General features: G+C 40.4%; 1 protein-coding gene across 3 annotated transcripts; it reads right to left on the reverse strand.

Moving 5' to 3' along the window:
• Nucleotides 1-8,498: 8,498 nt before the first annotated feature.
• On the reverse strand, nt 8,499-56,816 carry bcam (basal cell adhesion molecule (Lutheran blood group)). 3 transcript variants are annotated; one of them, XM_005455260.4, is made up of 17 exons: nt 56,513-56,816; nt 25,242-25,366; nt 24,848-25,055; nt 22,211-22,278; nt 22,031-22,127; nt 21,744-21,926; nt 21,072-21,196; nt 20,802-20,940; nt 20,152-20,267; nt 18,608-18,749; nt 17,132-17,259; nt 16,337-16,478; nt 15,413-15,430; nt 14,823-14,855; nt 13,134-13,269; nt 12,416-12,515; nt 8,499-10,623 (listed from the first exon to the last, which is right to left on the reverse strand). In XM_005455260.4, the coding sequence occupies exons 1-17, from the start codon at nt 56,574-56,576 to the stop codon at nt 10,621-10,623; spliced, it is 1,827 nt and encodes a 608-aa protein (XP_005455317.1). In that variant the 5' UTR covers nt 56,577-56,816; the 3' UTR covers nt 8,499-10,620. The 3 variants fall into 3 exon arrangements, with proteins under 3 accessions (XP_005455317.1, XP_005455318.1, XP_005455319.1); XM_005455261.4 differs by lacking the exon at nt 14,823-14,855; XM_005455262.4 differs by lacking the exons at nt 14,823-14,855; nt 15,413-15,430 and having other exon boundaries at nt 56,513-56,815.
• Nucleotides 56,817-72,089: the final 15,273 nt, after the last annotated feature.

The following is a 72,089-nucleotide window of genomic DNA, read 5'->3' on the forward strand; positions in this document are numbered from 1 at the left end:
ACTGCGTCTTCCTGTGATTTTATTGTACAACTGTGCCGCCATGATATCACCGATAACAGCCGACTTCTATTTATTTTATATAAACTGCTACTGCTGTTGCCACAAGGGTAAATTGCACCCTTTCCTGTGCAACAAGAGGTTTCCATTTGGAAAAGTCTGTTCCCCTGGGGGCTTAAACCGCAAACATAAAATCTTTCATGAGCTGGGCATAGACTGAATCAATAATGTGCCACATCTTTTGCCAGCAGAGCAAATGTTGCAAAGAATATACAGATTTATAGACACAGCGTCACATTCATGATGGGACAAACATCCAGGGATATGACCCTGACCTTTTTCATTACTGCAGCCAAAGGTGGATGCTTTGTTGGCAATTTTCCAAATTATTTTGCACAATGAAGCATAAAGACAAACACGCATGCACACTCTGAGAGGAGGGTGGGATGTAGGGCAAACACAATTAGCAAGGAATGTTAGACCCCACCCGGCAAGTGGTTAGAAAAATAGCTGACACTCATACAGTTTACAGAATTTAAGAAGAGACAGCTTCACAGAGTACAAAGGTCAATGCTGTGACTAATATGTGTAGGAAAAAATATATACTGTGCATTTATATTCTGTGGCATGAGAAATGAGACGGCAAAGCAGTGCAAGGAGCAGGTAGGAGAAACTGTGGAATACAAAGTTAAATAAATTACTCTGACTCACGCTATTTATAATATTTGAGAATCTGCAAAACATCTCCCAAATCAAAAAAAAGAAGAAAAAATCCCTCAGTCTTGCATTTATATACATTGCCCTTTTTTCCCCCCCTCTATATGTGAGCTTATGCAGAGCTGTGCCCTGTGATCCAGCATCAAATAAAGTAGAACGGTCTAGTAAGCTGATAAGGATGTAGCTGGGAGAAATACCAGTGCCCTCACAGTGCACTTACATACAAACTGGAAATGGCGAGAAAAGAAACCTTAACACTGGTAACACACTGACACAGGAGCTGCAAGTGATAAACACTCCTGTGTTTTCCATTGCTGGCAGAGACCCTCTGGCTCTGTAATAATAAGGGCTCTCTCTTCACTAGGAAGTGAGTATTTTTTTTTCTTTTCCATTGAGGTAAAGGTAGTGGGAAGGGTCACAGCTGTGAAAGAACATAAAACAGGCTGAGACTGAAAATGGAAAATAGGGTATAAATAATCCTATCCTCGTCTCGCTCAACACCATTGCCCTTGTTTAAAAAAAAGTGACACACACACTAAATCCTTTTTTTGAATATGGTAGCAAGATACACAAGACAGAATACATGAGTGTAAGAGAGGAGAACATGCTTGGATACGGTTGCAAAGCTTCATCAGTAAGTCAGCAGCGCATATCGTAATTATAAGGTGTACTCCCTAAGTTACTCTGATTGTCACTGCTATTATTGTTCTACACACAAGGGAAGCAAGCAGTTTTCACTGTGAGTGCATGTACATGTGTAATGGAAATGAAAGAGGAGATATAGGAGAGTGATGGAGTGATATAAGCTGGCATTCTGCAGCTGGGTGATGCAAAAGCAATCACTTTTACTGCGTGTTTGGCCTCAGGAAGGTGTGTGTTTGTGTGTGTGTTCTATATGTATCTGCAGTGAGTGTTGAGCAACAAGGTCAAATGTGAGTCTTTCATTATGCTATACAGGTCAACCTCCCTCCAGGTGTGAATGCCATATCAGAAGCTCTGGTTTAGCACACACAAGTACAGTTTCTGTGTGCGCTGATGTGTTTTTAAGTGCAGACTATCACCGAAAACACAAGTGTGCAAGCGCGTGCATGTGTGTGCGTTACTCTCCAGACAGCTGCCGTGCTGTAATGTTAGCCGATGGGAGGAGCCTGTAGAATGTAAAGAAGTTCTCAGAGGAGAAACTCTCAACAGCTGCTCTTCAGTTCCTTCGGGCCGTTCTCCCTCTTTTGAACAGCAACTTTCTTCTCTGATCCTCTCTCTCGCTTTCTTTCTCTCACTCCCTCCTACTCTCTCTCTTTCTCTTGACTCCTTCCCAGGGGATTTTTTTTTTGCTCTCAGCAGTTCTTTAAACCCAGTGAGTGTGTGTAAGAATATACTAACAGAGCTGCCTTGGAAGTATTTTAAAACATTACTCAGTATTTCAGTGTGTTGGAAAACTAGTCTTAGTGCAGTTTATTATAAGTTTTTACTCTAAAGATAATCTGTTTTATAGGTTTTAAAATGGATGCTAACTGTGGGTTATTGGTTTGATAATAAAGATGTAATTATTAGGTCGATGAATATATACATATGCCAAAAAGATTAACCAGGTAATGGCCTTGTTTCAACAAAGGTTAAGTCTGGATAATTCATCCATGTTCTGCTTATCCAAATCCAATTCAGAACATGGTGGTAGGTGGATAAGCAGGGTACTCCTGACATCCCTCTCCCCAGGTAGATGTTTGCCGTTCATTCTGGGGCATCCCAAGGTGCTTGCAAGACAAATGAAATATATCACCTCTCCATTGACTTCTAGGCCTAGCCTCAGATCTCGTTCCAGTTGGATGTGCCCAGAGATCTTCTGAAGCAGAGCTATCAAACAGAAGGGTCCCGGGCCAGAAACAGCCCAGCAACGACTCCAATCTGGACCACTGGATGGAAAATGTGAATGAAGGCATGCAATATGGACTTCCTGCTGATAAAGGCCTCCTCCTTGTGCATTTTGACTATACTTTTTTAGTTTCTGTTTTTTTGGAGCTTTTGTTTCTTTGTTTGCTAATCATTAACAATTATCAATCAACTACGACTTTTATTTCTTACAATTTAAGCCCAAAGAGTCATGTCAACAGATTTTTCATTTATTAGCAGCATTTTTAATCATGGAGAAAAACTGAGACACAATGTTGAAACTGTACTTTTTTTATTATGTTAAGATGTCTAAGGCATTAAATGTACAGTTCAGCTTCTTTACGCTGACAGCAATGGAAGTTTCACTGGTGTGGCCCACTAAGATCAGAGTGGGATGTATGTGGCCCTGATGTAAAATGAACTGGACATCCATGCTCTAAAGGGAGGATGATGCCCAAACCACCCCACCTGCCTCTTTTGACACAAACTAGCAGTGGCCCTTTTATGAGCTCATTTTCAGATAGCAAGGCTGAGCCCAAGCACTCAACAGAGGAAACTCATTTTGCCAGCTTGTTTTTGTGTCCTCATTCTTTGGGTCACTACCAAAATCTCATGACCATAGGGTGGGAACTAAGATTGACTGATAAATCGCCTTCCGGCTCAGCTCTCCCTTCACTACAAAGGTCTGGCCTACATTACTGTTAACACTGCACCAATGCAGCACTCCACCTCACACTCCATCCTACCATCAGATCCTGAGATATCTGAACTTCTTTGCTTTTGGCATCTCCCCTCCTCCAACAGAGAGGGAGCAATACACCAGGTTAATCATTCATCTCACTAGTTGGCTAATACTAAGCCAAAATATGTGTAATAACAATAATAAGCAAGAACAAAGGTTAATTCTGGTAAAACACATGTGAAAATAGCAATAAGACTAAGCTAAATACTAATACACCAAGTACTTACATATAAGGTAACTGGTGACAAGCAAAGTGATCAGAGGAATAAACAGTGCAGAATGTATGATTAAAAAAGTAATATTATATTAATGGGGTCATAACCTTATAATAATGAGATAACATGAGCAGATGGTTTTTGCTATTATGTGCAGCCTAATACCTTTATAAAGCACATACAAATTATCTGAGGTAAAAATGGGTTATTATAATATCATAGTAATGAGTTGTGTGCTCCTAACATTTGCTTTTGTTTAAAGGTAATAATATAAAATTATGCTTAATGGTTCAGGTTGTTAAATTGAAAAACTCAGTGAAAAATGTGAATTGGGGCTGCAAAATGCATCTGTGGAAGGCTTTTAGACTCTAATGCTTATAGATTCAAAATAGTTATCTCCGAAGGAGGAAGAGTACATCACTATCTACCACCAGCAGAAATAACCATTAGTTACTTCACATGAGGGATTTGTGTTTTCTCAGTGCTCTCCCCCTCGCTCCATTTTGGACCAATAGTTTAAGCAGTTCTGGTTAAAAATAGTCCTGACCTTCTGTCTAAATACTTTCACTAAATCGAGAAGTTGACTTAGGCTGTCATGGAAAAATGTAAGTGAACTTTGACCCTTACGGACTGATTCCTGGAGCACAACATTCCATTAAAATGGATGAACATAGAGAAAGTGAAATACTTAGATTCAGTTTTCAATCTCCAAATAGACCTTTGTTTAAACACATCAATTCTGCATATTTATTGTTTTTAGCTCATAAACTCAGCTGGAAATTCATCTCCGTCTATTGTACTTGTCGCTCATTCCCTCACACTCAACACAAAATTGCCAAACCAATTAAAATTAAAACACAACCAGCTGTGCCTTAATAACTAAACATCCCACAGGTGGTCCGGCTCTGCTGAGTGACACGTACTCACACGCTTGCTGAAACCCGAGCGACGGGGGATCGGCCGCTATTTGGCTTAATAGCACGCTCGCTGATACAATCAATGAAACAAATCTTTCTCTTGGTGAGATATGTATCAGAAATACAACAAATAAATGCAAACTCACACAAGTACATGCACACACGCACTTAATACACAGGTACCGTCTCTACTTTCTGTGACTCATCATTGCGTCGAAGCAGTAAACAGAGTCAGGCCACACAGGATATTAAACCTTAGGACTGCGAGAGATAAACATTTAACACAAGCACTTTCATTTTTATCATGCTTTTTCTCCTTTCCCCCTCCTATCCCCCTTATTCCTTTAGAGCCCATATTTGTTTAAAGCCTGGAGCCAATGTAGATTTATGACCTCTTTACAAGGCATCCTGTTTTGTCCTTCATCACCAATCACTACTTTCATTTCCTCTCATCCTAGCAGTAACTGCCTACTACACCATCTCCTCCCTTCAATTCACTCTCCACCCCATCCTGCCTTTAAATCTATTTTCAGCTCACTACATCTACCTTTCTCCCCCATTTGTCCTCTTTGCTTTTTGAAGTCTCGCTATCAATTATCTTCTTCCCTTGGTGCAAGCAGTCCCCTATTAATCTCTACATACATGCTGATCTTATTCTTGTTTCATTGCTCTGGGGGGGTCATGTGTGCTGCTGATTATGCAGGATGATGGAGCGCATATTGCCGATGAGGTTGCCACTAGAGTCTTGTTCATCCTGGATTCATCTCAATGGTGCTGAATAAAGCAGTGTGTGTCTGTTTATGTCTGTGTATACTGTAACTGTATGGAGGACCAAACCTGCCAAAATAAAAAGAAAGATTATGGCTATGCTGTTTCCATCTAGAACTGTCCAGTTTCTCAGGTGAACTATGACATATTTTGAATGGCTTACTGGTTATACAATAAAGCAGAAAAGGGACCTTGTGGGGAAAGAAATGGGGGAAATAATGCAGGATATTTGCATAGATAAATAAAAATGGACATTAAACTGTAAATTTTATGGGAAGGTAAATAAATAAGGGGATTAATACAAAGGTAAATACAGGTAAAAAGAAAACAGCAAGGTGACCATGTGTCTTTTTATGTCAATTTATTTTTAAAAAATGAAACCAATATGCAGAAGCAGCGTGTAAAAAAAAAGTACAGTCTTACTGGTCCCATAGGAATTAACAAGATAAATACCAGCAAATCAAGTATACCTCATTAACTGATGATCAGCAAGTGTGAGCACCTCAGGAAATGCAGAAGTTTTGGGACTTTGCAGGACTGCAGTATTTAGATGTGTCTTGACACAATACCAAGAAGGAAAGATGTCAGCAAGGACTTTAGAGAAGCAACTGTTGTTGCCCATTAATCTGGGAAGGGTTATTTGGCCATTTATAGATAATCTGAAGTCCACCATTCTACAGTGAGAAAGATCATTCATAAGTGGAAAATATTCAAGACAGTCACCAATCTTCCCAGAACTGAACATCACAGCAAATACACTTCAAGGTCAGACTGTGCAAGGCTCAGAGAAACTGCAAAATTAAGTCAATAAATAAATGAAATTAAACATAAAAAGGACCAAAAAAATTATGGCTTGTTTGGAAAGATTGTCAGGAGAAATTCTTTTCTCTTTAAAAAGAACATGGCACCACTGAGGCTAGGGTTTGCAAATGTGCATCTGAACAAACCACAAGACAAGCCAAAGTGGAGATGTTTGGCCACATTTGCACAAACACCATTTAGCAACTTGATTTAGGCTTTTTTCTTTTACAGCCACAGGAACTGGGAAACTTGTGTCGACCATAAACCCCTATGTATACCAAAGTATTGGAGAGTCAAATCTGGGCCATCTGCTTGGCAGCTAAAGTTTGGCCCAAATTGCACCACGCAACAGGACAATGATCCCAAGCACAGCATCAAATCTACAACAGAATGGCTCTAAGTCCAGACCTCAACCCAACTTTTTCCTGTTTAGATATATAAATTATTAGAAGTGAAAGTAGATATACTTTTTTTGACTGCAAATACAGAAGCAACTTATAATACAAAATATTTATGGAAGTTATGTAACAGCAATGAATTATTTTCACAGTTTAAGTCCTCCAAAGTGCTGAGACCAACCCAATGCTACTGAGTGGCCATCAGATCCAGGCTGAGCAAGCAGAAGGGACAGACAGTGACTGTCATCCCTCAATAGGCCAACACTAAATTACTAAATCAGTTTAAAGCTACTGTAACTAAACCCAGTGAAGGGAGCAGGAAGACTCCCAGCAGGCAGAGCAAGAGATAAGGGAAAAGGGAAAGGACACTGGGTGGAGTGACGGTAATCCCCCTCATTGTTAGCAAGACTGAAAAGCACTGATCCTCTTGTTCTTTGTAAAATAAAGCATAACAGGATCTCAAAGTGCACACACAAACAGCACGGTACAAAAATGTGCTCTAAGTCAATATACCATCAATCCATATCGGATCCTTAGAGCTTGGTTTAACTATGCTTGTGATTACATTTCAAACAATTATTTATTCAGCAGCATTACTAACGCTGGAGAAAGTTTGTCCTTGGAAGACTTAGAAGAGCAACTGACTGTCAAATTCCAATGAAATGCTACATATGCAAACCGTTTTTTTGTAAAAGAATTTAGTGCATGCCTTTAAAATAGTTTCCTTAGTGGAAAATCATCTGAAACCCCAAATGCTTTAGTGTGAAGATGCTGTGCAGATGCTGACCCATATCCCGACCGCCATTACATCAGCACAAACTGACACTGACATCTTTACTTGCATTTTCTAATTCTCTTCTGTCGACCTGTGCTCTTATCCTGCTTGTCTCCATCTTCGCTACTTTGTATTCAAAGCACAGATGGATTTCAGATGGATTTCAGCGGGTCACATTGATGGGAGACTTTTAATTTCCTAATGGAACACGAGTGGTGTAGTGGGTGTGTGTCAGAACAATGGCGCTAATAGGCCCACAAGCACAGAGGCTGTGTAGATGCACGGTGTTGGGCTAAACTGTCAAAAGGTAATGCAAGGTTAGCACACACTATTACAAAAGCTAGGAGAGGAGATTTTTAATGAAGAGAATGAACCAGCATTTTTTTTCCTCCTCACTCTTGATTAATGGTTGGTTTTGATATATCATTATAGCTGCTATTGATAAGAATTATCGTACTAAGTGCTACTGATCTATAAACAAAGCTGCACCGCAATTTGTTGATGATTGATGGATTCATTTAAACTGGTCCCCAAGTATAAAAGTGAGTCGACAGAATGCTGCATCATGAAGTCGGCAGCAAGCTCATCCATAAAGCAGTTATTGATGCAAAACATGGGCTTCCTCGATTTGTCTGCTCTGTCACAACAAATCATGGAATCAATCAATGTGGGGGAAATTTACATAATGCTGGTTATATCAAAGAGATTAAAATTGGGTGCAAGCTAGGAATCAATTTAGATGTCATCTTCTAGGAAGTGCAAGAAAAAACACACGGATGAATTACATCAAGAGCAATTAGATTTCTGGCGTGTGAATATTTTAGAGATGGTGTTCAGTGCTGTGCAAGGATTTTAGCTGGCGTATTATATGGCCAGACACTGCTTTCTTCATTTTGTTAGTTATTAGAACATATATAAGTTTTTTGAAAAACAATTTTATCTACTTTTGTCGTAATGATGAAAAAGGCGATTAATCGAAATTCCAAAAATACCAGTGACCACTGATGCGAGTCCTCAGCCTCCTAATAGACACTATTGTATCAATTTCAAAATCCCATAATTATCCCATCCCAGTTTTTCAGAAAATATACTCTGACCTTAAGTCAAGGTCACTGAGATTTGAACCTATGATGCACCTCGCATTCACAAACTTAGATATTCACACTGCCCACCTGTCCAGCTGACGGCATACCCCATCAGCCTTTTACAGCTGAGGGGTAAATAGGGACTGGAAGCCCTGGAAACATGTTGCAATGACAGGAATAACAACACAGAGAATACTTGGGTGAATGGGGTAATTTTTCTTTTTTTCTTTTTTTTTTTTCATTATAAATTCTACATGGCTGGAGCAAAACAAAAAGACACATCAACACATCACAACAATGTACCACAAAATATACAGTATACAGTAAAGAGAGAAGAGTAAAGCATTTCAATGGAATCTCAAAAAAAAAAAAAAAAATCTCTTCTCTCAGCAAGTGGAAAAGCATTGGAAAAAAACGTCAGTAGTTCAAAAATTAACAATCCCCTTTCTAAACAACTTTTATACTGTACCATATTATTTTCATATAAAACAAGTGGGGAAAAAAAGAAATCAACTATCTATCTTCACCTGCCCCCACAGGGTTGCTAACACTCAACATGTTTATGGTAAGATCAGCAGACAGACAGTAAAAACATAATGAGCTTTGCGGGCACAGAGAGTGGTTTGAGGTGACCTTTTTTAAAAAAAAAATATAAATCAAGGCCACTAGTTCCAGTGTAAAACAAAGTAAAAGGGGATGTGCCCCTTTATCAAAGCTTTTGTTTTCCTTTTTTTGCCTGCCGACAGTGTAGGGGATAAACAAAAACATCGTACCTAAACACAGACACACCTGCTGTGACACTCAAAAGCTTTCATTTGGTAAAAAATAAAAGGTAGATACCCCAAGAACAACCCCAGTCTCTCCCACACCTTGCCTCCCCTGCTTGTTTCAAACTAGAGTGAGCCTGTGCAAGTGATTACTCCCAACAGGTGAATCTGCGACTAGTGCACCGCAGCTGCTCAAAGTCCCAATTTGTTGTCATGGGAAAACAACAGCACAGCGGGCTACTGTTTGAGATTGTCAGCCATTTCACCAAATTACACCAATTTCACAGCGAAAGCTGGTGAAAACTGGGCTTTCTGAGCAAAACCACTGTGTGCTGTGCTCATGCGGATGGTTCCTCAGTTTTCACTTCACTGGCCCCAGCTTTCATCCTGAAGTAGGGACCAAAACTCTGTGAAACACTGAGAAATAAATAGTAGCCATTACTGCTTGCAGGTCAGTAACCACAGACACCTTGGACTCCACATCATGCACAGTATTCCTCCTGCTTGATAGGCAGGGTGAGCATTATTTGAATTTACAGAGGAAAACATAAGCACATAGGAAAACAAGTGAACAGTTGGTATACTGACATAATATACAAGTGCGCTGCAAATGGCAGGAACAAATTTGTACAACCTAATAGCTTGCTTGTTTGGTTGCTTTTCAGCTGGATTAAAAAAGGCAAGCAATTTTAGAGACAGAATTGGTGTTATTAAAAGCCTGGATTGTTTCTACTGAAAGCTAATTAGAGATACCGAAAGAAATATATATATATATCTATAAACAGTCACAGGTGGCAAAAATGCAATTAAACAACACTAAAGCAAACACAGAGATTCTTTGAACAAAAACTCGACAGTTACGCGTGCCAAACAGCGTGCTCGGGGATTAAATGTGAGTGTAAATCATAGCTTGTTAGGGAGGTGAATCAAACAGAGTAACAGCCGGGTGTGTTTTTGCCTAATGTTACCAGCAGAAAGGAAAGATATTTTAACTGCAGACTCCAAAACAGAAAAGCTGTTCAGTGTTATGCTTAAATGGAGACTAACACTAGAAGAAAATGAATTTGAGGTTTCCTTTGGGGCCAATAAGAAGATTCTGTCACTGTGTTTAAGCGTGTGCCAATCATACTTCTTAGTACAGCTCTTCTCTGCAGAGGAGTGAACGACATGATTGGACACGACCTGAAAGAAGACATGCTTATCCAGTGTTGCCACATTATGATTTCGCACATGTATTGTTTTAAACCTGCGGTAGGACAAGTTGGATAGAGGTCTAAGAAGTCTATCTTTTAAAAAAGGCAAAGTAAAAATAAAAAAAACTCCACCCATCTTGGCTATTGCAGGTTATAAAACAAGAATAGCCAATGCCGAACATGCTGTGTAGCCACACCCTCAACATAAACCCATCTCCCTGCTCCACCTCTCATTGCCCCCACCACTTTAATATCACCAGTCTAGTAAAAAAAATAATGAAATTAGCCCTGTTGTCTTCATATCCTGTTGTCCTCTTCGCTTCATCCTTCTGGGAGCCTTTTTCATCATCTGGTTTTATCACTGTCATAGAGAAATGACAAAACTTATAAATACGACCACTATGCAAAAACAACAAGAAACAAACACACCTTTATCCTATTTTTTTTGACAATTTCCAGAAAATATGCATTTATTGTCCACATCAAATCCAATTAAATGGAAAAATAATCCATAACTTCATAAATTCTTCAGACATATTCTTTTTTTTTTTCTTATTCAAGAGTTAATTGCTGGTAAATTAATGAATTTAGATCACGGCAGAACAACGACAGTAGCGTAAAATCATTTGAATGTCGTATAACGTTGTATCAAAAATATCTACAGCTAGGTGGCCAAAAGATCCAGCAGCTTTCCTGGTTTGTGGATGAAATCTAAATCTAAAGCATAAACCAAACCCATGCTTCTACAACACTCAATAAATTTGCTTCTGCACGGCATTGAATAGCGCTGTTCTGTCAGCAGAGATGTGCACAAAGTATTCATTAGGAGGTTGGAGGGTTTGAAGGGATACTTCAGATTTCACCTGCTTTTACTTTTTGATTAAGTTTAGGTTCAAGATTGGGATTTGGGCTAAGGTCTGCATATTAACAAGTTATTCTTACAAAGTGTACATGTGAGGCACTGGAAGTGAAACCTCTGTTGCCACTGCCAAAACCGCAGTCACAGCACTGATACCAAATAGACACCTTATGTTGTAATGTTTTCTTTTCATATCTTGCAGTATTTTCAGAGAATTTTAGAGCTTTATTACTTGGAGTTGACAGATTAATATAAGATACACAACATTTTATCACAAAATACCACTTTTTATGGACAAGATATCACTGCCGTGTTATTAAACTTTTACAGACTTGTGTTACTTTACTTGGCATTGTAAGAAAATCCTTTATCAAATGTTGAAGTCAAGATTTACTTTCAGAATCCAGTGAAGTGCGTCTGTGGCACAATGGCTGTTTTCAAATTTTAATAGTATTTCAGTAAAGAAATATTAACTTGATTATGTATGGAGAGACAGACTTTTACATCTTTCTTCTCTTCTTGTTATATCCATTTCAAACGCAAAGGTAAATGTCCCTGATATCTCCTTGCAGTTGTGAAATGTCATCCAGTTTGCTGTCAGCAGTTTCAAAAGTGACATAAAACAAGACTTTCAAATTCAAGTCACACATGCCACTACAGTAAATTTTAAGATGAAATGTTCTACATTTGTGATGACATTTCTAGATGACTCCCCACAGCTGTCACACCCCATCATGATGGAGGAACCGCTTTTTCAAGCCAGCTTCCCTTGAAGTAAAACTGACTTTAGACACTCAATCAGAATGACGGAGGTGTGCGAAGAGATTTCTGGTGACTGTATCGCTCATGTTCGTGTCAACCAGGTATCAAGGATTCTTTTAGGTTAGTAAATGTCTGCAGGACTGTGCTCATCCTTGGTGATGCTAAAAATACAAAGAGGAATACTGGCACTACCTCTTTTAAATTACTATAAGAGGCTTTTACATCACTAACATTTCTTGATGTTTCCAGCAAAAAGTGAGCCCTGACCACAGACACTGGCTGAAAATAACCTTTATTTCTATGCAAACAGTCTATCAAAATATGCAAAGGCTTTGTTTTTATCCACTGTGCTGAATTGTCCTTGACTTGCTCCAGCCCACTATTGTTCTGTGGTGTGACTCGCACTCATGAATGCAGAATCAGACAAAGTCACCTAAATTCTTAGAAAAGATAAAATGTAGAGGTCAAGTGTTGACTGGCTCAGCCATGATAACTGTCAGCTGCAGTGTTGAACTTGAATTGTAGGGCTAACCTGTTCTGTTGCATTTTTCTTGTTTAGGAGACCATCCTCTTCATTGAGCTTGTCTGTCTTCAGCTCCACCACGACGCTACTGTTCGTCATTCCAGAGTTCCTAGACATAGAAACGGAATAGAGAAAAAACAGTGAAAACAAAAGAAAAAGTCAGCGAGTTAAGCGTTTGTTGGGGCGAATATTTGCTTATTTGTCTACAAATGGATGTAGACAATGAATCAGTCTGACAACTTGTTTGCAAAATAAACCTGTGTAGCATTAATGCAGTTCTCCCAATGGACCTGAAATGTATGTATCCTGTAACTTTATTCTGCAAACTTAACATTTACAAATGTTACTTTATTGTGTCAAATCTCCAAGCAAATAAAGAAAAAGAAACCTTGCTCTTCCTGCTAATCAGGATATTCTGATTATTTAAAAAATGTTACTCTTGCAAGACAGATGGCAAATTTGCAATTAAAAAGGGTTATGAAAACAAGCTTAGGAAAGTTGTTATTCTGTATTGTAAAAACAGCAGATGTATTTTACAATCAGCAACATTGTCAGTGCATACAAATAGATATCTATAGTCTTTTTAACAAATATTCTGGCATGAGCAAACCAAACACTTTTTGTTACAGATTTTCCATCTTTTTAAGCACTTTGACTTTTAGTGGTTTTTGATTCATGCGATTATTAATCCCCCCTCCCATCCCTTTTGTCCCTGATCTCTACTCACACTTCCTTCGTGTCCTTCTTGCTGCAAGACAGCTTGTTGTTCTTGCTTAGGCAGTAGAGGAGGCCAACCAGCAACAGGAGGAGCAGAACACACACCACCACAGCTATCACCACCGCACTGGAGCCTCCCTGTCCAGCTACAGTGCCGCAATGGAAGTACATATGGGAGGAGGGATGGGGGGAGGGTCGGGGGGTAGGTGGTAGGTTTGTGAGGTGGAGGGTTGGTGGGAAAGTTTGGGGAAATTTGATTGGAGGACAGATGTTTAGGGGAATCATGGAAGGGTTGATCATGGTGGAGGAGGTGTGAGGATGGAATGGAGAGTTTTCGATTATCAAAAAATCAGTGGTAGGGAAAGAGGCATCGTTAGGGGTGGTTGATTGGTGGGGGTGAGAGAAAGAGGAAGGAAATTGATTTGATTTGGTGTTATCATGGGAGGGAGAGAATGGGAGGATAGAGAGCGAGAGAATGAGATTTAATGGAGTCCAGGTGAAGACAGTTGATGGATGGGTAGTTGGAAAGGTGGAGGGTAGAGGATAAGGGGCGGGGATTGGGATGTGGGGTTAGTCTATCTTTTGAATGCAATGACTGAAATGTGATGGGACCCAAAAACAGGGCCTATGTCTACACAGATAATACTAGACAGCTAATGAGAGCAAGAAAACAACACTGAACATACTCACCCAATCACCTACACTTGTATTACTGTACTTGTGAAGACATGACGCTATAATATGTTCTCTCAAGCTAACATTACTAACCCTACAAAGATTACTGAAGCCTATTAAGATCCAGTCATAATCGAAAACTGTATTTGTTTCTGCTCGTGGACACACTGTCCAAGGGATAAAAAAAATCTGCCCACCTGCAACACATCATTAACAAGTCAAATGTGAATTATTCATTGGTTTTACAGAGGGTCATTTGAAATGTTATTGTGTATTGGTTCTGAGTATTGATTTTCTGATATCCCCAGGAAAATGTTGGCAGGAGTACTTTTAGTACTTTTCTAACTTAAACTGCAGTGCTACAGTATGAGCCTGATATTGCAGTCTGTGGTGTCCTTACAGACAAGGTGAAAGATTAGGTGGAGGAATGCTTCCTTTCCTGTGTATGCTAAAAAAGGAAACCTGGAACATTTCCACCAAAATGTTGAAAATGAGTAGGATGGATGAAGTCTGCTCTGAATCCTGAAGTTATAAAATTCAATTGATGTTCCCAAAGAATACATTTTTTAACTAATTTGAATATTTTCATGACTATTTTGTTAAATTATCACTTTTTTAAATTATTATTTTTACCCGCTTTTTCATAATGTGTGGGTTTGGGGCCTGTTTATTAGACAAAACAATGACATTTGGATCTGCTCTATAACATTTTGGCAGGCACGTGTTAGCTTTTTTAGTTTTTAATATTAAATTATTTAGGAAATAAGCAGGCTGATCAAAAAGGAAAATATTCTTGATCTCTTGATCTTTGAATTGTGCGATACTTCATACAGGACCTATCCCTTCTCACTTCTCTAGAAGCATATCTTCTCAGCTACAGTAATACAAGTACAGATACACAAAAACTCTTGTAAACACAAATGCATAAAACCTTTGTGTGTGTAAACAGCCATCAATACACACACAGCAACTTACATTTGTAGACGCACACCATACACAAGTCAATAGGGTTAGCGATACAGACCTGATGTTAGCACAGGGTTTCCAGAAAGCAGCACTTTAAGAGAAAAAGAGTTTCTCAGTCCCATAGCATAGCAAAGCAACAACCACAACACACACAACGCACACCACTAAAAAGATACTTAGCTAAAGTTACTTAATCTACAAACAGCATCGGATGAGCGGAGAAAAGCAGAAAAAGCAGAAATAAGAAGGCAGTTGGAAAGAAGAGGTGACCAAATAGACACAGTAAAGAGACGAAGAGAAGAGTGGAAGGAACAGAATAGAATAGAATCCTTTATTGTCCCCAAGGGGCCACAAAAGCTTTTGGTACCATCCACAAAATATAGGACAGACATACAAAGGTGACAAGAGAAGAAGAATAACAATGTACAATATCCACAGTGTTCGGTAGTTAAGAGGGCAAATATACAAGGTTACAGTACAGCAGAGGAGAGTGTGTGTGTGTGTGTATGTGCGTGTGTGTGTGTGACATGGAAGGGCTGGGGCAATAGGAAGCGGATGGAGGGGAGTTTCTAAATTACAGGGTCTGTACAACAAAGAGTCCTGAGAGAAGAAGGGAGGAGAGGAAGAGGAGGAGGGAGAAGGCTCTACCTTCAGCTGAGCTGCCAACTGCAAAAAGAGAGGAGGAGAAAAAAAACAAGAGAAGAGAGATCACGAAGATGTAAAACAGCAATGCAGGACTGCATGGCACCAGCTACAGCTTTGTTATCAATAACTTTAGTGAGAGCCCATTTTAAAAAGCAAACCGTGAAAGAATAAGCTGTGAAAGTTCAGATGCAGTTTACAAAAGGTGAAAGAAGATCAGACTGTAGTTGATGTTATTAGCAGGCTAAGGTGTTACTGGCATAGCATTAGGACACACTGTGTTACCTTAGAGACTTGTAATCATGAAATTATAGAAAAATAAATGCGTCAGTTTAGATCGTTATGTATTATTATGTATTATACAAGTTTTTCTTCACTCATAACTATTTGTGTTAGATCTTAAATATTAATCCTAGACACTTCTATAGCAATGAAGATGACCTACAAATGAGTTTTAGTGTTGTGGCTGCACGGATCGTTGCAATTTTTGGGCGTTATTCTGTGTGTTCCCTTTGTGTACACACACAATAAGACTAACCGTTTGGTCACGTACACAAAGTATATGTCATATCCACAACTGGCTAACTGTAAAAACATTTGTTTTTTTTGCCATAACATTCATTTCAATAGTGAACAGCTTTTACAGAATTGAAGATGACATCCAGTTTTCTTCACTTCATCCATGTAACTATTTATAAGAAGAACTAATGAGCAGTGCATTCCATCTGCAAACACTTATTTTTTAACTACTTAATATGTGAATATGTTATGGAAAATTTTTTTTGTTATTAAGTTTTAAAATATAATTTGACTAAAAACAGCGAATGCTGATTTCATCTGTTCTGCATGTCCAATGCAACTTTTTAACTGAATCGCATTTTCAGGTTAATGAAGAAAACCCAGTGGAGAAAGAGAGCTTGTTACACTGACCTTGTTCGAGAGAAAGTGGGAAGGCCATGCTATCTGTTCCATGCTCATTGTTGACCTTGCAGGTCACCCCATTGTTTATGATATCAGCTGTGGTTTTCAGGGTCAAAGTGCTCACCCACTTGTTACCTTCCACCATTATCGACTGGAGGGGAAGATAAAAAGGAAGGAAGAGAGATAAAGGAAAAAGGCCAAAGTAAATTAGTGTCGTTTGTCAAAATCCTTCTTTGCCTTTTGCCTATATGAGTTTGCAGTACAATTTTTCTTTTATCATTACTATCGAGTTGTCTTTATGAGTCCTGTTCCCATTTCTTCAAACAAACTTGTCATATGTTATATTTCTCTCTACCTCTCACTTACACAAAAAAAATCTGCTCATGAAAATTATTAGTTGTGCTCTCATTTTTAATCTTCCAAACATCCCTACTAGTTTCTGACATTATCACATTTTTCAAAAAGATGATTAACGTTTTATCTTATTTTATCAGTTTATGTAATATTTAATAATGAAGGCGTACTCCCTCTACAAGTTTCTTTAAAGCTGTCCGCTTATTCCCCCTTTTGTAGAGCTTTTGAAGTTTTACACAGTACTCTACCAAGAGTGATCTTAATATGTTATGAAACATAACACTTTAATCTTCTCATATTGACTCTAATGGAAACACAAATAGTAGCAGGGCTCTTTTTGTTTGAAATACTTCTTACTATTATTTCCAAATGAGTTGCAATACATTCACTTTACTGATTCCTGTAAACTGGAAAGACTCATTTTTCTCTTAGCTTGACTCAGATGTCTACCTGTTCTCCTCCTGAGGGCTTCCAGGTGAAGTCAGGGGAAGTCAAACTGTAGGCTACGCACATCAGGGTCACCTTGTCTCCTTCCTTCCCCACCCTTACAGGAGCAGGAGGGTCAATCACTGGCTTTCCTGGACAGGGAATGAGAATCTCATTGGTTAAACAAAGTGAACAATGCTGCATAACCTTAAAGACATACACATACAGTTATACCTCAGTTCTCCGTTCAATAAGGAAGCAACTTCTGCTTCCAGGCTGCTCCCAATTCCTTCCTCTAACCAAAACAATACTCTGCACACTCTGGCACTGACTGCTGTTATTATACTTTGTGTATTGGTATAGTGGTAGCAGTTCAGAGTGTAGTACATAGCAAGAGTTAATGAGTTAGTGAGCTATATCAAGCATAAAGTCAGAGTTTTCTGTCTCTATTTTCACCTCACTGAATCATCGTGGTAACTTATGCTGAGGACATAATGTGGTTAGTACCAGAGTGTTTACAAACTCTTTTATTTACAGCATGCTTTACAAGCAATATACAATATAGATTCCCTGCTGGGGGAATGTGCTTTATATGTGCAAGCTGTTAAGCTGTACCTTACTAAGATCAAGAAAGAAGCCCAGTTGTAAAGTTACAGCAGTGAAAACATCTGTGTCACACTGTCAGTAGATGTAGATGTACTCAGAAAAGCCATACATGTATTTATGGCCTACTGCTAAGTCTCTTTTACACTGTTCAATTAACAAACTTTATTTCACTTTGATCTTCTGACAGACTCGTCTCCTTTTATGAGCTATGAGACTCTAATCGGCACATTTAATTTGGCTGTTCCATTAGAAACAAACAACAGCACCAAGAGCACACTTGGCATAAAATAATTAACTTGAATTAAAATGTTTGTTTTACTGCAGCGTGCACTAAATTCCAAGATTTAGCATTAATTTCTTGTCTTATTTGTGGAAGTATTGCATTTCATTGTAATATTTTTTGCATTATTTATAGATTTTTATCACCATTTTATCGTCATCACCTGATATTGGCTCTGATTGGAGTAGGCGGCGCACATGCAGATCATTTTTTTAGGGAAAAAGAGTCATGTGACATGAAACGCCCAGTTTTGTGTGAGTGTGCGGAGAGAAGGAAACAGAGAAAGTTGATAACGACCATCTCGATACTACTCATTTTAACCTGGAGTTTTTGGTTTTGTCAAGCCAAAGAGCTCAAAGAATGCCCTGCCTTGCTGAACATCCTTTATAGTATGTAAACTCTTCTTACAATAAATTAGGAATTCCACTTTTGTTTCCAAACAGTAGGCTTTAGAATGCTTACAGTTAATCTTAAAGGTTTTAGCAGTGGGGAAACATCACAGTCTATAGCACGAGTACATTACTGTGGTTTAAATTCTTCTTTTTACTCTGAGATAAAGTGTTTATACTGTTCCTGTGAGTGTGGGTGTATTTGTTTCGTACATGCACTTTTACCTTTGACTGTGAGGTTGACGCTAGCCTGGGACATCAGTCCTGGCACAGACGGAACAGCTCCAACACAAACATATTCTCCAGCATTTTGATAGGAAACGTTTTGTATTGACAGAGTCCCGTTCTGAGACAGCACCTCAGAGCCCTGCAGAAACACAAGCACACTGAAGAAGAACTGGACTCATAATATTATGCCTCTGCTCTTTTTTTTCATGCCCTCAGAATTTGTGAGTAGAACAGCGCTGTGAATATCTAATTTGATGGCACACCACTGTGATGGAAAAGCAGAAAAGGAATCTTCACACACACTGTTTGAAAGCGCAGTGATAACAAATCAAAGTCAGTCCTCCATGATGAACCTGTCTCTTGCAATTCTTCTCAACTTCTTCTCGTAGGAATTCATCTTTCTAAGAACAAACACATTCTCTGCCCAGAAAAACCAGCTGCCTGCGAGTTTCCATCACACCCAAGAGACACAACAATAGATACACAGGTTACAACAACAGACCTGACACTGGAGGAGCACTCTGCACATAACAAGTGGAGAAACAGGAATGAAGACTAAACACATCAAAGGTATATTTATGTGCAGCTTTACAGTATTAAAATGTACCAAGATCCTTGAAATAGACAATCGTGAACAAATAATCTGTAAATAAAAAAATGTTTTTAAACATATTAAAGACGGAAAAGACGCTGTGCATGCTGTAGCTATCACTATGAATTTCTGTGTCATGGAAGAGAAGGTTTTCTTGCTACTGTAAAACTGAAAATATCCACAACAGAGTGAAACTGCATATGTAGCAGCAGTGTACTGCAGGCATAACATTATGACCACTGAGATGTGAAGCAGATAACACTGATTATCTCTCTATCATAGCACCAGTGGGATATATTAGGGAGCATGTGAACATTTGGCACTCCTCTGACATCAACAAGGCATTTTCAGCCAAAGGACTGCCGCTGACTGGATATTTTTGTGAGAAAATAAGTATATCACCAGTTTCTGAAACACTTGAACCACCTTCTAATATGTCCTGATGCTCAGTTTAAACTTCAGAAGGTAGTCTTAACCATGTCTACCTGTCTACATGCACTAATTTACAGGAGTGCGACTGGCTGATTGGACACTTGCGTTAACAAGCGGTTGAACAGGTGTACCTAATACAGTGGTCGGTGAATGCATGGAGCCAAAATAAGGAATGAATTCTTGTTCACTTGGTGAAAGTTGTTACTGTATGAGACTGGAAAGTTTTCATTTAAAAAACTGAGAATGCCTAGAAAGAACTTATTGGAAATATGAGGATTTTATTGATTGATTGATTTTTTTTGTCCTAATGTTGACTCTGTACCTGTATCAAGCTTCAAGCCAGCTAAACAATCAATCATAGTGCCAGGCTGGTTGGTGTTTCTGATTGTATGTGAAAAACTGAAAGAATGCACACAAATATCAAAATTCTTTTAAAAAGGGGGGTGAGGGGGAGGGGGGATATGGCACATTTTTAAAACAAAAAAGAAAGAAAAATGTAGAAAATGATGACACACACCTTTTTCCACTGAACTGTATGAACACGAGAAGCCTTGGTCTTACACTGCCATGTTGCTTTGTCTCCAAGCATGACAACTTTAGATTCAGCTGGTGTCACATTTACTGGGTCAATGTCTGACAGAGAGAAAACAGAAAGCAGTTAAAGACAAGGTGGGGGGGAGTCGACTGAAAACTGTAGACCTTCTATACATTCTGAGGCATTAAATAAGTGCCAATTCAAATTAAACAGCATCTTGAAATTTAAACAACCATGTAATATTGCTTTTTAAATGGCAGAGCATTACATTTTTTAAAGTACAAAGCTAATGCACTTATTCTGAAGTCAAGCCCATTTTGAGCCCAAGTTAAGCCTATTCCATACACTTTCTAGGTTATCACTGCTTAATGTGTGTGATAAGATCAGTGTGCTTGGGATAACATTAAAGTAACAGATGAAGTGTGAAAAATTGAATTGGATATCAGCCGGCTGACTAAACTTCATTAGAGCCTATTCCATGGTAACCTTTTTAATTCTATGATTTACTGATGAAAAGAAAGGCTTCCTGCATGGGAAGAACCACACAAACCGGACGTGCATTGTTCTTTCTGTGTGTTAACCCTCTTTAACTGAGCAATGTGTGTGTCTTTATGTGTATTTGGGTTACTCACAGTCGACAGTGAGGTTAATCGTCTTTTCCAAGACAAAGTCAATCTCGAAATCTAATGCTGTGCACTTGTACTGTGCAGCATCAGAACGCTTGACAGATTTCAGTATGAGAAGACCATCTTTACCTTGGACATCTGCTCCCTGAATATTAAAAAACAGGAATTACGAGTAAAAACCAAGCAAGAGAGTGACAGAGATTGCAGTAGAGAAACAAATTAGCAACTAAATGTTGCCTTTTCTTTATCAAATGTGTACATGAAATGATCTCATACATTTTTAGTGAACTCAAATAGAGGCTGGGGGTTCCCATCAGTCTCACATTTCATGGTTACAGTATCACCCTCTTTGACTGGTACAGTAGCGTTAAACAGGGAAAACTTGATTGTGCCAGAAGGATCTAGACAGAGAAGAACAGACATGGAACAGGTGAAAATTCCTTCAGTGGTTACATTTCACTGTTACACTGTACATCATCAATCACAAATGAGTAATGCATTCCAGAAGAAATGCTTTCCCAGTGCCTGAGTCTATTTCCTAAATGGGGTTTCTATCATATAATTCTCATCACCTTGATGTAGGTTTAAGGACAGAAGTGAATATTTTTATATCTTTTGACTTTCTAACAGGGCATGTGGTGGATCTATGTCTATTTTGATGCATAATAAAGATATACAGAATCTGACTTAATTAAATAAGAAATTGCAGAAACAATGTACTATAGACCTTCCTACACAAGATGAAGTATGAATTAATTTGTGTGTGAAGCTAATAAAAATTTATATGTGGTTAAAATATCTGATTTAAAATGTTCTTGCTAACTGGAATAAATTAATATGTCATCAAAGTTCATACACCAAATGCAATTCCTTCCAACTACAAGAGGGAAGGGAAAGACCTCTGACTGGATACCCTCCCAAACAGCCTGCGCCCACCACTCCACTCACAGTTTAGGTTGATCTTGATGCGGTTAGAATCTTTCGTTTCGATCTTGTTCCCCGGCATGCTGTACTCCACAGTACAGTAAAACTCAGAATCCTTGTCCTCTTTGGTGGGCTGCATGTACAGACTGCTCATTACAGTGATGAGACCCGAAGTCTCCGTCACTTGTTTGGTAACCATGTATGTTTCTGACGGACAGGAAGGAAGGAAAAAGGTAAAACAGTTCTAAAATTAAAGGAATGCAGCAGATCAGGTTACAAATGAACGCAAACGGTGTTGAAAGAACACATACTCTCTCGTTTGTCTTTGACCTCAGGAAGGGGTTTGGCATCTCTGAACCAGACAATTCTTGGAAGAGGATGCCCATTCTTCGTTTCACAGGTGCCGACCTGAAAAAACGACAATGGAAAAACTATAAGAGAAAATGTATTTTTGGTCAGAATCGATAAATGTGCAAACAACGCATACAGACCTCTGAGCTAGAAGGAGTTCCTACAGAAATGGCCTGAGATGTTGAAAGTTTTGGGTGTTCGGGCTCAGCTGAGACAGAAAAAAGGACAACACAAGTTACAATTACAACACCATGATTCCCTTAATGAAAACCACTTTACAAACAGTATGTGCACATAAACGCTCAACTTCCATGTTTGTAATCCATCTCTCCTGACTTTTTGTAATTAAATTACACAGCAAATAGCCTTCTTCACACGATTTCATTTTGACCTTCTTTGTGTTGGTTGAAGCAGGGTCAAATCACACACAAACACACACACATATACACTAGGTTATGCCACATTATTTTGTCTGAGATAATATCGATATAAAATTTTCCATGATATAATATAATCAGGAGATATATGAGGAGGCAAGTTTGGGCATGTCTAAGAGCAAGAGCTGTGTGTAGCCTCCAGTAACGATTTAGTACCTGAAAAGGGAGCTGCTTTAACAGACTCCTGTGAAGCATGATCCCTTGCAAAATATCCAAGAAAACTGTTCCCTCTGAAGGAGGGAACTACAAACTTGTTGCATCCCTACAGGCAAACACACACTGTCACATACAAGTAACTGAGTTACTTCAGTTAAATAAAGTAAATAAAGTAAGAAGGCATTGTTTTATACTTTTACTGAAATTCCAGTGAAAAGATTATCTCTGTTACTTCTATGCTTACATTTGACTCCTGCTCTGTCGCTACTCTTGCAATATAACGCTGCTGCTAATGGTTCTTGTTTTAGTACATTCACACTACAAATTAGGCAGTTTGTTGCTGCTGATGACTTGTTGATGTAAGCGTCAAACATCAACCAAACATCAACCAAATGTTGATGTTTGACACACACTGGTGCACACACGCAACCACAGGTGTGAGTATTCACTTAAGTCAAGGTCACCTTATCACTGCTTACAACTGTTATCCACTTATATTAATAAACAGCAGATTACTTTCTGTCTTAGTCATTACTCAGTATTTTTAAACTCTGGTCATTCACATATGCCAGATGCGCGGAAAATAATTTAGAACCACATTGATGACTTGATTCATTGTGTGGGAGCGTCTCTGCCAATAAAAAACGTTTAGCTTGTAAGTTTCCTGAGAGAAAGAACCCAGGCTATTGCAGCTTAACCCACTGGAGACCTCATAACTCAGTCCCATTAAGTTAAGCCGTGGCAGCCACACTATAACTCAACCCCAATGAGTCAAATGGTCAAATGGGAACAAAGAATAATTGCTATTCTGTGAGACAGCCTGTTTTCTTAGTACTGTGGGCCTTAAGTACACCTCAAAGGCTTTTGTCAAATATCACTCTATTGAGGTATTGTTGAACACTGGTGTTCTCACAATTAATAGCTTATTTTATGAGATTGTTTTTTAACTTTGGTGCCTCTGAGTGCATAAATGTTAATGGATAACCTGAAAGCTTCAAGCGGACCGATCACTAAACAAAGGACTATTCTGTCACTCTCACAATGCATATTCTCCCTTTTTTTCCCTTTAATCCAGATACCAGTGAATCCTACTCATGTTGGTGCTTTGGAGGGGCAAAGACAGAGTAGTCTGCACCATGATTAGCTGGTGGCATGTTAGTGATAAATCTGGACTCTTAAAAAGGAGAGATATATTAGAAATGACACGTGTGATTGAACTATTCATCAGTAGTGTCAAGAGTGATTAGGTTGTGGTTAATTGAACTCTGGAGATCTTATCAAAAGGAAATGGTAATCTGAAGTATTGGAGAAAGCTCCAAAGAACTACATGCAGTGAAAAAAATAAGATATTCTTCAAGGACAATTTTGGTAAATTATACTACATGATAAAACTTTTCTAAAGATATATAGCATGGGTGTAATGTAAATATTTACAAATTCAAATCAGCAAAATGCATAAGATACAATTACCGTAATTCCTGGACTACAGAGCGCACCTGATTAAAAGCCGCATGCTCTAATTTTAGAAAGAAAATCAATTTTGTACTTTGTACAGGCCGCACCGGATTTTAAGCCGTATGCGGCTTGTAATATGAGATATTTACACAGAAATATTACACGTGAGGATTTTTACTGTTTAATTTAATCTGTAAGGTAACATAAACATGGTAACATAAACGTTGTGGTAACATACAAAAATACATACTGCAAATGCTTTTTTTCCTCGAACTGCGCCTGTAACACGGCTACCTTTAAGTATACGTACGTATCAGTAACACACAAATTACGTTGCTTATGTTTTTTTTTACGGAACAGTGCACAAACGACATTACAACGTCTCTTAAGAACCGGTAAAAATATATACCGTATATATACTACTTATCAATTTTATTGGTCTACTGTTACCAGGCAAAATGTTTTTGGCCGCATGAAAAAAAAATATGCATTAGCCGCATGTCAGTATAAGCCGCAGTGTTCACAGTGTGGGAAAAAAGTAGCGGCTTATGACCCGAAAACTACGGTAAGCTACCTCGTAATCAAAGTATGCATTAATGCAGATCTCATATATTAAAGTCATAAACATTAGTGGCAATGACAGTAACAAATCAACAACTAATTGAAAACTTAACTTCGGGGAGTAACCTTGAGGTCAAATAAAAGGCTAAAGGGCATTGGCAAACTTACAAAAGACCTTCAGAGAAGTGGTACCATCTGGAGACCCAGCAGGGTCACTGACTTGACAGGTGAAGTTTAGCTCATCAGAGGGTTTAACAGAGGAAATGGTCAAAGTGAAGTCTTCTCCAATATTGATCCGATCTGTCAGAGGGGTGCCAGGGTCAACCTTTTTCTCCGTACCCTGGCGGAAAGCTATACGTGTTCTAGTTCCCAAGTCCTAAATGGATGGTTCCAAGGAAGAACATAAGATAGAAGTCAGATGAAACAACAAGAAAATTGTATTTTTACATTTAAAGGTTGGGTGCAAAATAGCTCTAACGTCACTTTTTTTTCTTTTTGTTTTGTTTTTGCTATTTAGAGATGTTAAACTGTGGAAGAAAATGTATATCTAGAAATTACTTACAATGTACCATTCAACAACTGTGCCAGTTGTTAATGGGGTGACTGTGCAGGGCAGTGTGGCAGGCTGTCCCTTTAACACCTCCACTTTAGGTTTCACAACCACATTCACGTTTCCACTGCTTACGACTGAAAAGAACACACAAAAAAGAAAAAAGAACAAGGATCACTGCAAAATGCAACATGTAGTAGAATTTTACAGAAAATATGGAAGGACACAATGTGATATTACGGCAATAATATTGTTGTATGATTGAAAAAAAAATAGTTTTTTTGCATATAAATATTTCTTGTAATTTCTGCTGCCCTCTTGGTCAGGTCTGGTAATCCTCAAATACATATCAGTTACAGTAATTCTTTATCCCTTGGACTGCTACAGTACTGCACAGCAGTCATCTCAAAGATAGGCAACTACAAAACCACTATATGTTATTAGATTGAAAGCTTCTGTGTTTGTTTAAAACCCTCAGGGCTTCTGATTGTTCAAATTCTGTGTTACAAGAAACAGGCTCAGACGTGTAATGTCCATGAGGGACACAGCACTAGTGCACTCATCAGCACTCACATAAACATCAGCAACAAGAAGCTGTAGTCTATGACTACCACATGCTTGTATAGTGGAAACACATAATGTAGACACGCACAATTCAATCATGCATTGATCCCCCTCTGCAGACAATATTATAAAGAGTTACACATAGTTGAATCCCTTCAGAGATGACAACTGACACCAAGAATTACACAATCTGCTACAGCAAAATATTCTTATCTTAAGTGTATTCTCTATGTAAAACTGACATTAAAAGAAGTAGCTATTTATCTGATATCTCTTAACCACTTCCAATGTGTAAGAGACAAGCTTTAGGTTTATATCTCAACATCATTAAATCCAGACTACAGTAGCTGCTAAATGCAAGACTCGAAAGCTACAAGTATCAGTCCTCCCATATAGGTGTATCAGCAGGAGTGAAAGCTGTTAAGGGACCAAGGGGGAAGCTATAAATCCCTCGTGACTGGCACTGTCAGTGTTCTACATTCAGTAGAGACATTAGGATACACACAGTGTCCCAGATTTTTATGCGAGAATATGCAGCTGGGAACAGAAGGACCCTGACTGGTTCCTGTGGGGATAAGGAATAGTACAGCTCTTTAAACTCTCTGCACATCCAGCTATGGACAAACAATGTGACAACTAGAACACATTCCTCAGAGGAGAGGCTAGAAAAAAGCACGGATATTAATGGAAAGCTGGAAAGGAAAGAAAGGGAAAGGAAAGGAAAGGAAAGGAAAGGAAAGGAAAGGAGCACAATTTCTGCTAATGAAGTCAGTGCAGCAAATACTTTATTATAAATCATATAGCGGTCGTCATACACATGCCAGCAGACTGCTGTGATTGTGAAGCTTTAATGCATTGAAACAAATGACAATGTCACTTGGGTAACACTTGATGATTCATATAAAAAATATTTTGCCAAGAATAGTTATACGCATGACATTCCAAAAATCTAAATGTCTAGAGTTTATCCATTTAGCTACACTTGCTAAGAAACATTCCCATTTTCTTTCCTCACAGTACTAATGCTGCAGATCTAGAGTCAAATTAATATTAAAATTGGAGGAATGCATATGGCTAATGAACAACCTACCCCAATATTTTTTATGATATCATAAATTAATTATTGCATCCATTTCTGGACCAAAAAATCTACAGCTGAATAATTCATTTGTTGTGAGAAAGCACCAAGAGTGCAGAGTATGGACTGCTGGGGGATCAGAGCTGTTTGACAGCCTAGTTTTAATAACAGCATGGAGTAATGCAGATGGAGAAGATGAAAGAGTGTTTGCTCAAAACGTCTGAAGAGAGATGAGAGCAGCTGAGCGATGGTCACCTAGTAAGGAGTCTACTGTGAGGAGAGAGGGGAAAGGATGCAAGGAAAGACGGAAAGTGCATATAGATAAAGAACGTGGAGTAAGTACTCAGACACAGAGTGTTTGCTCTTTGTTTTGCATGTGTGTTAGTGGGACACATTCCACTGAGGTCAAATACCGTGATTCACCACATGGGTCAAAGGTCAGTTAAGTGCTGACATTTTGATGACTCAGTTCCTCTTCATTTCCTCTTTCACTTGCCTTAGATCCATTTTTATCCCCATCCTTGTTTTCATGTATATTTATCCTTTTTTTCCTCTGCAGTCCCATACAGCATCCCTCTCTCTCACTAAATATTTTGGTTGGTCAACTCAGCAGCTCTCAAATGAACCAACATTAGTTTTACAAATCAAGTCTCATGTTCTGAGCTTGTAAGAGGGATGTGGCCCAGAGAAATCCACTGTTTCTGCACCAACACAAACAACGAGACAGACTAGCAAATGTACAAGAATGTGTGAGTAAATGAAGTGCAGCACTTTCAGACAGCACTCAGGATTTAAGAGTCCCGTCGAGTGGCGCATGGGAAAAACACACACTCAAACACACCACATTAAATCAAGTGACTTTCTGGCAGATCCACAGAGAGCCCAGGTCTTTAGCTGGTTGGACGATTTGGCTGGCTAATATCCACGTTAGTCTCATGGCTCAAAGGGTGGTAATACTCATTGGCCTAGCCACCACTCTGGTGCAGACTCCAGTATCCCCACAATAATGTGGGATATGGAATAATATGGAATGTTTAATTAATAAGGAAACTGTGATCTGGTGTGACCTGGTGTAAAGCCAGCCTCTCTGTGTTGTCCAGCTTGGACTGACTAACTGCAAGTAACTGCCATCTAATTTATAAATGCGGACTTGCCAACACTCTGCAAACAAGCTGAGTCACTTTGTGTCAGCGTGCACAACTCATGTGTGACGTGCCTTCTCACAACAAGAGACTCAACTGTTTGCCATTTGGTTGTATTCTGGTTATACTGACAACTAACTGTCATCTTAGCAGTTATAGACTTAGTCCCAGCCTCTAATGTAACCATTTTAAAGGCAGAGAAACTGCAAGTTTATTGCCCACAGTTTCAATAATTTTGGTTGTGTCATGGTCTCAAACTGCTGTTTTCCTTAATGTGATTGTAGCATTACTGTGGACAATTTTATACCACTATCATAAATATGCTAGGCACAATGAAATAACCACTACTGAAGTCTTACTTCCAGAACTGTTAAAAGCCCTGTTTGTTTATTTTATGCGACTATAATAGTCAGCTACTATCTGTCAAAACAGCCTGTGTAAAAGCGTTAGCATAAAGCCCAGAACAAAAAAATCCAGTCAGCACTATTGGAAGAGAAGAAGGAATATTATAGCTTAAAAGAGCTCATCTGTACCCTGCCCCTCTCCCTATGCCAACCTCTTTCTTTGCCTCCAACTATTTGTCACTTTACTCTCAGTCATGCTCTCTTTCAAATGCATCCTTTGGTGTCATTCACAGTATGTTTGAGTCCAGAGGGAGGTCTCCTGCTCTGTGTTTTACACATGAGGCAGCTGGACAGACAGAGACAGGCAATTAAAGCATAATTAGAGAGTCCTCTGTCCAATCTGAGCCTAGAGCGGCATCTGTGCGCGCGCAAGAGTGTTTGTGTATTTAGAAGCACAGGCAGTTGGCTGTCATGTGTGAGCGAGTGTGAGAGAGAGAAAGAGAGCGGTGGGGGCTGTCTGAGGGAGTACTAGCTGCATGGGGGTCTCGTTAACTGATGCGGGCTAGATAATCGGATTTAGCCAAAGAGAAGGAAAGTGCGTGTGTGAGGTGGTGTGCGATGGGGTGCATGACCGGATAGAAAGACAGATGGGAACAAGACGGTCAGACTGTGACCTGTACACACTCTCTCACATGTACACACACACACAGTTACTCTTACAGTATATCTATAATGCATGTGATATGTATGAGCAACTGAACCGCCCCAAAAGCTACAGTTAAGCACATTGTGTGTAGAAAAAAAAAAGATTCAAGTCTGCAGTCAAAGCATCATGGCGGAGTGCAGCATATCCAGAGTCCCACATCTACTGAAAAGTTAATGTGAAACCATCTTTTATACGCTCTGTCTGCCTCGCTTTGCCCTTTTCTTCAACTTGTTTTTCTGCCTACTTCTTGCCTATACTCTTGTTAATAAACACACTGGCACACACACAAAAACACACACACACAAGCGGGTGCCCCTCATTATGAAAAGAACCAGCTGGATCCTCTTTCTCCTGTCCTCTTTTTCTCTGTTGTTTTTGCTTCACCTACTGCCGCATTCTGGACATCAAACCAGCAGCCTCTTTCTCTCTTCGACTCTCCTCTTCTTATCCCTCATTCTCAAAGAGCATTCTTTAATACCCAATGCACAATCTTGCCTATGTGTCTTTTCTGTGCATGATAGCAAAAAGAATAGAAGAAAGAAAATAATGACAGGAGAAGAAAGGGAGAGTGGAGAAAAAGAAAGTGGAAGAAGAGACAGTATATGCTCAAAACTAGCCTAATCTCCATGGAAATCACCAAATTTACTAACTAGCCTTACTATTTGATGACACTATACCCCTGCTGTTACTGATAGCACTTGCTTGCCTACCTTCCTACTTGGGTAAGGACTGATGGATGATGCCAGTATTATATTTCAGTTAACATGTGTCAGAGACATTAACTCTGGGGCCAACACTATGATAAAGTGTGCAGGAAGATCATCAGGAATCAAGTATAAAGTTGGAACAGGGCAAAAAAAGGTGTGTGTGTGTGTTTGTGAAAATGTGTGTGGTCCAAAACATCCTTGGCCTCTAACAGGATTAGTCTGTTTGACTGTTGGCAAAGCAAACAGCATGCAGCAGGAGACAGTGCCATCAATGTCATAAGAACAGAGTCACCTACAGCACAAGGTTACTAAAAAAACACCACATCCATAATTCTTCACTTTCCACTGCTTTTACAATAGAAAGCAATATTTCTCCATCTCTTTACGCTTTTCTTCTATTTTTTGGACAAACTGCAGCTGATTCTCTTCTTGTTTATATTCATGTACATAGAATGTACAGTACTGTAGCTACCAAGGAGACATGCATTTTTCATTAGCTAAGCTGTAGGCTACACAGTGGCTTGTGTTGTTGGGTCTTTGTGTGTTTAGAGACTATTAATGTTCAACCGAACCTTCAGTCAAGAGTCTCATTTTCTATCACAAAGCGAAATAAGGAATGAAAGCAAAGAAATACAACTTAAGACTGCACTTCTTTGTATACATGACGGAAAATAATTGTATTAAAAGAGGTAAAAAAAAATTGCTGCCAACACATAGTAGAAATGGACACTATCACCAGAAATACTGTGTGAGCAGCTCGCAGGCCAGAGTGTGTGGCAGCGGGTCATGGCAGGGTTCCATCAGCTCAGTGATACTGATATTGGCTGTTAATGTTGCAGACTGGATCGTACTCAAACCGTGTGTTTACAGGGCCCTTCATGTTCGCTCACTTCTCACATTCATCTGCTACGACGGAACAGTCGGCCCAGCTCTGGAAATTCACTTTGTTCGGTGAGTTTCATTTTGGCGGACGAATTCAATTCATGTCAGAAATCTACCCATGAGGGCCAGCTATACAAGAGCTAAAGTGAATACAAAGAGTTTACATTTATGGTGACATGGGTACACAATATATATGCGTGTGGTAAGTGTTGGAGTGTGTGTGTCTGTTAGGGGTCTGGCTGGGTCACGCTGCCACAGTCGGGGCGGGTCCTTGTATGGCCTGGAGTCGTCAACGCCTGACTGATGAGAGAAGAACAGGTGCAGCACGGGAATGGCAGCTGCTGCAAAACACACACAGCAGACACACATCCCACACATACGTCCCACACACCAACCGTAAATGCCCCATAGAGAGGGCAGGGAAGAGGAGTGACAAAAAACGCAGTGAGGTTTCAACCCACATGGCAGGGAGAGAAAGGGGAAGTCTGACAATCAAAAAAAAAAGAAAAAAGCAACCCAAGACTTGTGGAAGTAAAACTTTTAGCAACCAAGGTGATGAAAAATAGAAACTCATTTTTGTCAAACAGACAGAAACACAGCACAGACTCTCAGTCTGTCTCCTTGGTAACTGCTACTAATAAGTGTATTTATACTAGATGTAACTGAGTGCTGCAATGTATGCGGGATTCCCGTTAAGTGTTGACCTTTGAGAAAGACTTTCAGATATGAATCTGATGGCAATTAGATTCCCACTGTGGTTTACTTTATTAATGAGGGAGAAGAAAAGAATGAATACAATAGAGTGAAGAAAAAATGTGAAGTCAGAGTCAATACTGGGGTCAAAGGACAGTTATTATATGAGCGATATGGCCATAAATGTTGCTGGTGGGGTTTTTTCTCTCCAAGTGCTTTACATCCTATAACGATAAAAAGTAAACATGTCTTGCTACTTTCCCTGCTCTCACCACAATATATGTAAATCAGTTTGGTAAAACATCTCATACTCTGATGTACTAACACAGATATTTTGCAGTACATGCAGAGCAAGTAGCTCTTTTTGTGCTACTTGTGTTTGCCACTGTGTTGATACACACCACGAGAAAGAAGTTTCCCCAAGTGGGAATGAAAGCATTTCAAGTGTCTTAACAGAAGATTCATGAGAGTCCCAGAAGAACTTGATGTTCTAAACAAATTCCTTTATGCCTGATTAATTTGCAACTGCAATTTGTAACTGTGCTTCGAAATTAAAATAGATGGTCTGTTAGTGAATATGCACCAAAGAATTGATAGAAATTCTTGGAGCGTTTAACAGCTCCTAATAAAAAACAAAAAAAGAAAGAAAGAAAACACAAAAAGCCAGGGATTGACTGTAATGAACTTCACAAGAATTCCCAGGCAAAAAAACTCTTCTTTGAGGATTGTTTTAAGCCAATGTTACACAGACAGCAGCACTCCAAAGTACCAATTACAGCAACCAGAGATTTAGCTTCAGTCTTGTAAATCTCATCTCACCGTTCACAACCCAGTTTAAAGCCTCTACAGTCATAACTCTGGGTCGATAGCAGAGGTCTATTGTACCTCGAAGATGATATCTGATCTAATTGGTGTCAAACACAATAATATGTTTAGTGCTCATATTTCATTGCTTGGTGCATCTGGGTGCTCGTGTTTTTTATGGATTGTTGTATCTGTACGGGGTTTTCAAGTGGGTCTTGATTAAAAGGAAGATAGATGGATCCAGGATATTCAGATGGCGCATATTAACATCCGGACATGCGGGATAAGAAGATGCCTTGCTGTCTTCCTGTCTGGGCTTGTATTGATGTACCACCTAAGAAGAAGTACAATTCACACCTGGGACCCTGCAGCAAAACACAACCCCCCCCCCCCCCCCCCCCCCCCCCCCCCACACACACACACACACACACACACATTCAGGTTGCTACCACTTTTTTATGAGAGGGGAGGCAAAGGAGAGCCTGTAAAGGGAAGACAGATTTTAGATGTCAAATAAGAAGTCTGTGACCTGTTATTAACTTTTTTCTTGCATTAGCTTAATTTGTTTCCTCTCTTGGGCTGCAGCATCAGCCTTCTTGCTTAAAATCTGTTTTATCTTTGGCGTCTGAAGTCCAAGGCATGCTCTCAATGATGCTGAAGTGATTAGCACTTAAAACACGTTTCACTTGATGTGGATTCAGAGGTCGAGCTTCATTTGAAATGAGTCAGGGAGACAGAGGACAGAGTAAGGAGGGAACATGGAAATTAGTTTAGGTCTGATCTTCCCGGGGACTTGATGTTGACGTAATGCAGCTGAGCCAAATACAAGGCTTATAGCAGTTAGCCTTGTTTGCATCATGGGTGCATCCAACTTAGTGCTGTAACATGCAGAGTCCAGTCATCACAAAGTCTGATTACTCTACATTCCAAGCTGCCTGTGTGTAGGAGAGCGTTGGAGTGGAGGGCAAAAAGGTAGCATCACAGTGGGTGCAGTTACGACAGATAAATCAAAGCTTTACTAGTGTGTGCGTCGTGTAAGACTTGCGGCAGTTTAGGGGTTCAATACAAACAGTGTGAAGAGGGCTACAAGGTCGGCCCCTCACTCTCTCTTTTGTGCGCTGGGAGATTCCCCTTTGTCAGTCTTGCTGCTCCGGCAACGGGGTGAGAAGTCAGCCCCTTTCAAACACAGGAGTTTGGAGCTATGTGGTCAATAACAGTATGCTTGTATGTGTGTGAGTTGGTGTGTTTGTCCTCTTCGACATGAGCCTGTGAGTCAGAAGGAGAAAATCAGGACAAGGATAGACGGTACAAGCCATGTTATATATATATATATACAAAAATTACAAAAGACAGGGCATGAGCAGAATATGAATATGCCGAGCTGACACTGCAGTCCTACGCCTCTTTCTGCAGAGGCAATTGTAAAAAAAATATAAGAAAAAAATTAGAACAAAGCCAGTAAATCTTACAAAGAAATTATAAATAGAGCTATTATACATGAGTCTTGTGAGTTTAAGTGCTGTGTAAGGGCTTCTGCAAAAGTAGGTTTGATATATCACCTCACTGATAAACCAAAGGATTCTCTGAGTGTCCTTCCCCATTAGAGTTAGCTGGGTAAAACTGAACTCATCTCTCATACAGACTAATTCTTTTATAAGGCTAATGTCTTTTAGCTGACACAATCTTGTACCATTATATCTGACTCCATTAACAGTGAGTTAGCACAACAATGGCCAGTGTCTTGCTCCTAACAGATTTCGCATTAGGGGTTTAATATTGGGGGAAAAAAAGCAATACGTGCAAGATTGGATAAAAATATCAAGTAGATTTCATTACTTTTTGAATCAAAGGGCACAAAACAGAGAGGGTCGCCAATTACAGCAGTATATCTCCTCCTGGCTGCCTTTCATTTTCAGTGGGAACTCAATTTGGTGAAAGGGGTAAGGCAAGAGAGGGCGGGTGTGCATGTGTGTCCCGATCGACTCTGAGAGAACCCAATCAGTGGATGTCACTAAAAGGGCAAAGATGAGAAAAGGTGTTAATATTTAATGTTTCAGGGGCCTCCGAATCTGGACATCCTTTCCATCTTCTCCCTCTTCCATCCATCCTGCCTCAGGCGTTCCAATTAACATACCCTGTCCCCCACCCACTACCCCCACCCCAAACACGTCTCCCAGTCTTTCCCGCTATTCCTATCCTTTCTTGAAACACAGCCTGTGGCAAAAATAAAATGTATAAATAGGATGAGAGAGGAGGCAGGAATGGTGAGATATGCAGAAAAAAAATGAGAAGAGGAGCTTGACTGCAGTGTGGTGCAAAGTTTGAATGAAAACAAGTTGAGAAAGCTAGAGGGTCTCGAGGAAGAGGGAAAGCAGGAGACGCAGGAGAAAAATGAGGAGTTAAAAATGAAGTGCAGGAGAGGGAGAAAGACGAAGTGAGGGAAGGAGAAGCTCTCTTGTGTGTTTCCAATTCCACTCTGCCTCTACCTATTTATTAAGGTAAATGACTTGCTTTAATGGGCCAAAATGATATGCAGTGTTTGGCAGAAGCAATCTGCTTGCATATGTTGTCAGTAATGTCGCTGGCGTCCATAATAGGCTATCCTAATGAGGTGCATTCAGTGATGAGAGAGGCAGTAAAGATTATAAATTGCTCACAGAATCCCATAAAGGACGGGGCAGCCCTGGAAAGATGATGGATGAATGACAAGAGACTGACAATCATGAGGGGCAAGCTGGAGTATTATAAATGTTCTGTTTGTGTATGTGCTTTTACAGATTTCAGCAAAAGCAGAGTGATGTACGGCTCTTATAGTGATTTAAGTGGGTGACTCACAGCAGGCTGATTTTATCCTGTGTCCTGAGTTTTAGTCCCTAGCAAGAGTCAAGCTCCATCCCACATTTCCTCTGATGTAACCACTAGAATCTTTTATTAAATCTCATTGCCTAATGCCTGCTTTACCTCAGTTCCATAACAGAGAGCAAAGCTTTATCCAGAGCAAAAACATAACTGTTTGCACAAACTATGACTGGTCAACTATATATTTTTTTGTACAATCACATATAACCACCTGGCCACGAGTTGCAATGTGGTCTAAAATGATAAGTTCACATCTAAATGTGACACATTTACATATTTCAGAGAAAAGCCACAATAAAAGAGGAAGTGCCACAACATTGTGTGCAGAATAAAAGTTTAATACTATACTCTTAGAATAAAGCTTTGTTTAAAACTACTCATGGTTTATCAGGTCTGCATTATTCGGCATTTTGCAAATGTATTTTACAATTTATTGCTCCATTTTCGTGAACAGTGCTTCCTCGCTAATCAAGGCTTTAAGTGAAAACTGAGGCTTCATTTTGTTCTTAAAGGGGACTTGTGGTCCATCATTTTCAGTGTTCATAGGGAACAACAACAATTAACATAAGATTCCATTGAAAAAAATAAATAAAAGAGGTTAAAGGAAAACTCTTCCCAGGATTCACCCTCCTTCCTTTTTTATTAAAGCCAAAACACACATGGATCCGCACTGTTTGGAGCTAGCAGAACCAAAATGGTTGGATTATGTTAAGTTAAGCTACGTCCTACATATGAACTATAGCAATGGCACTAGGGGGAGCAATGGCTGAGGTTAACGATTGTGACACAGAGACATCGAGACTTCTGTCTGCAGCCAAGAAATGCACTTTAAGTTATACGGTAGAGCTTTAAATATTGAATATGCTTTTCTAGGCCAACCTGAAGGGGATAAGTGGTTAGGTTGCATACCACGTGCAGGTGCAACCCCCTATCTACCCACCCACCCAAAGTAGCTGAGACCCCCAGCCAGGTAAGCTTTTACAGCATGTAGCATCCCTCTTTCCCCACATTTTCTGTCCATATCGCCAGTGCATATCTAATAATAAATGTTACTTCTAAACCTGGTTTCTTCATTTCTTGTGTATAAATGTAGGATAGACAAAGTGGAATAACAACACACTCATGTCACACAACATGTCATACTCCAGATAAAGAAGCTGTTTCTCCCAAATGAAAACTTGCTGGCACCTCTGCCTTTTGCACTCAGGCCACATTGTGAGACAGAGGAGAGACGGAGGGCGGAGAGGCTGACTCAGTATAAATAAAGGGAGAGACATTAAGACTACAGTTAATCTCACTAAAAGGGTTAGGACAAAGTGCTGCTGCTTCTGCTGTCTCTCCCGTTTCCCCTTTCTCTCAATCCTTTAATCAATTCATTCTGCAAGTCATTTCCTAACATACTCTGCAGATAAATACTCTGCATAAAGTGGCTCTTATGCCCATTTACTGTAAGAAAAAACCCACCTGAACGTTGCCATTACAGTGTTTATATATATGTGTGGGTCCTTGAAAATACAATGGCTTACAGTTTGACTAAGGTTTAAAAAAAAGGAAAAAAGATACCAGAAACCTGTGGTCGAGAGGGGAAACAAGATAAGCTGTAAGGTGAGGAAAAGGTGAAAGCCAACATGTCTCTTTGTGGGTCTTTCTCTTGTTGACCCTATTAACACACACACACACACACACACACACACACACACACACACACACAGAGTAAAGACTAAAACAGGTTGTCCTGAAAACCCATGTGTATATAATTACTTCTGAGCGCGGAGACGAATGTCTCAAGGTCTATTTACAGTAGCCTATTTACAGTATCATACTGTAACATTCACAAACAGCGAAACAGACCTACAAAAACACACCTGCCTGCCCTTCACATCTCAACAACTGACTTCCACAAACACTGCCTGCCTCCGTCACCTTTTTTTTTCCACCTATCATTTCCTTCTGAATTGTAGTACCCAGGTGTTTTGTTGGCCTGACAAAGGCTCTGCTCCTGGGTGGACGGGTTATGCACACACTGCACAAGCTGAAGTCAACAAATAACACGGTGGGTAAATAACAGCAAGACGCTAGAGCTCGCGTAGCACTCTTCTTTGTGAGCTTTCCTAAAATGAAAGCTGTTTTGGCAGTAATGTGAAGATGACAACACTTCTCTCTGATAATACATTTTAACATCAATTGAGGCTCCAGTGATCAATACGTGCAACGCAATACGAGACAGGCTAACGCTGCAAAGAATGTGTTACAGCACTTTCACTTCTTTTCACACATGAAAGAAAAGACACGTTGTTGGGAACAATGAAACTGCCTAAACACCAAATGTCCTCACCAGTGGATAACAGAGGTTTTGAAATCATAGACTTAAACTGTCAGACTGAATGTCCAACTTGCTTACTGAAAAAATGGATAACGAAGTTCTGCTCGTGGTTTTCCGTTTCAGTTTTTTGTGTGAACGGAGGAGTTTGCATGTTCTCCAGGTGTTTGCTTGGGTTCTCCCCGGGCACCCCTTAGATTAATTAGTAATTTTAAATTGCCCATAAGCGTGAATGTGAGTTCTCTGTGAATTGTTGTCTGTCTCTCAGTGTTGGATTGGCGACCTGTCCAGTGTCTGACTAACACCCTATGGTAGCTGGGATATGCTCCAGCCCCCCTGTGACCCTGGATTGGATAAGCAGGAGAGGATGGATGGATGGATGATGGATGGATGGGTGAACAGAGAACACCAGAGAGGAGTTTTCATTTTCACAGAAAACTGGCATCTTGCAGTTAGCCTGTTTAGCATGACTTTTCCACATTTGCTTTTACTGATTAAATTCAGGCGGTGTTCATTTACCTTTTCTGCTCCACTTTAGGAGAACTGTCTAAGTCTTTCACATCTTTCACAGTCTTCTTCCCCAATCTCGCTCTCTCTGTCTGTAGGAGTGCTGAATAGCACTATATCCATTTCATTTTAGACACAGCCCTCCCTTCACTGCTAATGAGCCTTCATTTTGGCAGAAGAGATAGAAAAGCAAGAGAGAGGCACGCCATTTCCACTACTTTAGCTGACAGCAGTTCCCTCTTGAATTCCTCTTCTAATACCCACATGGGACCAGACGAGAGGGCTGGAATAGGGAGAAAATGGTGGAACAAATGGATATCCACTCTCTCTATTAGCTTTCATTATCTGCAAGCATGATTTCATAACTGCAGACTAAAAAGGCTGCTCTATGTGCCTGTGTTGTACGTTTGAATGTGTTCTTTGGATGCACAAATCTGGTGTGGACGGCTCAAAAACCAGAGAGAATCGCCCGTCTTTGTGTCCAAGCTGAAATACGAGTGCGCTTGCTGAATAAAGAGGGTCTTATAAGGGGGTGAGAGTCCTCCTTAGGGGGTCAGTCAGTCGGGCATGACAAGAAAGGTACCGCTGTAATGAGATAACAGGCTGCTGGAGTACGCCTCGATTCATTCCTCTTTTCTTTTCTTTCTCTGCGTCCCTTATCCTTTTTCTGTTTTCTTATCCAGTCATTGCTCCGTGTTTTAAAAACAGGCCATCGTGCTCAGCAGGCTGGTTAAGTCTGCATGTAAGGAGCAGATAGAGGGATAGAGAGGAATGGGTAAACCCACTGGCAGGCAGATAGGGTGAAGGTGAAAGAAAAGAGCACAAAAGTGTGGTAATGAAAGCTTGAAAAGGCACATGCCTCTTTGTGCATGTGTGTGTGTCCCTGGAAGCTTACTAAAGTGCACGATAACAGCTTGGAAATCTTAATTTCTAGAAGAACCACAAAAAAAATGAAAATGAGGAAATGCAGAAAGGCAGTGGTCAAGAGATAGTGAGAAACAGGGTATATAGAGAATGGATCACTGCTCTGAGACAGGCTGGGTAAAGCTCCTCAGCCATCACAAAATTACCCTTGCACCTGCCCTCCAGCTCTTCCCTCTTCTTAGGTCTTCATGGTCTGGACAAACAGACTAATACAGTGTTGACAGTGAAAACACTCGTGGTTAAGAGGTACTGCGAATCTCGGCTAAAGGTGAGCTCATTCAATTCGTGCTCGGAATATATGACTCTCGACTCGGCACACTATATGTTCTGTTCTTTCCTTAAGAACAGCAAAATTCACTGCCACTACTGACCTCCATAGAGTATATCAGCGAAACCACTAGACTCTAACTTCCTCACCTCTATATACTACACCAATTAGTCACTTGTGAAAAAAAACACATTTTCTTATCATGTTTGGAGGGATTTACAGCTCTGATTTAGGGCAGTCAAAGTCATGATTTTATCTGAATGACGTGCTGTTTTCCTGACTGGCTTATCAACACTTGCTGTCCCAACAGCACATAAACCTGGGATTTAAAACGGTGTGTCTAGCCCTGAATCTGCACTCTCCTGACTGACATACCTCACACATAGCAGACTGTTATGCATACACAGAGACAAAGAAACACACATTCACTATGTTTTAATGCCCTACACCCACCCCCATCCCTAAACCCTACCTACCATGGCCCCCACTTTCTGTTTTTTTGCCTATTATGGCGGATTAACTTATAATGCTTGGATGAACTTCAGTAAGTGTGGGGTACAAAGTCACACATCAATACACACACCAGCACTGGCTGGCTGGGTGGCTGGTAGATATGGTCACAAGCCCACTGGCACAGACACATGAAGCCTTCTGGACTACACCATGCGGGCATGCACACAGAAAATGTGTGCACACGCAAACACGCATTTGCATACAGGAACCAGACTCCCATGGTGCAACAGAGGGAAAGGTGCAGAATCCAAACCAAAGCCTCGATTAATCCCCCTGATCCCTCAAAGATAGAATAATTCAGAGTTAATTACTATTCTCAGTCATTTTCCTCCTCCTTCTTCTCCCTGATTTCAAAATCCACTAAATTCCCTCTTTTCCTCCATAAGGCAATCATTTGAATGTGCTGTCTACTGTAGATCCTTCTTTGTTTCTACTCCCACATTTCTATTTGTTCTTCCACTGGTCCTCCTGTGCCTTGGCACATTCTTTCTCTTGACTAAGTAAAAAGAGAAGCAAATATGCTTATAACACCACTCTTCCCTCTCCATTTTTCTCATTCTGACACACCCGTACATGCACGGGTTTTGGCAGCAGCTGACACAAAGTCTGGCATTGAGGTTGTGTCTTTGGAACCACGGTGAGTTTAATTAGAGTGGAGAGGGACCACATGGCTGACTGACTGGCTAGTGTTAGGCCGGCTGAGAGGCTGAGAACTGGAAAAACCCGCTAACAACCACAATGTAAGACGTTAGGTGGTAGGAGAAAATATACACGGCAATGTGCACACATAGCTAACTGCAACATATTTATGGATGGAGACACAGTAGCTGCACACTCATTCGTATGCAGGCTGCTTTTCCAAATAGAATTCTGAGTCAAACTGGTGCCAACAGTTTTCTCATGCAGATAACTCATTATAAAAATGAAAAAAGGCCTTGCTGATAGTTAAAAGCATTCCACATCACCAATCACATCACATTTTCTTGCACAGTATTTTGCTGCATGTGAAGGACATATTTCAAACAAGGAAAGGAAAGAAAAAGAATGAATTCCCACTAAGTAGTTTCTATTTTCTGCACCAACACTCCAAGACAGGCAAGGAGATAAGCTGGAGACTAGAAGATAGCGAGGTTCTAGCACTCAGCCATACATGGGTAGGGCAAGGAGACGGAAGAAAGATGTGGTATGCACACGCACGCACACACATTTACACACCCAGTGAGCATTTTTCAAATATCATTTAGCATATGGACAGGGCACGCATATCACGACAAGCATTCAGATCATGTATTACACACACACACACTGATTTTAATGTAATTCCACAGGAATATGAGCTCGCACACAAATACACATCTGAGTTAGACAGACAGTTTTAACCTTCTAGCATTCTTTGCTAATCTGCACTATAATGGCACACCTGTCTTCTCCCACTCTCTATTAGCTCTTCAGAAATACAGTGGGGGTTCAACAGAGGGAGAACGAGTTGGGGTGGGTGGGGGTGGGAGTTTGGTGGGCTCAGCAAATATATTCATGAACAAGCAGCTGTTCATCTCTTCATTTGATTTTTTTCACTTTCTTTATGCGTCCCCGTGTCCATTCTTACTCTTCCAGACTTGATCTGTTTTCATTAGGAGCAGACTATTTTTTAAACAAGAGAAGCAGGGGGTCGCTTTTGCTTTACAGGGCTGTATGTTACCACAGTAACAGACACATAGGTTATTGTCATAGCTAGACAGGCATTATTGGTAAAAGCAGTATTGGGAATACGAGGGTTTCTTCAGGGGCAGGGGCAGGTCAGAGATTGGAAAAGTGCAGCCAGTGGGGTGAATAACTTGAGCAGTGGGTAGTCAAGAGTAGATAGGTAGGTCACATTATTATTGATTGCCTGACATTATGTGGACAACAGGGGAGTCCACAGAGACAGACGAATAAATTGTGGCTTGACATCAAAGTCGAGCTGCTGACACTGAGCCTATAGGGGACAGAAACTGCCCAAGGCTGGATTAGAGGTGGATATATACACGGTGGCACGCACAGAGACAGAAATAAACACACAATGAGAACACTGTCGGCCAGTTACCTGATAAAACCAAGGTTGTAACGACAGAGCCTGAAAATTAAAATGGCAGAATGAAACACGAGGAAATGTCAACCATGAATAATTTCAATTTCAAGCTCTGATTTTTTTATGAAGCCACTTCTCATAAATTGGACATTTTTCTGACTTAGGCACCACTGATGTCTTACTCATTTACACATCAAGGCTCACCAGAGACTTTCAGAAGGTGCATTATTCCGGTCCTCATAAAATTCCAATCTGCTACCCCGTACATTTTTCACTTTCATTAATGCTTCATTAAATTATTATTCATAGCTTGGATGATGATGTGATTAGAAAAGAAATGGGAGACAACAGATGAAATAATTAGGCAAATGAAGCAAAGATTTAAATAATAATCATTCATTTTAATTTGAACTGATCTCAGGGACACTTTTCTGGTGAGTCTGCGAGATAAATCGGAAAGTAAACACAACAGGAGAGCAAAGTTATCTGAAATGATAACTAGACGACTGTCCAACATGACAAGGCCACCCCTTCGGCAGGCCTTTCATCTGGAGGCATCAGGCCTGATTTAGAGGGCACCATCTATCATTGTCTGCCAAATGATTGACCGCCTTTCCTTAGATAAGCTAACTGGAGCCTGGAGATAATATCTGGAATGTGTGAAACCTGAGAGAGACAAAACAACACGTGTCTCAACGTGCGCAGACCTGCAGGTCCAGGAGATGAAAAACAAAGATACTGTGGGGCTAATGTGTGGACAGGGGGAGGGGGAGGTACAGGTGAGGGCTCTAGAGTTTGCTGGAAGAGTCAGCACAGTCAAAGAAAGAGCAAATCAGCGGGGTGTTGTCATGGAAAGAGAGTGGCGAGTAGAGGCTGAGAGGGGAGAAGGTTAGACAGAATAATGTCAATGAAAAATGTCTAACCCAAACTCTGCTCCCCTACCATGCTTTTGAACCACGAAACATTCGCAGTCCTTTTATATAACCCAGACAACACAAAAACAGATTGGACCTATTCTATGGCAGTTCTCTGTGAAAACACGTGGCCAGCTTTTCGCAGAATAAAACACAGGACAAAAATACCATTAATCCTTTTTCTCCTTTTAATGGTGTACACATCCAAGGTCAAATGCTGACGTGTGATGTTTTTGACCTCCCATGAGATCTTCACGCCAGATGGATCTCTGACCCTTTGAGTTGTGCTTCTTCTCACAACAACACAGCAAACACACAAAAAATCACACTAACATGAATACACAATACATATAAATGTACAATTATGCAAGGCCTTTGTTTGCCACAGACATTTCATCAGTATAGTGGTCTTTAGTATGCTTTCTCTTTTGATAGAAAATGGCAACATTAGCACATGAGTCATCATCTAAAATTAGGCTAATTTTTAAAAGGTTGAAACTAACTGGGGGGAGGGGATTCATTTAATGTTAAAAGCGACTTTGCCTTTTTTTCAGATAATTAAAAATAAATCATTAGATTTTTGATCATTTTTAGCTTTTATCATGTCAGGATTTGTTACTTTTCTGTAATTTGTAGCAGTACAGACAACATGTATCTTTGGGTTACAAAGCACAGGAAATAAAGACGTGCAAACATCTGACAGCCATGTGACAACATGTGACAGTAAATGATTGTTACCGATTATTCTTTCTTTCCATTTTGTTATCAGATGCAAACAAACACCCCTTCTCTTCTTGCGACACCCACGTTTGTCTCCATTCTCATGCAAGATACCATATCAAGAAAAACAATACATTTATGAAGTTAGAATGACTCAAGTGATTTCATGAAGAGATTACACAGATGACAGAGATGACAGACGCTGACAGGAAGGAAAAAAACACTAAAGTAAACATACACCAGACTGGCCTGGAGATGTGAAGCTAATTTTCAGCATACAAAGATCAAAGGAAAAATGAAGGATATGAAAGGAGTGTGTCAGGGTGTCCTTGTATCACTTTAATCATGGCTGCAGCATACCACAGAGGCTGACTATGTGGAGAGTGATTTGTTCCTCTTCTTTAATTAAAGTGTGGAGAAAAGTCATATTAATGAACACGTTTCAGTGATTAAATTTTGGTCTGAGAATCCTCAACAACACCAGAAAATATATTCTTGACTATAGTTGTTTTCCTTGAAAACACATTCTCTGTAAATTAAAATATAAAGCTAAAAAGAAAAATCCTGCTTTCTGACCCAGTAGGCTTGCTTGGGGTTTTTTACAGAAGCAGATGGTCCGGGTGGGCGTCTTACCTGCTGGTTGTTTAGCATAATGGAGGAAATAAAACATCATATGTTTGTAAGGCAAGGATTGCTGTGTACATCCAAGAGAAGGAGGTTTCTGTAAGTTTTCAGGGGTGTTGAAGAACAACTATCGACACCTCTACAACCCTGGCACCATCCATCCCCTCTAAGAATCTGGTGATGTAGTGACATGAACACATGTGATGCTAGAAGAAGGAAGATAGCATTGATGAATGGTTAAAGAACAAGGAGGAGAAAAGGAGATGTGAAGAGAAAAGGGAGACAAACAAAGGGTAAAGGACTGGAGACAACGATCACGATCAAGATGGAAAAAGATAAAAGTGCTTTTATATGTTTTGCTAATTTTGAAAGCAACATATGGGAAATGAAAATCAGCGCAATGTAACAGCCATTGCTAAACTGAAGTGAAAATTAAGAGAAGGGGGTGAAATGAAATACATCCTGAATATTACCAGACATCTGCGACCTTCTGACTATATCCATAGCTGTTAGCTATTCTTTTCATTACGGGAATGGGGATGGGGGAGGTGGAGAGCAGAGGGGAAAGCAGACATAACGCAACGGAACTCATTTTAATAAAACAAACTCAAAGGTGATGACGCTGCCTTGCCATATTTCCACTTGACATCATCCATACTTTACTGATAAAACTGCTTTCAAGATCATGAGTAAGCTATTCAATCTACATTTTCAGAATTGTTTTCATGATTATATTTTGAGTTAACAGCGTTGGGGGGTTTTCTGAAAGAATGTATCTTGAGTCTGTGTGTCACAAAAGAAAACAGAACTGCATGCCGTTGTAAAACCTAGAATTAGACACATTCTGCAGTTATGTTGGGAGCTCTTGGGCAAATCTTGACATTTATGATGGGGTGTTTGAGAGAGGTTTTCACTGGCAAGGAAAAGCTTGTCCATACAGGTATATGGCAGGGGTAGAATGAGGAGGAAGGAGGGGGATATCTGTCAAATCCCTGAAGAAGCAAGTAATACTAACCAGGTGTGACCTAAGGAATGTGAAAGAGAGGTGAGCTAAGTTGATGGACAGGAGACGTGGAAGCTGTCTGTCATTAGACCTCCAGAATTTTCCATGACTTCAGCGATCCATCTCTAAGCAGAAATGCAGCTGGAAGGGAAGCGGGGCCAACCATGTGTCTCAATAATGAGCTGTGAGATACAGGCAGAGGTAGCAGGGAGACACATGGAGGTAACACTTTAGTTTAAGTTTTAGCCATGCACAAGTGAAGGCAGATGGCTCGAAAGATTGGGGACAGTGTGTTCCTAAGATTAAAGAGGTTTTATACTCAGAGTATACATTCAGCATACTAGCGCCCAGATGCTCACCACCCTTTCCTGTCATGAATCACACCAACTGGTTGCTTCACCCCTAACATTTCACAAATACCAGGAAACATATGGAAGCTGAACAGAATAGAGTTTATATACACGAATTAGAGCTGCAACGAATAGTCAATTAACAGAAAATTAATGGACAGCTACTTGAAATGGTCCTCCTTCACTACATCCACAAATCTCTTCTGTGTTCTCTGTCTTCCTCTTTTCCTCCTCTCTGGCCATTACTGTAATTACTTTACATGAATTCTGCATAGTAAACTCTACCTCTCAGTCATACGCATTATAACTGCATGTAAAAGCAATCGATGACAGTTTCTATATTCATCTGATAATTTATTCCATTTTGGATTGTGCTACACCAGAAGCCAGTTGCAGCAAACAAACAAAAACACTACAGTGTATCAGTGTTACAGCATAATGTGGTCTATGGGCAGACCTGTGGACCGAGCCTGGCTCAGCCTGATATGGCGGCTTGTTTCCATGGTCCAGAGCCAAGCAGCCAATCATTTGGATATTGTCTCATGTTTGTACTGGAGGCTTTGGCTGCCCTTTGTGAGTCAACTGACTGATAATCCACTGCAGGGGCTCTGACCGCATAGTCGAGTGGGAATAGACGGAGACATGAATAAAGAAACAGCAGAAGAAGGCCCTGGCACTGGGATGTGGTGTAAAAAGTCAAATGAGCAAAACAAATTTGAAGGAGTAGCAATGATGATAGCAGTAGCAATAAAAGATATGAGGACATAAAAGTAGCTGAATGAAGGTGAAACAGGCAAAAAGGCCTGGGTGGCTAATAGGAGAGGTTAAGAAAGAGATAATGTGAGAGAGTAAGATACAGCTGGTGCAACTAAAATTTTAAGTCTATGACTGTCCAGCTCTTTCTGCTTCACCCGTACCCACCGCCGGTTTCCTCCTTCCTGCTAAACTAGCTAACTGTGCATTGGGAGAAAGCCAAGAAAGAGTGGAAAACAGGAAGAAGTGGGTAGAAGGGGAGGATTATTCAGTGAAGGACAGTCAGTACTGCTTTGATACTTGGATATAACCAAGGCAGGAGAAGAGAGAGCAGGTGGATAGCAGCAGGAAGACAAGCATGCCATTGTTTGGCTGCTAGCATCATAACCATAAGGTCTGGATCTCCTCAAACTGCTCCTAGCATGAAGCACCTCTAAGTGTATATAAGCAGAGAGTTAGCATTAGCTTTGCTTATTCCGGCACCCTGAGCCTTAACTATCTTTGCCCTGTCATGCCGATAGTGGGCCGGGCTTTGGTGCTCCTGTGAACCGTTACACCAACTGCCCCTTTATCTGTGCCAAACAGGCACACATACACACAAACACAAACAGATGGGGCGAGGTGGAGAGTTTGTATGTGGGTGAGGGGCTACAGAAAAGGGTGTATGTGATAGATGGTAGATTTTTGGCTAGCTTTAACCTGCTAACTTCCTTGCCAAGGAGAACAGGCTCTTTCTCTGACAGGCTGGATCATATACCACCAGCTGGCAAACTAGGAGCCACAACCATTGCAGCGTCGTATGATATACTGTAAATCAAAAAAAGACAGAGTCTAATATAAGAAACTATCACTGAGCAAAAAGAGAGAAGTTATGCTAGCATCCTTAAGAGATTAAAAAAAAAAAAGAATTAAAGAAAATTTTTACTTAAGTTGAAGCAAAGGGGGGGAAAGCCAGTAAAAGTTAAGCAAGAAAATGAAAGAGAAAAGCAAAAGTGGGATTGTTCAAGCTGTTGAGGACCCTTTCTGCATTTTCGTGTGGGCTTGCCTGAAAACTCACCACTGTCCCATCACAAGCTGGTACTGCTATTGACATGGGATTGAACACACACACACATCTATTTATAACTTCTGTTAAGTCTGGATTCTAAGTTATGTTGGGGTTGCAGTAATGTTCACATGCTTCTAACAGCTTTAGCTGCTTCAAGTGACGGATGCCCACACACAGAGCAACTTCTGGCCCCACACCCAGCGCGAACTCTCCCCTTTGTGACATGTACACACATCTACTAGTTCTGTTAATGTGGTTTGCATTCTAGACATGAACTCCCACATAGTTACAACTATACTTCAGTAAGTACCATACTTCACTGGGCAACCCTGCTGCCTTCCTCTGCTCCCTTTACTCTGCACCTCCTCTCTTCTATATGCCTCTCACTCCTTTCTTTCATTGACTCTCTCCCTATCTTTCTTTCTCTCTCTGCTATGTGCGTAATCTGCCCAGTATTAATACTTGCATTCCAACAGCCTACAGGAATGCCTTAACAATGTAGCACTGTTCAGGTGCAGAGAGTCCTCCTTGTAAAATACATAAAACAGTGAAGCTCTGAGGAGTCCCAGAGCTACAGCATGTGTGAACGGTTGAGTGGAATACACTTGTATCTTACCCTGCCTCATAGTTTCTATGTCTCTGCTATTACTCTACTACTATCTAGTACTACTGCCTAAAAACCTCTTATGTCACATAACCTCTAATCAGGACAATGTAGGGAAAAAAGACTATTAAGTGCACTTGTTCACATACAGAGGTCTACAAATCTAGGGTGCAGGAGAGATGACATAAAAAGCTGAGATATGCAGCTTCATTTGTATTCATTAGTATTATTATCATTCAAGTGATGATAAATTATGTTATATTTAACGCACAGGTCCAAATTAGAGATGCAATGATAACTTTTTTTTGTCTTTCTTCAATATTGCTATAGTTAAAATAGCAATTAAATGATTACAGCATCAGTTCTTAGTTGCACTCCTAGTTTAAATCAATAATTTCAAGCAAAGTAAGTCATTATATGCTTAGCTCTGTGTATGCAGTCTGCTTTTGTTACGTGATTGATCATATTGCGATATAGTTCAATGTGGGAGCATAGTTTAGTTATCATAATATTGATTTCTAGCTGTAAGAAGAAGGGAGCGATGAAAATGAAAAGCACTGACATACCGAATGCTCCATCATCCTCCCATCCTCCCTCTATCCCTCCCTCTGCCTGTCCCTCTTTGTCAGGCCTTATTATTGAACATGTGTCCTCTCTGCCCCTGCCATTAACCAATCCCACCCTCACACACAGCTTTCAATGGACAGGCACACGCATACACACAAAGAGCAATGCACACGCCTAGACTGCTAATCAACATGAAGAGTTGGCATATCTTTCATCATTCTCTGCGGAGACAAATCTCAAAGAGTATGAGTGAGCGAGGATGGTGTGAGTGGGAAATGGGATCAAAGCAGGTCCACCAAACTCCCATCCTAGACCTCTCAGCCTCTCTCAAAGACCGAATACCCAGTCTCCTGATTCACAAGTGCTCCATCAAATTACTGCATCAGTGCATAGAACGCTTAGATCCCAACCGCTTGATAATAATTCAGTAAGAATAATGGTTAAGTAAATGTAGTCTTAATGCTGCACTATGCCTGCTGGGGCAGAATGCAAGATGCTTTTGCGGCAAACTACTAGGATTATAATTACTTTAGTCCTTAATAACAAGAGACTAAATCAATTAGGCACTATGTTAGTCTGCCATTATACCCACAATAACTATCCATCATATCATGATTGTTGTTCCGAAGAATTCACAGACATGCAATTGGGAGTCATTTAGCCGATGGAGTCATAACCCAATTGAATTCTATTGATTTTGGATGTAATATTCATATGGGCCAGGAACACATTTGTACATTTTTCTGTTAGACTAAATAAAAAATGAAAACATGAAAGTTGACTCCTCTTGTATTACCGAAATATGGAGTCAACCGGGGAACAAACCCACACGGTTCCGTTTCGGCGCTGCCAACAAAGACGAGCATGAATGCTCTCTGCTGCTGCACCGAACTGATGCAACTTTACAAATACTGTTACAAAATCAGAAAGTTGCTGCTCAGCGAGTCAAACCCCTTCTGGCTTGAATATTGTCATTAGCTGAAATGTCAGTTATAGAAAAAATGACTCCTTTTCCTCGCTGCATCGAAAATCCACGGATTTGAGAGATGTTGCTTCTATTGGCTCCTTCTGCTCAAGCTGTGGGGATGTTTCAACAACTCAGGAGGATAAAGGATGCATGTATTAGGTCCTGATGGAGTTGATAGACAGATGATGGATGGAATTACAAAAAAAAGACGTTACTGGATCAGAAACACAAATGAGTTTGAGAGATGTAGAGAAGTTAAAGTCGAGAGCAGTAAAGAGACTGACAACCAAATTCCAGAGAGAAATGCAACAGAGGAAAAGCGACTTCCACAAGATAAGACTTGCGGAGAACATTAACAGTCAGGACATGGAAACGTTACTCCTCTACTCTTCTCTTTCAAACTCAAGTTCACACAGGCAGAGAGGAGCAAAGAAAACTCAAGTGTTATGGTCGATGCTTCAGTGTGGCTCTGGTAAAGTAAAGCCTCCATAAAACAAAGGCCAACTATGTCCTCAGGTGAATTCTTTGACTCAAAGCCTCTGAAACTGACACTGGAGCTGTTCAGTGACTATATTATGGGCTTGCTCTCAGGTAACATGCTCTCACACATAAAGGCATGAAGTCATAGAAAACATCCAATTCAAAGAACCAAACACTCACAAAGGTGTTTGCTGGAGGTGTAATGCAAACACCGCCTCTGAGCCTAGCCCACAGATGCCTCCACAAGCCCCCTCCCCCTCCTCCGCATTCTGCTTTACCTCTTCCTTCCCATTGCAAAGGATTAATGTTCACTACTCCAGTCTCCGAGGTCCCCACGGCCTAGTTAAAGCAATAAGATCTCATTGTCAAACAGTGACCAATCATACTGGAGAGGTTAACCACTGCTGTTTAACCATTAACTAGATTAAACTCAAGGGGCACAAGAATGTTTTGACAGATGGAACAGGGAGATAGGGCATGGAATGTGGCTTAAAAGACAGATTACTCATTGAGGTTTGGGAAAACCACTGGAGAAGTTTGAGTAAATAGAAAAAACTCGGTTACCTAGTGAACTTCAAGTCACCCTCATCTCCTTCTTATCATTATGTGATACAGATAAAAGAAGTAAAAATCCCTTGAGGCTCCACTATAGTGCAGCCCCACCCTCGAAACAATTCCTGGGAGAGGGGTCCATTCAGGTCTCTGTCCACATTTAGAAAACTATACTTTAGAGGCACATGAAGTGCATAAAAATTCACCCTCATTTTTCAGTAGCCTTTATTAAAATGTTCGATAAATACACAATGAACCACGGACCAAGCAAGTGTAGTTACGAGTGCATTCACAACACCAGTTCTACAATTTTACTCTCTCCTTTCGCCATACCAGACAAAGCCAGTGGTATGGAAAGACACAAGGTGGTAATGGACCCCAAGTGTTAGTGTGCGAAGGAAGGGGGGTGACAGCGCTTTTTTGGAGGGGTTGCATTCAACAACTGCTGCTGAGGCAACTGTTGATGTCTGAAAAGCAACAGCTTGCGGGGCTCCCTGAGGACCTTCTGCCAGCCAACAGTCAGATGGAGGCTTTAAGGTTGGAGGGGCACAGGGGTTAGGATTTCTTCTCCACTGCCAAGAAAATGATCTCCTTGGCCACAGATGCAGGCTTTCTCCGTGACATTCCCCATTCTTAATTGGCATTCGTCAATCCAGACACACTCAGTCTGACTGATCTTACTCCCGCTATCTCTGCCTTTATCACTTTTGTCAGTTTTATCTGTCTCTTGGCTGCTATTTGATTGCTGAAAACTACTGCACAGGACAGGACTTGCGAATCCATGTTGTGTGGCAGAAACAAATGACTGTAGCTCGTTTTTGTTTTATGACACAGATGAAAACACTGGATATATAAAAGAGCTCAAGCCATTGCTCCTATTTTGTGCCTTCCTCCCTCAAACACAGTGAGACATAACGGTTTTTATCTGCATGTTGCTTCGGCACTCTCCTGCTAAATGGACTGGCAGCACTTAACCTCGTCTCTTGAAAAAGCTTTGTGTGAATTTTCAATTTTGCTGCAACCCTGAATTGCAACCGCCAGCCCCAATTTGCCACCACATATACACATATTGAGGCAAGGACGCACAATTAAGGAAGTGCTTCTTTTCAAGGTTGTATTTGAAATTACCCACTGCTGTCAACTTCCTCCCCTGGGATAAGAAGAACAAGACTACACAGTGGCAAGACAATAGTGAGCTGTAATCATCTCTCATCCCATCCCTTGATCTGTCTCCGTCCTACCCTTCCTCTCCGCTTCCTTCCTTTGCTCTTTACACACCCACTAATGGCAAGCCTTAAAACAAACAGGCCAAACCATATGATTACATTGGTTACTGCTTAATATTTGTGGCATTCTTATAGAGTATTAGCTTTAATAGTTCTCCACTAAAACAAATCTAAATAAATATTCAAATGTAAACTGTGACAGAGACAGACATGATCACTGAAATGAGTGCACTAGAAAGTGCAAAACAAGGACATGTCTAGTGGCCAAAAATCTGTCATATAACAGCTCTAGAGATGGGTGTAAAAGCAACCAGAAAAAGTCATAATGCAGGGACTTTAAAATAAAAAAATTGTTTTAAAAAGATAAAAGATATAAAGACCAACCAGACCAAGACAGCGTGTAAAGCAGACAGAGGAATACAAAGATGAGACAAGTAATAAGAAACATGATTATAGAGTGAGAGAGATGGGAACATAGACAAAGCAAATCTGGAGAAACAGGCCTTTTGTTTGTTTGTTTGCGTGTGTGTGTGTGTGTGTGTGTGTAACAGTTTTGTCTTGCCATTCTGACACTCTTGTTATATATGAGAGTGACGAAAAACTTTTCGTCATTACTTTTCCATTACATTTCCAATCCACATTCTTCTCTCGTTCTTACTGACTGATTTTTCCAAGATTAACCACACAGTCTACCATCTGTAGATTCCCAGTAGACTATCAGGGCTGAGTGCCAGCTCACGAGCTAACATTAGCGCCCTATCGAACTGCTGCAAAGGGCTTTAACGTTTTACTCACTGTGAATTATAAACACTAGCGGGCATGCTAAAATTCCCTTCTCTAAACCCAGTGATTACTAAATGGACTTCCAACCACAAGTCAAACCTGAATGTGCCCTTTACTTTGACTGAATAATGTTCAATTTGTGGCCAGAGGTTGTTCGACTGAGTCAAATCCATTTAAAGCACAAGAATGCAACCTGGCAGTGAAGAGACTCCAGCTTTTCACCTATAAAACTGTCTCGAGATGGTGAGGTGAAAAGTGCATTGTAACTGTTTGTTTATATGTGGATTACTGCCCGTGAATTGTGGTCAGAGGGGGCTTTAAAGTGAGAAAGGAAGTCCTTTTCCATAGAATTTGAGGTGACGACAAACAAACACACACATTGCAGGGCAAGCTATGACATGTCCACAGGTATGCCCCTCATTCCGTTTCGTTACTGTCACACAGACACATATGTTCCCAAACATCATAATTACAGCCTTTCCACTCCAAACCCACCACCCCCAGAGGCCTAAATAACACTGAGATAAGTATGTACCTTCTTCCCAGTATTGAACATCAGACTCCAGTGCAGTGCACGTTAACTAGGTATCTATGTGTTTCGGTTCTTTCAGTGCAAACATATACATTATAGCATTCACAAATTTAAGAATGGATACAAGCGTGTGGTTGCACAAAATTCAAACCCAGTGACCCAGGACAGCCGTGAAAAAGGTCTTCTAGATTTTACCTCCTTGCGGCTAAATGGCTCTTTTTCTGACCTAATACCATAATAATTACACATCGCTGCAGGGGGTGCACTTTTGAAGCTGGTCTGGCAGGGGGCACAGAAATTAAACGTGAGGAAATGACTGTGGGAATTAGGGCGGTGTTAGACAAAGAGGCTGACCGTACATGTTAGGGGATAACACCTTGAACTCAGCTGATGCTTGTCACAATGATTCTCTCCACTTGTTCGTAACCATCTTGACTATCTTTTGTAGTTTTTACCATAATCCCACAGTCTTTTTCATTAGGATAAAAAAAACATCTACAGTAACTTTAATGTGTGTGTTTTATAACAAAAACAACACAAAAACACTGACCAGAGAAACTCTTTCTCCAAAAAAGGAAGCACAGCGTGAGAAAGGAAGAAAAGATTATGGGCACCACGACCACTTGTTCCCTTAAATTACCACTGGCTGATCATAGATATGGTGCTAACACAACTTATGCAAATACCCACAAATCTTGATTAACTTATTTTTGACATATACAAAACCACAAAGAAGCTACTGTTGACTACAAATGTATTCTATTACAGGGCACTTTTTGAGGCGTGAAGGGTCCAGTTGTAAATAAAATATTCATTAAAGTGAACTTAAGAAAACATAAGCTAAAAAGCTTAATGTTTGGTTAAAAATGACAGATTAAGATTTTTTTTTAATTCAAGAAAACTGCATTTGTTTCTATTAGGGATGCCAGAGAAATACATTACAGGAAGCATAGTGTGAGAACGTCAACCACCATCATCTACACCAACACCACAGGCTCCTTCTAACACCACAGGTTGGTCACAGATAAAAAGTTGAGACAAACATTTACAGTAAATTCCCACAAAAATATTCTTATCATTTTTGTCATACACACAACCACAAAGAACGCACTGTTGACTTAAACTCTGCTTTTCTTTATTCTGCATCACGCAGTATGTCTTCTAGGGGTATTGGGGGGTATGGGAGGCTATTACCTTTAAGTATACTTAAAGCAGCCTTAAACTTCAGCAACTTTACTGTTTATATTTTACAAAAACAATAACACAAAACACTAACTTCATAAATGGAATTTTTTCTAATTGCTTTTTTTGTCTCAGGTGTAAAAATTGTGTTGCTAATTTCCAACAGACTTACAAATTTTTTCATTGCTGATTCCTGTGGCAAGTAATACAGGAGGAATGTCTGAGTGAACGGGTCAGTGGGTCAGTATAACTCAGGGCATCAGCATGCCGAGCACCTAAGGGCGATCCAGGCTGCCATACAACACATACACATGTGTCACTTAAGTAATTACTGGCATGCTCGTACATACGGCCTTTTTCCTTTTGAGTAAACTAAGAGCATGTGCATCCAACACATCCAATGCAGAGGTGCCTGTTGGCTCCAGTACACATAGATGGGAAGATCTAAAATAAATAAACAAATAATAAGCCTTTATAAACTGTATCCATCTTTATCAGTCAGACTGTGATAGAAAAAAAGTAGAAATAAATATCATTACAAAAAGAATTATTTTACTGTCCTTTTACTTTTTAACCTCAGAAATAATTACGATATCTTTTAATAGTCCAACTTTTCCAGTGACTGTAATCCTCTCTGACCTTCTTCGTTGCACACTTTGAAGTTCTGTAACTCCTCACTTCCTTCACTGTTCCTGTCAAAATGTTTACAGTCAGTAGAGGGTGCTGTCATGGTATCTGTGGTTATCTATGAGTGGTTGTACCATTTGTAGATAACTTTTTTCCCATGCCCGAACAGTCTCAAACAAATTATAAAATATGACTACCCGGTGGTTGATATTTGTGCCTCTGTTCTATTTTGGTCAGATCCATGTTCACCAATGACACAGTTGGAGCTTGCACTGCTTGCAAGTAGAAAATGGAAATGCAAGTGGAAGTGAAATGCCCTGCCTGGCATTAAAGGTTAACTTCTCATATGTGCACAATGTCTGCTTGAGAATGTAGGTCTGTATGAAACAATCCCAAAATAACAAGATGGTATTATTAGACAAAGTCAAGCCAAAAGAAAGACAAAGAAAAAGAGAACTTTGACAAACTTTATCTCCAAGGAAAAATAAGAAAGGAAAGATTTATCCTCAGACTTAAGCAGACCTTCCAGCAGCAACTCTAGGGCGTGGCACAGAGGGGATGGGGCAGGCGGGTAGGGGGGTAGGGGGGAGCACAGCACCTGGAGCCAAGCCTTTAAATCAATGCGGCACAGCTGCCTGATGTGTGATGCACTACTTACTTCATTAATTACAGGGCACTTTTTGAAGGTACCTGTTTAAAGCTCGATCAAGGGCAGACAGACAGCAAAGCACAACTGTTGTGATGTGATGCAGGAAACAGAGTGTAAGAAAAGACGAAATATAACCATCATCCTTCAGGTTGTCTTAAGTGCTGAACCCACAATGTCTATTATTGCCATAGACAACCACAAAGCTACCACTCTTGACTACACCTCTACCTTTCTCATGCATGTGAAAAATGCCAAAAAAAAATCATGATGTAGTCCATGTTTTAAGGAAATTAAGCAATGAAATATTACAGTGATATTCTGAGGAGAGATGCGCCTCAGCCACACTTAGAACAGCTATAAACCTGATGCAGCGCCACATCATTTCTCTGAAATATGGGCTTTGATCACAATCCTAAACTTTTCTCTGACAAAGAACATGCAAGGCCAAAATCAAGTTGCATTTAAACTGGCTTAGTTTCTCTGGCAGCACCTAGGGGTGCTTAGGGTAAGGCTCACTGCCAACACAGGAGACAGAAAATCCCGCAGATCAGACATCAAAGCGCTGGAAACTGCACCGCAGCAGGCAGACGTGAATGAGACAGAATAAGAGAGGAGCAACATGGTCTTCACAATAAAAGCTTATGACTTTCACTCCAGGGTAAGAGATTCACTGGGGTGATCAGAGGATTTAAAGCTTTTTGTAGATTCTCTTCCAGCTACGGGCTACTTCATCTGAACTTGAACATCATATTTTTTGTTGGTCTTTTTTTTAGGCGGGGGTCGTTTTGTTTGTTTGTTTGTTGTTGTTGTTGCTGGGGGGGCGGATGTAGCACAAACGAAAGTACCGCATTAAAAAAAAGTGCATTTAGGTGCAGAAATGCAGCTCCCGCACATCCACTCACAGCCAAAGGTGCGACATGCAACATCCCGTTAGTGAACAACTCATCGAGACTGCGTGACCTGTGACTGGTGCAGAGCTGAACCGGGAATAAATCCGGTTTCCACTAGATTCGGTTTATCCTGCTTCTCTCATTTGTAAATAAGTAGGTTACGGTTTCTCAGGATAAAACAATAAATTACAGACACAGGCAAACTTAATGAAATAGCTCAGAACTTAATAAGCCGCAGCGGCACGTAGCCGACAGACAGGTTTGTGGCTTAAGCGGCGGATATCTCAAAGTCGGACTCCGCTAAAAAAAGAAAGTATACATTTTCAGCCCGAAGGCATCGAAATCCTGCCAGCACGCTGTCAACAGCATGGGAAAGTTAATCAGAAGGAGAGAGTCCGTTTAAAATATAACGGAAAGTACTAAGGTCACTTACCTTGAAATACCCAGAGGAGCAAGGTGCACAAGAGCAGCGTGCGTCCGTATGTTATCCCGTCCATGGCCGCTTTTCCAACTTTTTCGGGAAAATGTATTTACGGTGTTTTTAAAGGGTGTACAGAGTGGAAATGTGGCACAGCAGCAAGTCGTTTCTTCTTTAAACGCTCCAAAGCTTTCTGAACCTCTCTCTCTCTCTGTCGCTCGCTCACTCTGGAAAATGAGTCCAGCGCACTCTTCGTGTCTCTCTCTCTCTCACACACACACGGAAATTTGATGCTGGTGGCAGTCTACTTGGTTGATATATTTGCACAAAAGGTGACCCCCTCTCCGCTCAAAACAACCCCCTCCTCCCCCTCTCTCTCTCTCTCTCTCCCTCTCTCTCTCTCCCTTGCAATGAAAAGACTTGCTTGACTAATCGTGGGCCTATATGTCCATGGGGGCCCGCAGGATCTCTTAAAGGGAAGTTAAAAGTGATTTTATCATGAGCCTCACTGACTCTCAGCTCAAAAAGAGCACCCCTTTCGTAAAAATCTAACTAAGCTTATAGGGAACTCGCTATAAAATGCATAAGGTTGAATCACAGTCATAATTGATAGTTTGGTTTGCCTAGAAACCTTTAAATTCAATCTAGACATGGGCCAAAGCTTAAAGTATGTGTTTCGCCGGGTTATTGAGAAGGTAATGACTTAGCTAAATAAATAAATAAATGTCCTTAATAAAATAGGCTTTAGAACAACCCATGCCCATCCATAATATTCTTCTTAAATTTCCTGCCCTGCTTAGACCCTTAAAGTGGAACATCCCCAACTTGCATACATTGGAAATAATGTTTTTCATTTTCAAAGCAACTGGAGGCCATTTCTTGGAGCTAGATAAGCTGTCTGTCATTGACAGACATACCATTCATTCTTAGACATGAAATCTCTTCAGAATCTCTTTGGGTTTTTAAAGGGTGTGCCACAGCCTATTTTGGTATTTACTGCTCACATAAACAATTATCATGAGGATCTAAGTGGCTTATCCCCAGTATAGTCATACAAGTCTTTGTGCTGGGAGTGGATCTTGTCTGACCGATGAAACTGATTGATGTCAAATCCCATAAGCTTGGAACTGAAAAACAAAAACCACTATGGGTTTATGATCTGAAGACTTCATTTTAAAAAAAACTTCATCTAAGCACACGACATAAACATCTACCCAGCTGTAGTTTTTTCTAGCAGGGGACTTGATGACCATGGAGCAGTTCTAAACAATCGACACTCCCTGCAGGTAATAATAGCCCCTTGTGGAGCAGTTGCACTCAAAGACACGCATTCCAAACATAGTTGGCTCAAAAGTGCTGGTTAATATTTTTTCAGTCCTGTTCAAAGAGGAGAGGCGATAGGATCCTTGCAAACTTGCTCTACTTTAACGTAGACTTATTTATAGATTTACACTAGCTATGGATGTGATTTGTTGATGGGGTTGGCTGAATCTCAAACAGCTCTCTCTACACTTGACAGGGCTACTGGGAAGTAGCTAAGACTAAGGCAGCTTGTGCACCCTTACACACTTTGATTCTCCTAAACTCTCTTTTCTTCACTGTATTTCTGGCTATGAAGGAGGGAGGGAAGAAATTCTTCCCATCAGCTATCTAACATCAATACAGCCACTCGTCCCTGATATCGACCCAGCCATAATCATCTCTCCATGCTGTAGAGATCTACTAACAAGACTTCTGTCCTATGGTGGAAGAAGTAACCAGTCTTGCACCAACTTAAATACGACTTATCATCCTGCATAGCTGTGGATTACGTTGACTTATCCAAGAATAGGGCATTTTTACAAAAGGCTTTTAGTCATAGATAAAGTAGCTGTATTGACTCATTACCTACTGGAGCTGCAGCAGAAGGGAGAAGAGATTAGGATGAAAGAGGACAAAGTATGAGACTGAAGTGGATTGTACAAGTCCATGCAATTGAGGAATGAAGGAAATAAAGTAATAAGCAGGTGTGAAGGAGAGGGATAAGTACTGTAGAGGTGAGGAATATGCAGGAAGAAAAGAGTGGAAGTGAATGTTCCCAGTCAGTTATTACATAAAGTGATTAGTGTGGTTACTATTTGCTGAAGCCAGCAGAATGGTCATCATATCTGCAACAAATCAACTTGACACAAAAGTGAAACATATCAAAAATTAAACCAGTTTTTGTTAAAACCACGTAAGATGAGCGGTTCTCTGAAATGAATGTACTTGTGCTTGTTTAAACAATTACTATTTCATGCATTTTAAGCCAACTAAATACAGAATTGGAAATTCAAATGTTACTCAAGAATTACAGCTGTCATAATTAGTATAAATATAAACATGTGCTCAAGAGCCGAGCCCTGTGAAAATATGAATTATCGTGCTGGTATCTCGGCATAGCATTGAAATGACCCAATATAACACCAACAGCCCACACTGCTTGAGAAGGCCATTTGCAGCCTTTGCAACCTTTAATCAAGACGATTTCTGCTTGCGTCTAAATATTGCCATTATGCTAATTTGTTTCTTAATAGCTGACTAAAAAAATCTAAATGCACTCCATTAACCCATTTATTGCAGCTCCCTGGGACCTATTTCATAACTAGCACAGAACAAGAAAGGTAACCCATATGCCTGCTGTCTCCCAGCTTCATACAAGATCCTTGGTGTGTTTCAAATCTAGGTGGCATTAAACATCCACAGAATCCCTCCAAAAGGACATCCATTAATAAATTAATAATGCCACAATTACTGCAACTCACTCGATCTAAAGCACAGGTGTCGAACTCCAGGTCTCGAGGGCCGGTGTCCTGCAGGTTTTAGATGTGTCCTTGATCCACCACAGCTAAATCACCTCCTCAACATGTCTTGAAGTTCTCCAGAAGCCTGGAAATGAACTAATCATTTGATTCAGGTGTGTTGAAACAGGGTGATATCTAAAACCTGCAGGACACTGGCCCTCGAGGCCTGGAGTTCGACACCCCTGATCTAAAGAGTCTTATTCCAAGCACTAGATGTCCAGGCATCTTGCTCTGCAAAGGAAACATATGCTAGCTGCATGAGTCAGCTAACTGTTTTGGTCACTAGCCAAAGTTCATACACTTAGACTAGGATTGGATTGCAGTTTGGCTGATAAATTAAAAGCAGTGTTTTCAGACTCAAGTGTCTCTTTAACATCACATCCTGGGTAGATTTTATCTCTCCTGATTCCATCACTAACAAATATCAGAGAATGCTGAGTAGGACACTTCCTAATCCTAGGCTGCACTGAGATTCATTTCATAAACAAAAGAACAGGTGCCCAGGTACAAGGTTTCAGTGACGACAGACAGTAGATGGGGATGCTGGATGGTGCTCTTTGGTTATACAACCAGTTTTCTTGTATCAACAGCCTTGTCGCACATCCCATACTCCCACCCCAGCTTGTGACAAGAAACAGACACATCAGCCATCTTCGAGTTCAGGGAACAAAGACTGGTTGAAGTAGCCTCCGGTGTCTTTGCAAGAAAGCACAGACAGTCCACCAAGATGACTGGAAAAGTGGAAAGTATGTTTATTGACCCATTGTTCACCACATTCAGATCATATGATAACATTTGCCAGGCGCAAAACATTCATTCTCCTAACTGTGCCAGTAAAGTGGCCAGTTTTTAATTTTTATTTTCCTTTCATATTTTTTTTCATTAGTATGCAAAAGGATTTTTAAACAAGTATCTTTAAAACAACTTGCAAAATTTGTATTATTGTCACAACTTGTAGGAATTCTGCAAGCACCGACACTTGTCAGCATTTTTAGACACTCATTGAACATCCATATAAGAAACTGACACACCTTCAAAAACTAAATCCGACAGACTACTTTATAGTCCCTTGTTTTATGTGATTTCCCACCCTTACCCCATGTCAAAAATTAGGCTACCTGACAGAGAGAATATTTGACACATCAGCCTAAAGCAAAGGGATAAAGTGAACTGAGACACAGAGACACTACAAAGGAAACAGAGATGTGTAATGAAAGAATAATGAAGGGAACAGATTAGAAGTGGAAGAGGAGGGAAGAACTGTAATTCCAAAGTCAAGGGATGGGTAACATATAGCCCTGGGGAATTATAGCAAAGTATAGGCAGAGAGAAAAAAGAGGGGAAAAGATAAAAAGTGAAGGTAGCTGTAATCTTGCATTAATTCTCATGTCTCCACAATGCAGGAAAGAAAGAATGATGTGCTGTAGCGCCATCTTTCACATCCCACCATGATTCTTTGATCTATCCTTTTGTCTCACTCTTGGCCTCTCTTTCCATATGTGCCTTCCATCTCTGTCCACTCCAGTGTCTCTATGTATCTCTATTACCCCTTTCAACCGTTCTTCTTTTGGCCTCTTTCTTCTTGGCTGAGCAATAGATGATCACATAGCTATTTTCCAAGCAATCATACATAGTGGCGTGTGAGTCACAGTGCAGGATTTGCACAGTGATGAAGCATTTCTAAGTGAAATGGGAACTCGGAATGCTGCAGTCTCATATCACTCACATTTCTTCCAAGTGGCTCTGTCGATCAATAGAGCACCATCACTATGATTCACCTGGCATCATTTCTGTTTTCTGTTCCAGTCATTTACCTAAACGGGCCCAACAAAAGTACTTTGTTACAAAACATCTCCGGGTGGTGTGAATACAGTGTTGGTTAAAACCAGACAAAGTGAAATCCAATCACTTTGTTAATTTTCCCTAATGGGTGTCATTGGGACAACCCCTTTTAGTATATGTTTCTGTCTTTCACAGTGGATTCTGCCTGACTCGGAGCCAGGCACCATACATAATACTAAACACTCTGACAGTAACTCTGTGGGAGGGAAATCTGTTATGCTCACTTTAGACAGGGCCAAGTTCCAGGAAATGATGCCGAACAATATAGTGGTCACATACCCGCCTCTGTGCCTACTGAGCAGGAAACTGCATCATAAAGTTCATCTCTGTGGTCAACTGCTGGCAACATCGTTGAGAATAAAATGGTCATACAAGAACAAGGAGCAAGGGACAAGGAACAAATGTCCTTTATGATATCATTCTACAGTACCGTTTTAATGCACAAGGTTGGAATTATACCGCCTACTGCAGCAGCAGAGAGTGATGATGTAATGTACAGTCAAATGTTGGAGCCACTCCATATACAGTCCATCAATTTTCTTCCACTTTTCCCAAGTTGGGCCTGGCGGTATCAGCCTAAAAACTGTAATCCAGGCAGTTTTCTGCCCAGCAATGTTTTCCAGTCCTCCCCCTTTCTTGTCATGGCATGGATTCAACAAGGTGCTGGAAAAATTTCTCAGAGATTTTGGTCCATATAGCATCACAGTTATTGCAGCTTTGTCAGCCACACAATCATGATCCAAATCTCCAGTTCTACCACATCCCAAAGGTGCTCTATTGGAGGGTGTGGAGGCTATTTTCACTGTAATGTTTAAGAAACCAGTTTGAGATGATCTGAGCTTTGTGACATGGTGCATTGTCCTGCTGGAAGCAGCCATCAGAAGATGTGTACACTGTGGTTATAAAGGGATGAGCAACAATACTCAAGTATTCTGTGGTGTTTAAAAACTGCTCAGTTGCTACTTGGGGGCCCAAAGTATCCCAAGAAAATATCCCCCACTTCATCACACCAACAACAACAACCTGAACCACTGATACAAAGTAGGATAGATGCATGATTTCATATTGTTTACACCAAATTGTGAAAACAATAACAACAAAAAAACCTATAATTAAGACACAAACATCTGTTTTTCAGCAGTTATTTTCAACAAAACAATGATAAACATAATGCAATGTATTTAATTCTATACATAATATCATATGAATTTAAACCACTACCTTTTGATTTCCCTGTTATAGCGCACTCTAATTAATGCACTGTATTTTTGCTCATCACAAAAGGTTATAAAGCAATAAATAGAAGCTCATGGTTTTGAAAAGAAATGAAGTCTGGGTGCAGAAAGGATGAACAACAGAATGAACCAAAAGGGTTTTACAAGCAAGACCATATAAATGCGGCTCTACAAAATAATATATTTTTAGGCTTTTCATGCAGCTTACTCTTTTATACTCTTGAACCCCGTCTTTTTCTGCAATGCATGTAAATGTAGCTTTCAGAGGGAAATTAATTAGGAATCAGCTCTTTTGCCTTCAAAGTCTCTGCATTGCACTTTAGGTTGCTTACAAATACACACTCATAATCCTCCATGCCTGCTGGGCAGCGTGGACTTTATCATGCCTACACCAACTCTATGTTGGCGTTGTCTCTGCATTCAAACCCTGAAGCTTTGAACATGAATACACAAACCATTTTGAAGAATATTAATCATCCACCCAATGAATTGTGGGCAACTGCAATTTCTCTGTGTCCTCCCCAGGGTTACAAACAAAGTATGAAAGCCTTACCATCCCTGTCAAGCCTAAATGGTGCATTTATGAGGACACTTTATTTGCATCTTTAGCTGTGTTGGTGGTTTTTCCTGATGGGACCCAAAGCATTGTTATCTTGCAATTTAAATGCTATTTTGCTGTGTACATTCCCAAATGAACACAAGTGTTTGTGCAAACATGCTGTGCTTTGAGCTCAATTCTAGGAGGTCTCGCTATCCGAAGTAAGATGCTCAACACTGGAAAAATTCCACCCTGACAGAAGTTGATGTTCTATCCATTATGTTATTACTGCCTCTACAGATAATATAAATTATATATATATTTCAGCTGTGTTCTATAATTCAGCTGCTTATAAATTCTAAATCATCAAAAGCAGATGTTTGATCAGGGCAAGTTTTCTGATTTAGTATTTGGGGGTTTAGTAGGAAGTAGGTGGAATATTGACGCTTTTAACTCCAGAACTTTTGTGCTTACATGGCCTTTTAATTGCAATCTGATGACGAGCTTATGATTTGAGATAAACTATATTTGACTCCATGTTTCTCTTGTGCTCCTTGATTTTCTTCTTCCACCTATATGTCCATGTGTTTGTTTTCTGTATTTGAAGGGAGTGGCCCATCTATGTGTGTCCAACGAAGCTTAAGATATTGCATCTCTACTAATGTCACTCTTCACAACAGGGGTGGGACTGTCCTCTGAGACACACAAGCTCCAAGACTGTCCATTGTGATTTATCTATTGACCACCATATTAATCCCCAAACGTCTTTCACTGTTTTTCTCACTATTTCTGACACACTCCAGCATTTTCACCCTCACTCATCCCTCCGTTCAGCCGATCTGTACCCCCACCTCCATCTCTCATCACATCGACCCCCCCGTCTCTCCCTGTATCTTTCGCTTTGAACCTACCTCTCTCTCCATCTCTGTTGCCCATAATGGGGGGTAATTATGGCATTACTGCCACAATGACTGTGCAGTGGGGTTGGGGAACCATGACACACGCTCACAGACTGTGGCCAAGTGTTGTCTTCAATACAGACTTCTGTGGCTCCACAGGAGGGCATTAAGGAATAGGAGAGGTAGGCTAGAAAGGAAAGGAAGGAAAATGATGGTTTGTGGAGAGGTGTTGTAAAGAATTAATTAGTGCAAGGGAATAGGAAAGATGAAGGCAAAAAGAAGCGCGGGAGCAGGTTAGTTAGATCTTTTTAAGGGTAGAGATAGTATGAAAAAAGAGAGAAGATTCAAGACAGCCTGGATCATAAGATATCGACTGAATGAAGGGAAACAGTAGGGGAGAGTTATGTGCTTCAGACTGCATTAAATCAACTTGGGGCAGAAGATGTAGAGAGTGGAAAAGAAGAACAAGAATAGCTGGAAGAGAAGGCTTCTGTCAATAAAAGAAACAGTGAGTGCTTTGCAGGCTGGTAGGTCCCCACTGATCAGCAGTGCAGTTTGTCTAACCTGACTTGCTGTGCTGGGCAGACCGTTTGGCATGATGAGATTTAATGCAACTCTGTTGCGGGTTGCCAACGGGAATGAGGCTAGTAGCAAGGCTGTATATTACACTGCTGTGACAGAAGAAGATGAGTCAGAATGTATGTGTGTGTCTGTGTGTGTCAGGGAGAGGGGGTTACTTTCCATTACATTAATTTCTATTTGAATGATGTGCACAGAGAAACAGCATGTCTTTTACATTTTTCTGAATTTAGGAAGATTTTTTTTCAGAGATCTTGTAATTCAAGAATATTCAATATGACAATAAAGATTTAATAGCTATATTAAGTGGTCAGTATGTTTTGTCATACCTCATTGCCTTCTTATAACCAAATTACTTCTGCTGCTGAGGTTGCCTGTTCAAATCAATATTTGTTATTTTAATCAACTGACAGCAGATGGTTTTTTACCATAAATGAGATTCGACTGACATCTGAGTGGCCCTCTGTACAGCACTTGAGCAGAGTGCATTAGGGACCCTGTCCCTCAACAATAACATCTATTAGTGTGTATGTGTTTGTATCTGATCCCTCTACATATGACAGAGGGATCAGATGGAAGATCATATGACAGCCAAAAGTTCTCTGTGTGAAGTCAGCCCAAAACAATACTGCACATTCATCATTTATAAGTTCACCAACATGACTCGTGTTGTTCTTCTGTTAATTAACCAAAGTCTGATGTAATCAACATGGTCCTGCTTGTTAAGACTCATGCTTAGTGGTGACCTAGTGGTCTTGTGTCATCATTGCCAGGATGTGAGGGATGGTGACACAGCACTCAACTATGCATAGAGATGAGCAAAAATTCTCTGATCATGAGGTGTCATATGGTCATGAGGGGGCTATGATCATAAGGCAGGGGGCATGAAAGTGTATCTTTGTGTTTGGTTTATTGAGTTTTCTGATGCAGTGTGTGAATCAGCTTTGTGTAAATTCTGTAAGAAATCGATTATTCAAAAGAAATCAGTTTGAAGGTTTCTATTCTTGCAGCCTTTTCAGTTACAAAGAACACAAGGAGTAATTTAGATTTTCTAAGTCTTAGCTGAAGTAGCAGATCCATAATTAACACAAGGCCATATGGAAACTGTTTTTTTCAATAAAACAGAATCCCAGAGACCAACATGTTATTCAAATTTCGAGGTGTGCTTTTCTCTTACCTCAAAATATACACCTCTGAATGCTGAATCCTCATTGCTGTTCTCAAAGTAAAAAGACCTCTCTTCTTAAGCTTTTTTTTGCACACACACACACACTCACCTTTTTTTTCTTTTTTTTTTTGATGGGCTTCAGTATTTTGCGTTTTACATTTGATTTTATTCTAACCTAGAGTTTGATGGATGGACTTGATTTTCCTGTCACTTTGTTGTGTTGTTCTTGTTTGGAGATGCTGTGACCTGCAAAAACATGTCATCTTCCTCTATGCACTTCTCTAAGGCTGAATGACAATGAGTATAAAATTGAACGATCTTCCCCCGTCAGTAACTGTTGCTTTTCTTTATGACTGAATCTTCTAACTTCAGTTGTCCCTCTCTCTCTTTATCCACCCCTCCTCCCCCTCATCTTCTGCCCATCTTGTGTCTGAATGTACTTTCTGGAAAAAGTCAACTCTTACTCATCTGCATGCAGAGTGCCTTGGTTCCAGCTGTGAACGGAGGATTGAAATGGAAATGGGAATGAGAGAAAGAGCAGATTACGCTCCTCAAATGCATGCGCTGCCTCCTGGCTGGCCCACCAGCTGAGCAGAGAGAGAGAGAGTGAGAAAAGAACATGGGTGGGTGGATGATGGGGGTAAAGGAAACAGAGTTAAACAGCAACAAAGTGAAGGGTGAGGAAATGTCGGGAGAAAGGTGAAAGAGCAAATAAAGATGTTTTGGGTAAGTGCAGAAAATTGAGATGGCAGACCTAAAATTGTGTAAAACTCAATCAAGACTATCTCAAAGACACCAAATGTTTCCACACAGACAGGAAAGCGCCCCCACACACAAACTCTAATGGGCGAGACAAGGTTCATGTGAATAAACTCAGACTGGCCTCAGAGATGACCAGACCTTGAACCTCAGAAGCTGATTTGAAAAATGCAGACAGAGGCAGAAAGGGATGATCAACTGTGTGTGTGCATGCATGTAAAATGATACACTGTGTTGCAAAGAGAAAAGACACACATCTTTCTCTTCTGATAAATATGCAACAACCAGGTTTGTCTAAATGATACACAAAATAAAAGGATGATTTAACTTTCATTTCCCAGATTGGAAAAGGCCAAAAATAAAGAGAAGCATTCATTGGTAGACACTTTAAATTACAATCAAAATTTTGAAATGATCTTTAGTTTAACACACACTTTTTAAATGTCAGGGTGCCTGTCAGTTTGATACATTGCTATTCATGAGATTTCCATGTGCCCTGTGTTACAGGACCTCAGCTGGAACAGTCAGATGGGGGAAAGGGAGAGCAGCAGAGACCAGGAGGGTGAGAAAAACTGCATAATGGAGAGTGAAAAAATATGAAATAATGAGAAGAGAAATTGAGACAGAGAGAAACCAGGAGAACAGTTTCTCTATCAGGGCCCAGAGAAGCGTGACCCTGCCTGCCCATTTTGGGCAGGCCCAGAGGCTAGTGCACAATGTTAACTGAATGTTCTAGCAAACGTCTGCCACAGCAGGACCCGGCTGTCAAATTAAATTCTCTCTCAGAAGATGGGTCCCCGTGGTGTGCCTGAATTTCCACGGAGGAAGAGTACTATTTCTATGATTGTTGTGAGTAGTCTAATGCAGCTTTTGGTATCCGCTTCTTTCTCACCCCGAAGTCATGAATCCAACGGGTCCCAAACGGCACCCAATCTCGTCTCACAAACTAGCAGCTGCAAAAGACTCCCTTCCAGAGTCATTATGTGCTTTTGGAGAAGAATTCAATTTTGTGGAAATGTGCAGAAATATGCCCAATCTGCATCCACAGCTAGTTTCAAAACAGTAAATGAAGTGCAGAGCCGAGGAGTTTCTCAGGAACTGTTTTGAAGAATTAACGAGAGGAGCAGCTCGGTAGTTAATAAGATTTCTGCTAACACAATCGCATGTCTGTCAGTTTTTGCATGCACACATTTACGCAGGCGGTGTCCACAGATTTTCACTCACACGGGACCTGCCTATCCTCTCTTTGACATGCACTTGCACACGCACAAGAGTCGGCAGCACAATAACAACACATATTTTACCTATTTTTTTGTTTAGCTTGAGTTGCAAAAGCAGCCAGAGTTTTTTAAAAAAAAATCAGGTAAGAAAACCAACACAAAAAAGTATGACTGCAAACTATATATTAGGGCACAAGTGTTTCATGGAAAACAATAATATTAACAGAAAACAGTCTGGAGTAGATACAGGTATGAGGGAAAAAATGTGGGCATGTTGGGATTTGCACAAAGGGAGGCAGAGGACATCAGACTGAGACAAGGAGGTCACTGTGTGAAATAGACACACTGGGCATGCAGCAGTGTAACAAAAGTCTGAAAACTACAGTTCTCTAACCTCTGCAACCCTCCCTGCACAATATTCTCCACTCACATGTGTCCACATAAAGCACACACACAGCACACTGTGTTGGGTGCTGTGAATACATCTGACAAATGTTTGCATGGACAGCAAGTAAAGTCAGTCCTGCTTAATTTAACTGTAGATCTACATCCCTCACTAAAATCATTGCATCATTATTTTCACATTTGAAAATAATGTAAAAGTGTTTCTTAAACAATAGTTTATAGATCTATATACTTGATAAACCACAAGTTTCATAGCAGGAAACACAGTTTTGATGTCCAATAAAGTATGTTATTGCCACATTTCATTGAACTTTAAACCATATAAAGTGTTTTTTTTTTAAAACATATATAAATAAATATTAAACAACTAAACAAGGCAGTGGTGGAGGAATTGTTTAAAACATAGCTCTAACTAAAATACTCTGTTACAAGTCAAACTCTTGCAGTATTATCAGAAAAATTGACTTAAAAATAGGAGAAGTAGAACCATGCAACTGGCACCACTAAAAATAAAAACAAAAACATAGCAACAACATAAAACAATGAAAGTGCATTTAACAGCTAAAGCAGTTGCAGCAATCTCATTCACCACTTTCATGAATTCCCTTCTGAGAAACTGTAATTCAGTTTTAAGTTATGTACTCACAAATTCCCTTAAATTGACAAAATTATTCTGATTCAGATGAAAATTATTTTTCATGATTTTTTATTCATTTCTTTTGAAGAGGTGACGAGACTTTTAGCAAACCTTTTTTAAGAAGAGGTAAAGCATGGCACAATGGCAAATCCAAAAGCTGGTGAGCTTTCAGTCCTGATAGGGAAGGGGGAACACTGGGGGAAGGGCTAATGGGGTGCTAATGGCACTGAGGGATGAAAGGGAGAAGTAGGAAAGAGGATAGCACAAGGGGAAAACAGCCAAACAATAGAAAAAGTTGAAAGAGGAAGATCATTAGAGCAATGAAGAGGTAGCTGGAAGGATTTGTTAAGATTTTAGAGGGAGTAGGAGAAAGGGTGATGATTAAGCGAAAAGAAGGGAAGGAATGAAGGCAAGAAGCCAGAAATGGACTTTGATAAAGTCTCACCTCTTAAATTATTTTAAGAGCTGTATTTGCAACTGATAATTTTTATTTCTTGTATATAATTTGGATATTTAATACCCATTTATAATCTTTAGCAGTTTACCACAGCTGGGATGTTTCTGCCCATAATTTTCATTGGCAAAAACCTGGAGAAAATCAGACTGTTTTTCAGTCTAGTGTTCATGTTCACAGTAAAACCAGCATGACGTGACATGCAGCAAAAAAAAAAAAGTACAATGCGAGCTCAGCCAATCAGGATGATCTCAGATATCATCTTATGCATGTGAAAATTCTAATAAACATTTCCACAGAGACATATTTTTCAAAAAATATTAATAAATATCTCACAGAGCTGTGTGTGAGAGAGGTGTGGAGTTTTAGATACTGGCCCTGAGAAGCTAGTGGAAGCTGCAGTGTTGGTGGGGTTCTTACATGGTTTGGTCACTTTTGACACCTCTGCTTGGCATTTCTTTGGAGATTTTCCCCTCCCTGCTACACTTACAAAGATAGTGAGGGAGATAGAGGGATGATGAAGCACAGGACTCCAAACACACACACACACACTTCGTCCTATCTCAGTCTGTCACTGTGTCAACTATCTCCACAGCCGTTCAGTGTCACACTGGTGTCTAGCTGTCTCCCTCTGTCAGTCTTTTGTTCTGTGCTGAAGAAAGCACAGGGCCGCAGCATCAAAGTATGAATGACTTGAAAGCTCTGATCTCAATGTGAGCACACACACAAGCATGGGCACAGCTTAGAAAATAATATGGTCTGCATACACACATGTACAGAGAGCACACTGTGCATTTCAGTCGGTTCGGCTGGCTTTGTAGACAGCATCTGTTCTGCACCCCGTCATCTTCCCTTTGCACCCCACCCTCTGTGACAGGTGGAAGGGATTCAGACTCAAAAGCTGAGGAGACACACACTAAACTCCACTGACACATGGTTAGTGTTTCGCCTACACACACACACTCATATATACACACCTGCTGTGGTGCAGAGCTACAGTGCCCCGTGGTGCCAGGCAGGCTGAGCGGTACGTCGCGTGTTTATACCACCTGCTCTTAGGCCAAACAGAGGATGAGGGATTAGACCTGACAGCCCACAGAAGAACAGCAACATACAGTAGACAGATGTAGGTCTATATACCACCCTTAAACTACCCAGGAAGTCAACCAGGTCAAACTAATTCTTTCTTCCATACGCACACACAACAAAACAGCAGGGCCATCCATCAATCAGCCGCTCACGCCCACTGGGAGATAAGTTTGTAAACCAGTCTTCTTATAGCTCAGGAGTTTTCTTACTCACGGATTTGTAACACACAGGGCAGCAGCTCGTCTCTTCACCAAAACAACACTGACCTTTTGGCCTCAGACTAATTTCTATAAACACGCTCTTGCAGACGAGGCCTGACCCTCACCACAGCACATGAACACATTCTGCACCCAACCTGCTGTGCTTCTTTAACCAGTGGAATTTATAGTTAGATATAAATAAATCAATAACACAGCATTAAAACATCAAGATGTAAACAACGAGAATGAAAGAATATCTCAGTGAAACAACCTCAAATACGCATATAAAGCCTGCATGAGACTGTGAATTTTAACTCCATAAAAACTAATAAATCTGTGTGGTTTATGAGAAAATGGAAAAAAGTTATCTTAACCAATCCAGCAGCATCTGGGTCAACTTTCCCAAGAAAACTACTATGGAGGATAGGAATGCTGGGAAAAATTCCAAGGAATGTCTTGTCTTCTGGGGAAAACATGCCACAGGGCATAGAGCTGTGCGCTGACAATGTGTGTGTACATGTGTATGTGTAGGAGTTCTCCTGATAGCTGTTCTATTTTGGAAAGACTTGTGCAGAGGATTCATTTCTTAGTTATCGGCTGTTTCCAACCCTGCAGAGGTGAGAGGCAGGTCTGCATCCATTCTCGGTGTGATCAAGCCGAGCTGCCAAAGAATTGGGAGCGCAAGTAGGTGCAGCCACCTCCACACACACACACAAGGCTCAACAATCCACTTGGTTGTGCATTTGTTAAAGTGGTAATTGTTCCACAGCAGTAATTGCCGTAGTGAAGCCTGCTGATAATGACACTGCACACAATGAAAAATTGTTGCACAAACAAGTTGACTGACGGCAGCTGAAATTGTTTGGGGAGAGAGGCACACATCACCAAATGTGGTTGCAGGAACTACACATACATGAACAAGCACGCACACACAGGAACAGTAACAAGTGAACAAACATAAGATGTCCTTGGATAGATTCCATACATTTCTCTCTACCAGTCAAGGACATGTTGATCCTCTCCCGTCTTCTAAATTGCAGGGTAGAACAAAAAGGGGGATCATGAAAAGGGGAGGAAGAGATGATGGGTTCAGGTGTTCAGGAACAGCTGGTCTTCAAATAAAAACAGGAAGGAGGGGGTGGACAGGGGACAGGGAGATGGAGGGGATGACAGAGACAGTGGGATAGGTGTATAAAATGATTAATATTTCTCGAGAAAAGCACAGAGTAATTGATGGAGACTGCTTATTATGATTGGCATTATGAAAAGATGAGAAAAACACACAGTTGGATGGAGCGACACACAATGCTTTGTGTGTGCTGCACAGTGTGGACTGTACACACAGATACAGTGGATGATAGACTGGCAAACACAGCAGGCTTACTGTCCACGGATCAACAACATGCTATCTTTCAAACACAGGGCCAACTATAAGCTCACTCAAACACACACAGCAGGCTGTGTACATGAGCTCAGCTGTGCGAGCACACAAAGCCTCCAGTTTTTTTTCCTCCTTTAAATACGGACATAATTGACATGAAATAAATCTGTATTCTCAAAGAGGACATAGATGTGTACTGCGCTACACCGTGACTAACGACCCACGCACTCTTCATTTGGTTGTGCTTGTAATTTTTTGTTGCCCCAAGCCTTGCGGAGACATGAAATGAGATTAAAGCATGAAAATTAAAATGCAGATGTGATGATTTTCAGTTACTTGCCTGAATATTACCTCCTGAAGCTGT

This window comes from Oreochromis niloticus, linkage group LG11 (assembly GCF_001858045.2).
Source record: "Oreochromis niloticus isolate F11D_XX linkage group LG11, O_niloticus_UMD_NMBU, whole genome shotgun sequence".
Taxonomy (NCBI): Eukaryota; Metazoa; Chordata; class Actinopteri; order Cichliformes; family Cichlidae; genus Oreochromis; species Oreochromis niloticus.

Excerpts from the sequence above, each read along its gene's own strand:
- bcam (XM_005455260.4), bottom strand. The coding sequence starts at position 56,576 with ATGGACGGGATAACATACGGACGCACGCTGCTCTTGTGCACCTTGCTC. Across the intron at positions 16,479-17,131 it reads AGCCCTCAGGAGGAGAACAG|TCGATAATGGTGGAAGGTAA; the intron begins GTAGACATCTGA and ends CTTCCCCTCCAG. Across the intron at positions 12,516-13,133 it reads AAGAAGGACACGAAGGAAGT|GAACTCTGGAATGACGAACA; the intron begins GTGAGTAGAGAT and ends TTCTATGTCTAG.